Source organism: Scyliorhinus canicula, chromosome 6, assembly GCF_902713615.1.
Source record: "Scyliorhinus canicula chromosome 6, sScyCan1.1, whole genome shotgun sequence".
Taxonomy (NCBI): Eukaryota; Metazoa; Chordata; class Chondrichthyes; order Carcharhiniformes; family Scyliorhinidae; genus Scyliorhinus; species Scyliorhinus canicula.
The window spans coordinates 134,402,009-134,474,097 of record NC_052151.1 but is presented as its reverse complement, the minus strand read 5'-3'; positions in this window follow the sequence as shown (position 1 = coordinate 134,474,097).

Genomic DNA, 72,089 nt, shown 5'->3' with positions numbered 1-72,089 from the left:
GCAGGTCGGTTTAGCACGCCCGATCCTCTGCTTGAAATGCTATTAATTATGCATAGATGAGCTTCTCGCTGAACTATATGGCGGGGTGGGCACTGATGTGTCTGCCCGCTGTCACCTCATAGGGTAGAAATTTCTATAGTGCTGCCATATTTAAATGCCACCCTTATGCAGGCATTACTCTCTGCAGCCCAGTTGCGTGGTCACAAGTTCTGCAGATTTCCCCAAGCAACAAGAAGAGTATACCAAGGTTTAGGCACGTCTCCCTGGTCGCCTTAACTAGAGGCTGGTAGGGGCTGGTTTAGCACACTGGGCTAAATAGCTGACTTGTAATGCAGAACAAGGCAGCAGCGTGGGTTCAATTCCCGTACCGGCCTCCCCAAATAGGTGCCGGAATGTGGCGACTAAGGGCTTTCCACAGTAACTTTGTTGAAGCCTTTCTGTGACAATAAGCGATTATCATTATTAGAGATGTCCGCCAACACAGGGATAGTTCCAGGAGCTCCTCCGCCTCACCTTGCCAGGCTGGAAGGCGGTCCAAAAGGAGGTCAGCTCCATGGGAAACCACCAGAGAAATACCATCCAGTGCAGAAAGAGGGTGAATGATCTCTGTGCACCAGGGTAAGTCAACCGCCAGCTCGTTCCAAACTCACTCTCATCATGGCGCCATGCACTCAAAGCATCACACAGATCAGGGATCTCATGCAGTGGGTAGAATCTTTTGATATTTTTTCAGAGTGTTAGTTTCAGTGAGAAAAACAACATGTTGATCTCCAGCTGCACAGTTGGGTTTTCTCTCCTGATTCTGTGACACTCTATGCACAGAGAATCTGGTGGCATTGTTTCTTCTGTCACTCGGGCAGGGCTATGTTGGCACCACAGAGTGCAGGGAACCATCTTCAAAGTGCGCCCAGATCTATGTCTGAAATAAACTCCCCGTCCCCACACTGGGAGGGGTGGACACCCCACAAGCAACATAATGTTTGTGCAAAGTGTTGTTTAATGTGCTGTATTACCCTGTTTCAGATAGAGCCGCCCCCGGCCCACAACCCCATCCCCTCCCCACCCCCTACCTAACCCATCCCCCTTATCCCAGTGCCCTCAGTGATGACCAACGTGCCAGGCACTCCTAGCTCCACCACTATATCTTGGTGTCTCCCCAGGATGCACATTTGAGGTGGAGGCAACCAGCTGCTTACCTCGGCCCATCTATGCCCCTGGCGGGTGTGCTCTGGGGCCGCAGATCCACGGCTCACCTGTTGATGGCACATGCACAGCCATCTCAACCTGTCCCGTGTGCTGACCCCGCGACGTGGCCTGATCAGGGGGGTGGTACCCGGGAGTGCTGGTGGCCACCGTCGCTGCCCCATGGGACGGGCCCGGATTGGTACTCAGCGCCCCCTCCTCTGGTTGGTGCCCATAGGGCCCTGGGGTTCACCATGGGGCATGGGGGCAGCTGGTTCAAGCCCCAACTGCCCCTGCACCATCTGGCTCTGCCAGCCCTGGTGGTTCCCCATTGTCCGCACCATTGTGTCGACGCCCTCGGCAATGCTCCTCAGTGACTGGGACACATCCCCCAGTGACCGGGCCATGCTCGGCAGTGCCTCAGCCATGCCCACCTGCGACTGGGACAGGCTCTGCAGCGCCTCGGCCATTCCCATTTGAGAGCAGGACATGTCCCACAGAACCTCATCAAGGTCGGCCTGGTACTGGGTGACAACACCCAGTGAGGCAGACGTACTGCCTAGACCCTCAGCCATGGCCGTCACCGACTGCGCAACACCTTGGACACCTTCACTCATGGTGCCGACATCGTGCACCAGGCTTTCCACTGCTGCTGCCACCTCACCCCAGGCAGCACTGGCTGCCTTGTGGCTCACCCTCCGGGACCCTCGGGGAATCCCTCCTGGCCTCCACCGCATCCAGGAGCCTCCCCAGATCATCATTCCCCAATCCGAGGGCCAGTCTCCTCTGCGCCATTGTTGCAAGCTGGCTGGGATTGGCTGAGAAAGTGCAGCTTAAGTGCTACTCGATGTTGTTAGTGGGGGGCTGGTGAGCACGGACCCGGCTTATTAGCTGGTGAGCGGCATTTAGGGCGGGAAGCCCATGAGGCCTCGTTAAGTGGACTAATTAACGTTAAATAGCGTTGGCAGCCTTGACATGCCGAGCACCGGGAATCTTGCGGCAATTCCCACTCGCTACAACACTTGGAAATGTTTCTGGAAAATCGCGCCCAATGTCAACAGCATAGAACAATGCCAGCAAACCCTTTTGTGTACTCAGAAGCATAATAGCTAGTTGAATGTTAAGGAATACAGGAGTAAAGTGGGCACTGAGAGTTAGGCATGAATTGAGGAAAGATCCAAATTGCTTGACCTCTCGCATGAATAGCAAGCAAAGGAAAGTCCCATTGGGAGCCCAATTAATGTTAAAAGAGGTAGGGATCATTGAAATAGTTTCATCTAGCTAATTTCCCATGATCTCTCTTCCTTTGCACCGAGAAACATGAATTGCAGCATGTTACAAGCATCCAGATTCATAGAATGGTGAAAGTGGAACCCACGGGAATCGGGGGAAACATTATTAATGATCCTCTGAAATGGGGATTTTCTGTTCCCACCTGCTCCACAAACTCAGTGAACCTTTGACTGTCTCCCCCACATCTGATGCTCTGGGAATGGAATCCCAGCCAAGGATATTTAAAAGTTATCAGTGGCCTTTGAAGCTGTGAACATAAGAAGATAAGAGCATTGCCCATAAACCCAGTGGATTCTAGCGAATATGGCTTTGAAGAGGCATTTCCAGCTCACTCCCCTGTGACAAGTGCCTAAGCTACACTCATACAAGCATGGATAGAATACCCATCGGACTGATTAAAATGAGGTGATCTTGCTCTGACCCCATAACCACCGGCAAGGTCAGAATCAAGGGTCATGAAGAATGAATCTGAGGATTTTCAGCTCTGGCTACATAAATTGGAGAGGACAATTTGACTTGCATGGGTACTGAATCACCATAGATAATGTGTACATTGTGAAGGGATTCATTACTACAGCATACTCAAGGATTAAGAAAGACTTTCTAACGTTCCTTGAATTCAATTAGAAGCTTATGTTGCAAAAAGCAAGGGAAAAAAATCAAAGTCTTCTCTTTGTTTATTGTGTTGCATGCAGTGATCCTAAGATTGATTATTTGCTTCCTCTAGTCTGATTTAGGATCATTCAACTCATAGGGACATTGGTGGTTTGTAAATGTTGCCAAGTTCCTTACCTGAACAAAGATACTGCTAAATTTGGAAGTAACATTAATGATTTCTTGAGGGAAAAAATACATTTTTAAACCACATTTTGGCTTCTAAACTTACAGAAATGTAACAAAGTATTCTTCTTAACATAGAATCATATATAATTTACCATGACACCTTTGCTGCTACACTTTGCTGATTAAGTCAAAGCAAAACAGCGACAGATTAGGAATTAGGGAATGTAAGAATGTAAAGTATAAACAAGATGATTAGAAAGGTGCCAGTGATAAATGGTACAAAAATAACCATTTCTGCTACCCCTGACCACAAACCCTCTTTTGCTCTTATCACCAACCTCCAGCTCTGCCACTCCAACACTGAAAATGTCCAGGTGTTCCCGCATTGCTACCAAAGCCCAAGAATGTGAACACCCCTCCCCAGTGCTGCTATGGCTAGGTATTTCTTTGGAATTTCTACAGGCTCAAGGGGCCATATGGTCAATCCTGCTCCTAGTTCTTATGTTCTTATGTAATCAGCCATCGTAACTTCATCAGAAAAATATTGGAAACCCATGCATCTGGGTTCCTGTTGAAGTTACAGTAGGCCATTGAATGAAATTCTGTGGCAATTCCCAGTACTTGCCATCAACTGGCATAGCAGGCTACCAGCTTTATATGCATTCCAGATTGAAAACAATAAGAGATATTAATAATTGCTCATGGAGTTTATACAAAATAAAGGGCATTCATTTATAACTTCCCCAGAGTATTGAAAAAATCATGGAGTTGTTTCTTCCAAGTACCTGTAAAGATTCCCCGAATACAGTATAATGTAATAACAATAAATAAGCATATTGGCTCAACGTAAATGGGTGGCCCGGACATTATGGTCTGTGCGATACAAGCATTTTTTAAAAAGTAACGTATACTTTGACTCACCACAAGAATTGGAAGAAGAGAGCTGTTAGTGGATATAAAATGATTCCATCAAGCAGATTACAGATGCAAAAATATCTCAGGAATACATACACACTGACTGCAAGACTTCAAGGAGGCAGCTCTCCACCTTCTCAGGAATGACATATCACATTGCCTGAGAATGAATAAACGAGAGCAGATATTTAGCACGCAGCTAAATAGCTGGCTTTGAAAACAGACCAGGGCAGGCCAACAGCATGGTTCAATTCCCGTACCAGCCTCCCCGAACAGGTGCTGGAATGTGGTGTCTAGGGGCTTTTCACAGTAACTTCATCTCACGGGGCCTCACGGTAGCATGGTGGTTAGCATCAATGCTTCACAGCTCCAGGGTCCCAGGTTCGATTCCCGGCTGGGTCACTGTCTGTGTGGAGTCTGCACGTCCTCCCCGTGTGTGCGTGGGTTTCCTCCGGGTGCTCCGGTTTCCTCCCACAGTCCAAAGATGTGCGGGTTAGGTGGATTGGCCATGCTAAAAAATTGCCCGTAGTGTAAGGTTAATGGGGGGATTGTTGGGATACGGGTTACGTGGGTTTAAGCGGGGTGATCATTGCTCGGCACAACATCGAGGGCCGAAGGGCCTGTTCTGTGCTGTACTGTTCTATGTTCTATGTTCATTGAAGCCTACTTATGACAATAAGCAATTTTCATTTTTCATTTCATTTCAAGATAAAAGAGCGCAAGAAAGAGAGAAACTGAGAGCAGAGATGGGAGATAAAAGAGCACAAGAGAGAGTGGAAAAGATAGTAGAGCCGCAGGATAAAAGAACGAGAAAGAGAGAAACAGAGAGCAGAGCCGGAAGGTAAAAGAGCGCAAGAAAGAAAGAAACGGAGAGCAGCTCAGGGAGATAAAAGAACAAGAAGAGTGAAAAAGAGAGCAGAGCTGGGAGATAAAAGAATGAGAAAGAGAGGAACCGAGAGCAGATCCGGAAGGTAAAAGAGCACAAGAGAGATAAAGAGGGAAGAACCGGGAGATAAAAGAGTGCAAGAAAGAGAGACACCGAGAGCAGATCCGGGAGATAAACGAGGGGAAGAGAGAGCAAAAAAGAGAGCAGATAAGGGAGATAAAAGAGTAAGAAAGAGAGAAACAAAGAATAGAGCAGTAATGAATGAGCACAGGAAAGAAAGAAACTGAGGGCAGAGCTGGGAGAAAAAAAGAGCGAGAAATCGAGAAACTCAGAGCAGACCTAAAAGATAGAAGAATGAGAAATGGAGAAACCAAGACCAGAGCCGGGAGGTAAAAGAGCAAGAAAGAAAGAAGCTGGTTGCAGAGCCAGGAGATAAAACAGCCAGCTGCTGGTAATGCTGATGCTGATGGTGGTGCTGCTGGTGCTGCTGGTAATGCTGATGCTGCTGGTGGTGCTGCTGGTGGTGCTGCTGGTGCTGCTGGTGGTGGTGCTGCTGGTGGTGGTGCTGCTGGTGGTGCTGATGCTGCTGGTGGTGCCAATGGTGGTGCTGATGCTGCTGGTCATACTGGTGGTGCTGCTGGTGGTGCTATTGTTGGTGGTGCAGCTGTTGGTTCTGCTAGTGGTGCTGTTGGTGGTGGTGCTGCAGGTGCTGCTGTTGCTGCTTGTGGTATGGCTGGTGGTGCTTCTGCTGCTAGTGGTGGTGCTGGTCCTGCTGGTAGTGCTGCTGGTGGCACTGCTGGTGGTCCTGCCATTGATGTTTGTGGTGCTGCTGGTAGTTTTGCTGTTGGAGCACAGCGGCACAGTGGATGGCACTGCTGCCTCACAGCTCCAGGGACCCAGCTTCAATTCCAACCTCAGGCGACTGTCTATGTGGAGTCTGCACATTCTTCACGTCTGCTTGCGTTTCCTCCGGGCGCTCCGGTTTCCTCCCACAGTCCAAACATGTGCAGGTTAGGTGGATTGGATATGCTAAATTATCCTTAGGGGGTTAGAGGAATAGGGTGGGGGATTGGGCCTAGGTTAGTGTGCTCGTTCAGAGGGTCGGTGCAGACTCGATGGGCCGAATGGCATCCTTCTGCTCTGTACAAATTCTATTATTCTTATGGAGCCTCTGGTGCTGCTGGTGATGCTACTGGTGGTTCTGGTAATGCTGTTGCTGATGCTGGTGCTGTTGGTGCTTCTGGTGCTGCTGGGGATGTTCTGGTGCTGGTGGTGCTGGTTAATCTGGTGGTGCTGGTGGTGCAGCTGGTGGTGCTGCTTGTGGTGCTGGTGGTGCTGGTGGTGCTGGTTAATCTGGTGGTGCTGGTGGTGCAGCTGGGGTTGCTTCTGGTGCTGGTGCTGGTGGTGCTGCTGGTAGTGCTGCTGGTGCTGCTGGTGGTGCAGCTGGTGCTGCAGGTGCTGCTTGTGGTGCTGCTGCTGGTGGTGGTGGTGGTGCTGCTGGTGCTGCTGGTGGTGCAGCTGGTGCTTCTGGTGGTGGTGCTGGTGGTGCTGGTGGTGGTGCTGGTGGTGCTGCTAGTAGTGCTGCTGGTGCTGCTGGTGGTGCAGCTGGTGGTGGTGGTGCTGCTGGTGGTGCTGCTGGTGGTGCTGCTGGTGGTGCTGCTGCTAGTGCTGCTGGTGGTGCAGATGGTGCTTCTGGTGGTGCTGCTGGTGGTGCTGGTGGTGCTGCTAGTAGTGCTGCTGGTGCTGCTGGTGGTGCAGCTGGTGGTGCTGGCGGTGCTGCTGGTGGTGCTGCTGTTGGTGGTGGTGGTGGTGCTGCTGGTGCTGTTGGTAGTGCTCCTGGTGCCGCTGGTGGTGCAGCTGGTGCTTCTGGTGGTGCTGGTGGTGCTTCTGGTGGTGCTGCTGGTGCTTCTGGTGGTGGTGCTGGTGGTGCTGGTGCTGCTTGTGGTGCTGGTGGTGCAGCTGGGGGTGCTTCTGGTACTGGTGCTGGTGGTTCTGGTGGTGGTGCTGCTGGTGCTGCTGGTGGTGGTGCTGCTGGTGCTGCTGGTGCTGCTGGCGGTGGTGCTGCTGGTGCTGCTGGTGGTCGTGCTGCTGGTGGTGCTGCTGGTGCTGCTGGTGGTGGTGCTGCTGGTGGTGGTGCTGCTGGTGCTGCTGATGGTGGTGCTGCTGGTGCTGCTGGTGCTGCTGGTGCTGCTGGTGGTGGTGCTGCTGGTGCTACTGGTGGTGGTGCTGCTGGTGGTGGTGCTGCTGGTGGTGGTGCTGCTGGTGGTGCTGCTGGTGCTGCTGGTGGTGGTGCTGCTGGTGCTGTTGGTGGTGGTGCTGCTGGTGCTGCTGGTGCTGCTGGTGGTGGTGCTGCTGGTGGTGGTGCTGGTGGTGCTGCTGGTGGTGTTGCGGGGTCTCAGTTGATGACCATATTTAAAGAAAATCAAGCATGATATAAGGAACAATGTAAGTGATTGGGTGGTGAGTATCTTACTTATTTTTCTCATTTATCTTTAAATGCTGGTACAATTTATTGGTAATTGTAAGATGCGCTTCATAATAAGTATACTGGCAGCAGTAGGGTTTATTAATTAAAATAAATAACGAAAAATGAATAAAATAAATACCTAAAACACATACCTATGTTATAGTTATAGGTGGTACTAGCTTTAATGGACATCTCTATTAAATCAGTGGATCAGCGAATTGACAGTAATTTGTCATAAACGTAGGAATTATTCTAAGTTGATTAAGAAAGTAATTAAACTAAGTTAATTAAGTAGCATAAGTAATAATGGCTGGACAGATGTTATGTTTTAACAGTGGAATGTGGGTACATCTTTTTTCATAGAATTTACAGTGCAGACTGGACACGAAGGCGATCCAGGACAAAGGTGGCTGCAGAAAGCAGAAAGTGTAAGTGGCTAGAGGAATTACGAATTAGGTTTATTGACCTGGGGGCCCAGCTACATACATGGCACAACATAAATGAGGGGAAAACATCCCTGGACATTGTGTTCCAGAAGACAGTCACACTTCTGAGAAGGGTGGGCTGTTTTGGACAGAAGTATGTGACTGAGTGAGGCAGGTAAAGGGGCGAAGCAGATAGTAGTGGAGAAGTCTCAGGCCTTGCAATTGTCAAAAAGGTTTGAGGTGCGCACAGCTGTGTGGACTAGAAATGAGGTCTGCAAGGTTGTTAAGCAGACTGGCCTTGGCACCATGGTACAGGAAGCCATCTAAGTGGTGAGAGAAAATGGAATGGAGTGGTAGCAGGAGACAGAATAGTAAACGGGATTGACACTGTTCTCTGCAGCAAAATGAGAAAGTCTAGATGGCTGTATTGCTTGTCCAGTGCTGGAGTTTGGGACATTTACTCAGGGCTGTAGAGGAGCTTACAGTGGGATGGGGAAGACCCAATTGCCATGATATATGTAAGTACCAAGGATATGGGCAAGACAAGGAAAAATACTTTGCGTAGTCAGTATCAGGAACTAGGCACCAAATTAAGAAGCAGAATCTGGTAATAATATTTGGATTATTAGCTGTACTGCGTGCAAATTGGCATAGGGCAAGTAAATTTACAGAAATGAATGCGTGGCTCAAAGACTGGTGTGGGGGAAGTGGGTTTCAGTTTGTGGGTCACTCACCTTAGTACTGGGAAAAGTGGGGGCTATACCATTGGCATAGTCTACACCTGAACTGTACTGGGACCAGTGTTCTAGCAAGTCGCATAACTAGGGAAGTAGAGAGGGCTTTAAACTAAGCATGCAGGGTGAGGGATCAAGCTTGAGTAGATGTAACAAATCATGGCGTAGAGTCAAGGCTGAAGAGCAAAATAGTAACATGGGAAATGAGAGTCAGAAAGGGATAGGGAGAAAAAAACTAATAATACACCAACAATCAAGATTATATTTGTTACAAAGATAACAAAAGTACTAAACTTAAGGCTCCATATCTGAATGCATGTCGCATTCATATCAAAGTAAATAAATTGAAACACATAAATTTGATCTGATAGCTATTATGGAGAGATGGCTGCAGGATAACAAGGATTGTGTCCTGAATATTGAGGGTTATATGACATTCAAGAACACTAGGAAGTTAGGTAAAGGTGGAGAGGGCTAACAACTTTAATTAAGGATGGTACTGATGCAATTGTTTGAGATGAACTTGGTTCAGGAGATCAGGATAGAGATTCAGTTGGGATGGAGATGAGGAATAGTCGGGAAAGGAGTCACAAATGGGAGTGGTCCACAGGCGTCCTAAGAGTAACCACAATTCAGAAAAGAGTACAAAAGTGAAATGTTAGGGCTTGTGATAAAGTGGCAGCAATAATCATGGGTGATATTAATCTAAATATTAGCTGAAAAAAATCAGATTGGCTGTAGTAGCCAAGCGTTTAGCGCTGTGAAGCACAGTGCTATCCACTTGTGCTACCGTGCGACCCAAGAAATGAAATGAAATGAAAATCACTTATTGTCACGAGTAGGCTTCAATGAAGTTACTGTGAAAAGCCCCTGTTCGGGAGGCTGATACGGGAATTGAACCGTGCTGCTGGCCTGCCTTGGTCTGCTTTAAAAGCCAGTGATTTAGCCCAGTGTGCTAAACCAGCCCCAGAGTGGGAAACATGGTAGCACAACTGGATAGCACTGTGGCTTCACAGCACCAGGGTCCCAGGTTCGATTCCCCGCTGGGTCACTGTCTGTGTAGAGTCTGCACGTTCTCCCCGTGTCTGCGTCGGTTTCCTCCGGGTGCTGCGGTTTCCTCCCACAGTCCAAAGACGTGCAGGTTAGGTGGATTGGCCATGCTAAATTGCCCTTAGTGTCCAAAAAGGTTGGGAGGGATTATTGGGTTATGGGGATAGGGTGGAAGTGAGGGATTAAGTAGGTCGGTGCAGACTCAATGGGCCGAATGGCCTCCTTCTGTACTGTATGTTCTATGAATGCTTTTGAGATAGTTTCTTGGAGAAGCACATTCTGGAACCAACCAGAGAGCAGGTTAGATTAGATTTGATATTGTGTAATGTGACAGAATTAATGATCTCAGAATAAACACCCCTAGGTGTCCACAATATGATTGAATTTTACGTCCAGTTTGAAAGAGAGAAGTGTGGGTCTAGGACTAATATTCTAAACTTAAATAAGGGCAACTAAATAGGCATAAAAGCTGAGTTAGCTGAAGTGAACTGGGTTACTAGGCTAGAGGATAGATCAATAGAGGAGTGGCAGACATTTAAGTGGATATTTCATAATCCTCAGAATAAGTATATTAAAGAAATTGTTTGAGAGGACCCACCATCGGTGGTTAATTAAAGAAGTCAAAGGAAGTATCAAACAAATTCTTCACAAAGCTGAGGATATTATCCCAAGTTATTCTCTTTCAGGATCTTTACACACCTAGTCTGAATTTAATGTCAGAAACAGTGTGCAGTTATCAGTTGGGAAAATGCTGAATTGTTAAAAAAGGCAGAATTGTTAAAAATGCACAATCGTTCCTCAGTGACAAGATGTCCTGGTGCCATGAGAGGGCACTATGCTTCCCTGTTCACAATCACTCAGGAGTCTCTGTGAAACCCTCCAAGATGCTATTATGCCTGGTTCCACGTTTGTGTTGACCAGTATTGGCAAGATCTCACAGGTGCGGCCATTGACTCCTGAGTGCCAGATGAATCCGGCATCGTGGAAATGTGCTGATCTGGATCTTGCCCACACTGAGGTCACGCTGGGTGGAGCATGTCAGGTGACTTTGTGACTTGCGATCAGCCCGGCTGGAAGTCCAATTTGGGACACTTACGCAATTCACCCATTGCGACTAGATCTGCGCCATGCACAACGCGTTCTCTGAAATGTGCCAAAAATCTTGAATAGTCTCAACAAGGTGGATATGGAAAGGATTTTTCCTTCTTGTGGGTGAGTCCAGAACTGAGGGTTTTGAAATTAGACACTGCCCTTTTAGGACAGAGATGAGAAGAAATGTTTTCTCCCAGCGGGTCCATCAACTTTGGAACTCTCTGCCTTGGAAGGCAGTAGAGGTGGGGTCATTGAATATTTATACGGTGAAGGTATATAGATTCTTAGACAAGGGAATCAAAGGTTATCAGGGTAGATGGGAATGTGGAATTCGAAACGCAAATAGACTATCCATAATTGTACTGAATGCGGGCAGGCTTGAGGGGCTGAATGTCCAATTTTTGCATGTTCGTAAATAAAAATTAAAGAACAGAATGTCTTTTTTTGCCATTCTGTTATTCCCAATCTACAGAAAGATAATCACACTTTAATTGACCTTAGAATGTACTGAAGAGGAATTTGCTTCGAATTGATGTCATGATATACTTTTTTTTAGAACAGTACAGCACAGAACAGGCCCTTCGGCCCTCGATGTTGTGACGAGCAATGATCACCCTACTCAAGCCCACGTATACCTATCCCAGTAACCCAACAACCCCCATTAACCTTTTTTTTTTTTTCGGACACTAAGGGCAATTTAGCCTGGCCAATCCACCTAACCCGCACATCTTTGGACTGTGGGAGGAAACCGGAGCACCCGGAGGAAACCCACGCACACACGGGGAGGATGTGCAGACTCCGCACAGACAGTGACCCAGCCGGGAATCGAACCTGGGACCCTGGAGCTGTGAAGCATTTATGCTAACCACCATGCTACCGTGCTGCCCCAATTAGATTACAGCGATTAGATCATGAAGTGCCACTGCATGAACAACCTGTACCACGTAATATTATTATCATGCGTATTTATAGGACTAGCAGAAAGAATTGTCTTCTTGTAGTCCATCACTAAATGCCTGTCATGTGGACAGCTGGGCGGTGCAAGACACATATTAAAAATGTCTAACTCTTGTTATTGACAAGATGTGAAATAGGTTCTTGCCAGCGGCAGTTCATATTTTAGTACTGGGTTTGAACATGCAGGTGAGACGAACCTGGCAGAACAAAGCTTTAACCTAATAAAGCATATTTACATATTTTCATGCTGTGAAAATTGTGGATCGTTTCTAGTTGTTTTGTTCGTTACTTTAGCTGTTTTGGCATTAAGTGGTGAAAAGATAAAGATGTAGTGCTTGGAACATGTTCACTTAATGTAAATATTAAACCATCTGCAAAAATGACATAACCTAATGAGAAATAAATATACATTTTTCAGATCCTCCATCTTTGTGTCTAAACATAAGCATTGGCCTAATAGTAAACCATACAGTAGATCATATCTCAAAATTCCTTAATTGGAATGCTTCTAGCTTATTGTTTGATGTCACTATCATTTCCTTTTTATATTTAATCAACTATTTCTTGATTTGCTAATGAGCTCTGCTCCAAAGTAATTGTATTCTGTGAAGAATCAAATATTTAAAAAAATTAATTCTTGCGATGTTGGCATTGCTAAGTCGGACGGCATTTATTGCCCATGGTTAGTTGCCATTGAGAAGGTGATGGTATCTTGAAATTAAGAATCAAATAGCATTATCCCTAATTGATATTAGATAGATAGTTACCGAAAATAATTTTTACCACATCACATTTTTACCCCCCCCCCCCCCCCCCCCCCCCCCCCCCCAGTACAAATCTCAATTTAAGATGGTGTGGTGAAAACAAAAAAAAGACTGACCAATGGCTCCCATGTGACACACTGGACACAGCTAAATGTGAATAAATAAACACCCACTCCAAATAACCAAGGAATGGTGCAATGCTAGGAAGCAAAAATAACACAAAATTAAGACTATACTCATCAAGGCATCAGTCAACGTCCTTTGAAAAATATTTCCAGTTGCTGTGCACCTGTACTGAGCTCCAAGTTTTTAAGATGCATAGAGTTGGCCATGGGGGCAATGCTCCAGAATTTCTGATGCAGCAAGGACATATCCTTCATTCCATAAAGGAATGTTGGATGGGGCTAGTGTCTCCATTGCCTCTCCACCATTCCCGAATTACAATCCCAGACCAGACCCAACAGTGGCTGGGGTACTGGACTGAAATCCTGATATTTTAGATTATTTGAACAACCGTGGAGAAAGAATGACTCATTCCAGGAGTGATTGCATAGGAATAGGACTTTGTTATTTTTAAAACTAAACTTTATCAATATTAAACTTAGTTAACTTCACACCTGAAAAGAACAGCTTACAATTTACACCCTAAACAGTAGTACTCAATTTTCCATTAAACAACAAGAAAAGAAACATACAGAGCTCTCTATCTATCCTTCTGTAGGAGAATTGTGGACTCAGCATCAGGCAGATTAGAATTATCTCCTCTTGCCAAGGCTGTCTCCAAAAAACTGCCTCTATTTGTGGTCGATAAGTACAAGGGTTGTCAGCTCAGACTTCAGTTCCAAAAGCGTCTCTCCAAAGCTTCCTCCAAAACTGTCTCTCTCCACAGCTTCTCACAATGTCTTTCAGCCTTCTTTGGCTCTACCCAGCAATGACCTCATCTCCCCAAGCTAAAAAACAAATTGGGCAGGGCCGGGCAGGAGAATCCCGTAACCGGCGCGAATCGCGCCACACCGCCCTGACGCCGACACGCCATTCTCTGCAGAGCAGAGAATCGGCGGCATTGGCGCCGGCGTAGTTGGCGCGGTGACGGTTGGGGGCTTCTCTATGCAGCCAGCCCGCTGATTCTCGGCCCGGGATGGGCTGAGCGGCCGTCGTGAAAATGCCGAGTCCCACCGGAGCCGTCCACACCTGCTCTCAGCCGGCGGAAACTCGGCATGGAGGGGTGGGGGGGGCCTGTGGGGGGGGGAGAGAAGGTCCGACCCCGTGGGGGGAGCCTATGATGTGGCCTAGCCCGCGATCGTGGCCCACAGATCGTCTGGCCGGCCTCTCTGGCTGGGGACCTCCTTTCCTCCGTGCCGGCCCCCGTCGCGCCATGTTGCGTCGGGGCCGAAGCATTGAAGGAGGCCACTGCGCATTCGCGGAACCCGCAGCACCCAGTTGACGCCTGGATCAGCAGCTGGAGTGGCGTGAACCGCTCCAGTGCCATGCAGGCCCCCTGCAGGGGCCAGAATTGCTGATCCTGAGGCCGTGTTGACGCCGTTGAGAAACGTGATGGCGTTTCCGACGGCGTCAACACTTAGCCTCAGGATCATAGAATCCCGACCATTATGGCTCCAGGCTGCAAAGCATACTATCACCCGAGGAGCTTCCCCAGCCAAACCCAGTCCATTAGCCTCGACTAAAAAACACATTTCTTCGTCAATTTCACCTTCTGGCTACTAAAAGTACCCAGGCCCTGCAAAACAGAATTTGTTTATTAAAACATGACCATTGCAGTCAAACACACTCTAAGCGCAGACGTTTAGCACTTAAGTTGCCCAATACTTCAAACACAACATTCCTAAAGTCTTCCAGTCATCACACCTGTCCACATGAAGATATCTGGGAACTATCTTGGAGCCTGTGGGTCTGGGATCTCAGAGTAAGTGCCAAATGTGCCTACTGAGGAGAACTGCCACTGAACTTTCTGACGTCTGGGGTACTTTTCCAAATGAACAGAATACTGATAGATGCTGGGGTCAGAATCTGAACTTGCATCAACTTTCTGGTAATTGAAGCAGGGCATTCATGATTTAGATGAGGGCCCAGATATAACCAGCACTATTTAACCCAAGTAAGGTTGCGCGTCAAGGAAAGAGGTGGTATTCCAGGAGCCAGAGCCAACTGATGTAAACCCCACCTGGAAGTCAACCCATACCCCAGCCTTTATCTAGAAATGTTGCTGCATACCTGCAGATCTGATTTGCATGCATTTTAGTGGGAACCTTCGATGAACCCAAATTAACCCGAGTAGCTGTCATATGTTCAATAGGAAGCAGAGTAAATGATATTAAATGCGAAAGGAAGTTAAAAGGGATATTGAAAAAAATGTGGCAGATGGAAGACAATGGGTGGGATTCTCCGTCTCATCGCACCAGTTTTCTGGGATTCTCCGTCCCGCCAACCGGCCAATGGGATTTCCCATTGTGGGAAGCCCCACTCCATCGGGAAGTCCCCGGGTGGGTGTGCTGTGGCGTAACGAAGAATTCCAACAGCGGAGAATCCAGCCCAATGTTAGTGAATCTAAGGAAGTGCTTTTAAATAAAGTATTTTTCAGGCATTAAACATTCCCTAAAAATGGACAAATAACATATTCATATCTGAACAGAAAATGACACCACCGCCAAGCTAAAATATCAGCATCCAGGTCCCATGTGAGGGACATGTTCAAACCTATGCATATTCAAATCAGGGCTTAAATGCAGTTTGAGATCCCTTGTACTATATTAGGTTCCCCTAAACTCAACCAGCACTGGACTGGCTTTGTGCAAGAACCAAGTCTACCTACAGCCAAAAGTACAGGTGTGCTCCTCCCTCTCAGGTAGCCAAATAATTCAGCTTTACTGCTTTCCCTCCAACTGCCTTCTCAACCTCTCTCCCTGGGCTAAATTCTCCACTCCCCGATGCCAAAATTAATTCTTCGCCCCCTGAAAATCGGCGTACTTGAGGAGTATGCCGTGCCGGTGCTGCCCCGCGATGCCCCATTGCCGACCTGCTGAATTCCCACCGGTATGGCTCACGTGTGCTCACACCATCTGGGATCCTCATGTGGTGGCTGTGGACTCAGTTCGGGGCCGCCACAGTCGAGGGAGGGTGAATCGGAGAGCACAGGGGGCTTCATTCGGGGCTGGGGGCGATGTGGGCGGGTGCTCAGGGGCGTGCGAGCGGCCGATGTGGGGTGCTACTTTGGAGATTCAAGTCTGCAGGCTGAGCCCGCTATGGAGCACGGCGCGGCCGCTGCAGGCCATCGCCATACGCATACGCATGCAGTGCGGCCTCTGAACCCGAAGTGCTGGGGGCCGTATCGGCAGCTAGAACGGCGAGCTCTATGTGGTAGTCACCACTGTTGTATTATATTGTATATATTGGTATTACGGGAAAGCCCCTGTACTACAGGTATGGGGGTAGATCTCTGCCTGTTGGCTCCGCCCAATAGGCGGAATATAAATGTGCGTGCTCTCCGTACAGCAGCCATTTCGCCAGCTGCTGTAGGAGGCCACACATCTCTGTGTAATAAAGCCTCAATTACATTCTACTCTCGTCTCGTCGTAATTGATAGATCATCAATTTATTGCACAGAGATTTTTCAGAGATGGACCTCCTCATCAAGCCGGATTGCCTGCAGCTGCATCCTCAAGCAGACAACGCCAAAAAGGACTGCGCACATTGGCCAGCCTGTTTTGAAGCATACATCGGGTCTGCGCCAGACACAATCTCAGAAGCACAGAAGCTCCAGATTCTGTACGCACGGCTGAGCTGCAACGTTTTTCCCCTCGTCCAGGATGCGCCGACCTACGCAGAGGCCAGGGCACTACTGAAGGAGAATTACACTCAGCAGACCAACAAATCTAAGCCAGGCCCATCCTGTCCATGCGGCACCAACTTCGCGGTGAGTCTGTGGAAGATTTATGGCATGCCCTGCTCACCCTGGTGAGAGATTGTGATTGCCAGGCCATTTCGGCCACTGAACATTCGAAACTGCTAATGAGAGACATGTTCATTACAGGCATAGGGTCTGACTACATCTGCCAGCGCCTCTTAGAAGGGGCCACGCTTGACCTCGCAGCGACCAAGAAGCTAGCGCTCTCGCTCACGGTTGTCTCACGCAACGTACAGGCTTATGCCCCCTACCGCACGGCCCATCCCCCTGTGCATTGTGGACCCCGCCAGCGGCCACCCGATTGTGGACCCCATCAGCGACCGCCCCCAGCCAACCCCACACCTGTGCCGCGCGGCAGCCAACTAACCCTGGGGGACCTAAGTGCTCCTTTTGCGGACAGACAAAACACCCCCGGCAGTGCTGCCCGGCGCGGAGCGCACTCTGCAAGGCCTGTGGCAAGAAGGGACATTTCACTGCACTGTGCTAGGCCCGCTCAATTGCCGCTATTGTCCCTGCCCCCTCCACGTGCGGTCAGTGGGTGCCGCCATCTTCTTCTCCTCAGACCACGTGCGGCCCATGGGTGCCGCCATCTTGCTTGCCTCAGAACCAATGGGCGCCGCCGTCTTGTCTGTCTCAGGGCACGTGCGGCCCATGGGCGCCACCATCTTACCCGCCTCAGGACCCCTGCCCTTCGGGCACCTCATTGGGCAGCTCATCACCTGCAACCGCCGATGACCAGCCACTTCTCGCCTCGGTCACGATCGAGCAGTCTCGACCCCACAACCTCGCAACCGTGTCGACAAAGGTGAAGGTTGGCAGGCACGAGATATCCTACCTTCTGGACTCCGGGAGCACTGAGAGCTTCATCCACCCTGATATGGTAAGGCGCTGCTCCCTCACGGCCCACCCCACCAACCAGAGAATCTCCTAGGCCTCCGGATCCCACTCTGTGGCGATCCGGGGGTACAGCATCGCCACCCTCACCATCCAGGGCGTAGAGTTCAGCGGCTTCTGGCTCTACGTCCTCCCCAACCTCTGCACTGCCTTCCTACTCGGCCTGGACCTCCAGTGCAACCTCCAGAGCCTAAACCTGAAATTCGGCGGCCCCTACCACCCCTTACTGTTTGCGGCCTCACAACCCTTAAGGTCAACCCGCCTTCTCTGTTTGTAAACCTCACCCCGGATTGCAAACCCGTCGCCACCAGGAGCAGATGGTACAGCGCCCAGGACAGGACCTTCATCAGGTCTTATATCCAGCGGCTGCTGCGGGAAGGTATCATCGAGGCCAGCAACAGCCCCTGGAGAGCCCAAGTGGTGGTGGTGAAAACCGGGGAGAAAAACAGGATGGTCGTTGACTGCAGTCAGACCATCAATCAGTACACGCAGCTCGACGCGTACCCCCTCCCACACATATCTGATATGGTCAATCAGATTGCACAGTACCGGGACTTCTCAACACTGGACCTGAAATCTGCCTACCACCAGCTCCCCATACACTGCATTTGAAGCAGACAGCCACCTTTACCATTTCCTTAGGGTTCCCTTCGGCTTCACCAACGGGGTCTCGGTCTTCAAACGGGAGGTGGACCGAATGGTTGACTGGTACGGGCTGTGGGCCACTTTCCCGTACCTGGACAATGTCACCACCTGCGGCCACGACCAGCAGGACCACGACATTAAGCTTTCCAAATTTTTCCACACTGCCACACTCCTCAACCTAACTTACAACAAGGAGAAATGTGTGTTCAGCACGAACTGATTAGCCATCCTCGGCTATGTGGTTCAGAATGGAGTTCTAGGGCCCGACCCCGATCGCATGCGCCCCCTCATGGAACTCCCCCTCCCGCACTGCCCCAAGGCCCTCAAACGATGCCTAGGGTTCTTTTTGTACTACGCCCAGTGGGCCCCTAACTTTGCGGACAAGGCCCGCCCACTCATCCACTCCACCGCTTTCCCACTGACGGCCGAGGGTCACCAGGCCTTCAACCATATCAAGGCCGACATCGCCAAGGCCGCGACGCACATGGTTGACGAGATGCTCCCCTTCCAAGTCGAGAGCGATGCATCAGACGTCGCTCTGGCCGCCACCCTCAACCAGGCAGGCAGGCCACTGGCATTCATTTTCCGCACCATCCATGCCTCCGAAATTCGGCACTCCTCCGTCAAAAAGGAGGCCCAAGCGATCGTTGAAGCTGTGCGACATTGGAGGCATTACCTGGCCGGCAGGAGATTCACTCTCCTCACTGACCAACAGTCGGTTGCCTTCATGTTTAACACACAGCGGGGTAAGATCAAAAATGATAAAATCTTGAGGTGGAAGATCGAGCTCTCCACCTACAATTACGAGATTTTGTATCGCCCTGGTGAGCTCAACGAGCCCCCTGATGCCCTTTCCCGAGGTACATGCGCCAGTGCACAAGTGGACTGACTCCAGACCCTGCACAACGATCTCTGTCACCCAGGAGTCACCCGCTTTTACCACTTCATTATGGCCCACAACCTGCCCTACTCCACCGAGGAGGTCAGGGCTATCACCAGAGACTGCCAGGTCTGCGGGGAGAGTAAACCGCACTTCTACCGGCCAGACCGTGCGCGCCTGGTGAAGGCCTCCCGCCCCTTTCAACGCCTCAGCGTGGACTTCAAAGGGCCCCTCCCCTCCACCGACCGCAACACGTATTTTCTTAATGTGGTCGACGAGTACTCCCGATTCCCCTTCGCCATCCCATGCCCCGATATGACGTCTGCCACCATCATCAAAGCTCTCAACACAATCTTTGCTCTGTTCGGTTTCCCCGCCTACGTCCACAGCGACCGGGGATCCTCATTTATGAGCGATGAGCTGCGCCAGTACCTGCTCAACAGGGGCATTGCCTCAAGCAGGACGAACAGCTACAACCCCAGGGGAAACAGGAGCGGGAGAATGGGACGGCCAGGAAGGTCGCCAGCTGGCCCTATGATCCAGACATCTCCTGGCCTTGCGCTGGCAGGAAGTCCTCCCCGACGCACTTCACTCCATTCGGTCGCTCCTGTGCACCACGATTAACGAAACCCCCATGAACGTCTCTTTGCCTTCCCCAGGAAGTCCACCTCCAGGGTTTCACTCTCAACGTGGCTATCAGATCCAGGACCCGTTCTCCTCCACAAGTACGTGCGGCTCCACAAGGCGGACCCATTGGTTGATTGGGTACAGCTACTCCACGCAAACCTGCAGTACTCCTACGTAGTGTACCCCAATGGCCGCCAAGACCGTCTCCCTCAGGGATCTGACATCAGCTGGGTCCCCACATACCCCCCCCCCACGCCCCGGCGCCACCCTCCCTCCCCCCAGCGCACCCCACCGCAGCCCCCACTCCAGGACAATCCATCCTCCCCTTGCTCCTACCCAGGGATGAAGAGGATTTCGACATGCTGGCGGAGTCACCGAAGACCAAGCCGACGCCTGAGTCGCCACCAGCACTGCGGCGCTCTCAATGACAGGCGCCCAATCGTCTAAATTTGTAACCTTCTCTGTAATTTTAAAGCCAATCTGTATGTACATAGTTTTCCACCACCCCCGCTGGACTCATTTTTAACAGGGGGTGAATGTGGTAGTCACCACTGATGTATTATACTGTATATATTAGTATTACGGTAAGGCCCCTGTACTACAGGTACGGGGGTAGATCCCTGCCTGCTGGCTCCGCCCAGTAGGCATAGTATAAATGTGTGTGTGCTCTCCAAACAGCAGCCATTTCGTTAGCTGCTGTAGGAGGCCACACATCTCGGTGTAATAAAGCCTCGATTACATTCTACTCTCGTCTCATCATAATTGATAGTGCATCACTCTACGACGGCTCCCTTCTAGCCCCCAACAAAACGGGGAATCGGTGGCCTTTTGGCACCAGTTTTCCCAACGTAAAAGATCACACTATTCACAACGTGTCAGCACTTAGCCTCAGAATCGGAGAATCCAATCCCCTATCTCTGCCCCTACTCATTTCCCCTAATCCCAGCCTCTGACTTCCCTGGTTTATCTGAGCTTTTACCCGCGAGCCACTTGCCCCAAAAAATGCTACACACTGTGTCCTGGCCAGCATTACATTCAAAGGCACCACTCCACCCCCCCTCCCCAAAACTCTTGAATCATTCATACATCCTCACAACCCAATTACACTTCCCTTCCCAATACCCTCATCCTCCGTCCTAACCTGGTTTTAACCCCGTTCATGCGGATCTCACCCCTACAAAATTGACTGGCATCTCAGCAGTACAGCATGATCCTCGATCTTTCTCCACCAGTGTGGTGCATGGCAACACCTATTGGCTGCCTGCAGGTTACCGGCTTGATGATAATGAAGCCTGAGGCCCAAAGCCCAATGAGCCTTGGACCTAACTATTCATGCTCAGGGTGCATCCCTAAGTGTGGAAAAAGGAATACTTGAATTCCTATGCCACAATCATTGCAATAATACCAGTGCATGTTGTGAGAAAATATTGACAAAAAAAAAGAGGAAATTGGGAACTTAACTACACATGTTGGATTTCTGTCTAATTGACCAGTTGCAACACAGAGAGTATAACGGTATTTTAAATCAAGCTCATTATTGTTTAACTGATCCTGATGAGATTTATCTTCGAATTTCCAGATTTCAGTCAGGTATTTTCATTTCAGTGCCATTTGATGTGCTGTTCGAAAAAGCAGCATTCCTGGGTTCAGATTGCAATAAGTAATGTGAATTATTTCAGTAGTTAATATTTTGCAAGCTGAGGTGAGTAACCTACTTTTAATTGCAAAATAACCACCTCAGAAACATTTCTACACTATGATTTTCTATTTGCCTTTGACTGAAAACCATAAAAATTTAACTCAATGTCTTCCACCTATAGATTATTTAAATCATATGTTTCTAAAATTTATTGTCTAATTTTTTGTCTTTTGTTGGTGGCGGGTGGTGGGGGGGAAGGGAGGGAGGAAGGAAGTGGTGTTCTTATAGGGCACAAATTCCCTCAGCTCTAATATTTCAATACATTATGTGCACAACGAGAACTATAGGGTTTCAGAAGTTCATTTTAGAGGCTCTTGATTCTGCGTAGCCTTTGACAGCCTTTTCGCAACCTAAACGAGGTTTTGTGATTTATTATGCAACTGTTTATAACTGTAAAAAAACACTCCTCTTAAAATGGACATTCTATACCTTTTTGGGCCATTATTCAAGGGATCCCGCTGTTAACACAGTAGCTGATAGCAGTTAGGATTTCACAAGCAGCTTGTGTTTTGGCCCCTTATAACTTTGAGTGTTGTAGCAGGTGTTTATATAACCATCCTCCCTATCAGCACTGGAATGTGAAAACTGGAGGAATCTGGCCTCCAAGGAGAAACTGTTCTGAATGGGCCTTACTAAATCTCTTCTATTGCCCAAGGAAACAAGTGGATCTTTTGAATTCAGTATATAAATTGAACAGGGTCAAAAAGAGGGTGTTAAATTATGAGGCAACAGCGTCGTAAAGACCTTCCAATCCCGGTATAAAATATAAAATATACTAATACTGGAAGGAAAGGATACTTATCTATGCCTCAGTGATTGAAGAGAAATCTATGTCAGTACTGGCACTTCATTTGACATTTAAAATGTGCTTTCTGTTATCCTAAGGATATAAATAATGTCTGGCTGTCCAGGAACCAACTTCATTCAATATGCTTCAAATATTTCCCAATAAATTATTTTACCTGAGCAAGTTACAAAAAGCAATTACAAGGAAAACCCAGCAGCACTTGTGATAGTTTACAGATCGAGCTCAGTTGGCAACAATGCTAATCTTCATTAAAGATATCTGGCTAATTCCTTCACAGTACGAAAATGCAATAAGTACACCCGAACATGACCTGTGTTTCACGACACATAAATTCAGAATTCATGTGCACATCTTGGGGGGAGAGGAGAACAATTAAATGGCTTGTGGAAAGTCTTTCTATCGTCTAACTGATTGCAATATTCGATTTAGGGTCATAAAGGCGCATGTTCCAAACAGGTGAGGTCCCCCTTAAATATGTAAACTGACTTTTGATGACACTGTATTGGCCTAACCTGTGTTTTTTACCTTAGGCCTTAGCAGTGGCGGCCGAGATCCATGTCAAACTCGGCCAGAAAGGATTCAGAAAGGAAAGTTATTATTCACTTTTTTTTTCCTGTTTTCTTGCATACATTAAGAGCAGGAGTATTGCACAAGGAAACTTTGAGTCACTTTTGCCTCATGTTTTCTCCTTAATGCAAGAAAGCTTTCATTTCCCAAGGCTTATCTGGCTGCCTGGAACCATTCCAAAATTCCCACTCCCACCCAGTGGCCATACATAAATCTGGGTCTGAAGAATGAAATGAGGTACGGGAGCTAAAATTTCATGTCCCTCAGAGGACTGGTGAAGCTGGACCTCCTGCAGCAGGGAGTCCCCAAACCCAAACATTCCCCTTTCGACAGCCACCAGCTTGCTTTAGACAAACAGAAGCTCCAGTAATGCCCCCAAAAAAAACATCAAAACTCTTAGGTGTACAGCCGAATTGAGTATATCAGTGCCCTCTAATTGTTGGCCTGATGAAGGAACTAGTTTTACAGTAGTTTAGCTTAGCTAGTTCGTTATTTCATTCAAAATAATAATTTGTAATTGGTGTGTCACAATATTTACATAATGCTCTTATGTGAGATCCTTAGACTTACATAAAAATGTGAATCATTTTCACAATCACTCCAGACCCACAGCAATGTGGTTGACTCTTAAATACCATCCAAAATGACCTAGTAGCACTCAATCAAAGCGCTAAAAAGTCATGAAAGGAATTAAACCAGATGGACCATCTGGCATCGAAAACAGCAATGGCAAACTCAGCTCTGTTGACCCTGCAAAGTCCTCCTTACTAACATCTGAGGGCTAGTGAAAAAATTGAGAGAACTGCCCATGGACGAGTCAAGCAACAACCTAAAATAGTCATTCTCAGGGAGTCGTATCTTACAGGTAATGTCCCAGACATCACTATCACCATTCCCGGCATGTCTTGTCCCGCAGGCAGGCAAACCCAGCAGAGATTGAGGCACAGTGGTATACAGTCGGAGGAGTTGCCCTGGGAGTTCTCATCATTGGCAAAGTGAGACAGCTAAAGTAAAAAATGGTTTTGGGTTTTAATGTTTTTCAGCAAGGGTCGTCACAGTGGAACAGTGGTTAGCGCTGCTGCCTCATGGCCCGAAGACCCAGGTTCGATCCCACCCTTGGTCACTGTCCGTGTGGAGCTTGCAGATTCTCTCCGTGTCTGCATGTGTTTCACCCCAACAAACACAAAGATGTGCAGGGCACGTGGATTGGCCACACTAAATTGATCCTTAATTGGAAAAAAGAATTGGGTATTCTAAAAAATTTTTTTTTAAATGTGTTTCAGCAAGTCATTGTCAGTGTCTTAATCAGGCTTTGAATGTGTCTAAAATTCTGTATACAAGCAGGGGCATCAGATGCGCGAATCCAGTTTTTGGATGACGTTGGATTCTCCATCACATCGGGGGCTCTGCTGCATTCTGGTTTAGGAACTTGCTCTGTATGAATCTCTTTAGGCTTTTGGAAGATGATGAAGTGGAGGCAGGCAGGTTTGTCTGCAGCCTAGCTAAAAGAAGTGATGGTAGGAATGTGAATGTGCCGTCTTTTGTGTACCTTCGAGATGTAGGCTTGTTCGGTAGGCAAAGTTGTGATGCGTGCAGCAGATATGGATAATTAAACACTCCACTGGCTGAGTCATACTTTGCACAAAGGAAAATGGTGCAGCTGGTAGAGGCCGATCGTCTGAGCACCAGGACATTGCTGCAAGAATTTCTTGGAGCATTAATGATGGACAAGACATGTCAGCCTTGCCGATAATGCACACGTTCCAGGAATTAATTTGTTTTTAAAGTGAGAGCAGGTAAATCTGTCTGCCACCAGTTCTTCCATTCTTTTCCAAAACATAACCAGAATTGAAGATAGTAGCAACCAAAAATATGCAGTAATCACTTTCTGTCGGCCTAGACAATCAGTAATGTTTCGTCAGGAACTTTTAATTGGCAAGTTGAACACAGATTAGCAAAATCAGGAAATTACACCACAACCAATTTGCATTAACAATAAATTTGGTCTTTAAACTAGCCAGACATTTATAATTTTCTCTTTTGTTTTCAGATTTCTTCCATTTTCACACTTGCCTCCTTAGTTGGGCCATTAAGCAGCTTTTCTGTTTGCTGATTCTTTTTTCAATATGCCGGCTCGATTCTCTGATCAGCGATGCCGAAATCACATTTGGTGATCCCCGCAGAATCCACGTTTACCCGGAATCGGGGTGTGTGCCATTTTTGCGATGCTCCGCCCCCTCAAAACGGAGCAGTATGTCGCACGCCATATAGACGGCTTCAGGAGGTCACCTGAGGCCCTTCCCCGATGCTCCGCACCCGATTGGCTGAGTCCCCACTCTCACCGTTCGGGGACCTCAGGTGACGGTTGCGGACTGACTCCAGTGCCGTCACAGTCGGGGGTGGGGGGGGGGGAGCAGTTCCACTGGCAGGGGGACTTCAGCGGGGGTTGGGGCGACTGGTGGGGGTTGGTCCGGTGGTGGCTAGGCTGGTTACAGGGAAGCAGTTTTTGGCAGCTCGGGTCCACCCCTGACTGGTGCCATGTTGCGCGGCTGCAGGCCACTACCAAGCGCATGCATGGTCACAGACCTGGCCATTCTATAGCCGTATCCACAGGTAAAGCTGGGGGCTTTACGCTGCACAGCTGCTAGCCCCCCACCGGACAGAGGATCGGTGTGCGGGCGACGCCAACTTTCTGGTCATAAGATCAGATGGATCCTGCAGATATAGCTGCAAGATCGGAGAATCCAGTTCCATATTCTTGTGCCACATTGATATTGGGCTGAATTCTCCATTTGGGGGATGATGTTCTCCCTTTGGAGATGAATTGCCTCTGATTTACTCTCAGGTGGGAGCGAGAATCCAGAGTTGATTCACTATCCCTTTCCATATAAATTTATGCATGGCAGGGATTGCGAGGAATTCCCTCGAGAATCCTGCTACTGAGTTGCTATATTGATGGGTGGTGCATTAGTGAGGAATGGTGACTGTGCTCCCCACCTCACAAAGCAATATATTTCTAACGCCCCCCCCCACCACAGGATGTTCTGGGTCACCCTTCCCCCACAGTACGAGGGTGATCCTATCCATCGTCCGCTCCTTCCACCCAAGACCCCAATAAGAGAGACCTCCAACAGAAATCCCTCCATAAGAGGCACTCCCACCTGGAACCCCACCATTACAGAGACCCCTGCCTGGAGAAGCACCATTTCAGAGGCCCCTGCTTGGAAGCCCTGCATCACAGAGCTCTCTGCTTGGAAGCCCCTCATTTCAGGGACCCCTGCATGGAAGCTAGGGAACAGTTCAGACAGACAGTGAGAAAAATCACTGCTTTAAAACTCATCTGTGCAATGCACCTGCTGACCCAGGCAGAGAAAGCAACATCTGAAAATTCGGAGAAAAGAAAAACTACATCATCTGGGTTTAAACCCCCTCAGAGCTTTGATCTGCAATGCTTTCATTCATGTCTAGTGATGTCACTAGGCTGTGATTGACAGCTTACACACAGCTAGCTGTCTGGACTCTTTAATTTAAGTTCCCTTCATGCTTGAATGGATTCAAGTAGCCTGTTGTGAATGTAACCCCAATGTTTGGAAGCACTTGGAAACACAAAGCTATGATTGATGGCTCTTGGACCACATTAAAGCCAGTTAAGTCTCATTTCCACTTTTTCTCTGCAGAAAGTATTTAACTGCCTTTGAATGTGGGTCTCTCTTGTGCGGGGTCTCTGGTGTTGGTGGGGGGGGGGTCTGGTAGATGTGGGGTGGTTAGGATTTGCATTGTGGGGGGAGGGGAGCCTTCCAATGTATTTTGGGGTAACTTCCTATAGGCCGGCTGCGAGGTCGACCGCACCAGGGCCATGCTGGGAACTACCGACACCAAATCTCACCTACATGAACCCTGCCGCAGCAGAGATTCATGCAGGCCTCGAGAATCTGGAGCACAGCCCGTTAAAAGGATGCAAATTTGTTCAATTTGACCTAATTTAATCCTCCTTCTGGCCACAAGCGGGGCCATCAGATGCACAAATCCCGTTTTTGGATGACGCTGGATTCTCCATCACATCGGGGACTCTGCTATCGGCGGCGGGTGGGGGAGAATCCAGCCCTTCATCTTTTTATTATTTTACGGTTTCTTCAATTATTAACTTCATCCCAATGACTGGTGTACCTGTTTCCACACATTTAAAAAAGTATTCCATTATATTGATAGCTGGCCTTTCAGTTTTGAATTTTGAAAGTTTTTTTAAAATATCTTTTTATTCTCCTCATTGTCAACATTTTCATCAATAAACAACCAAAGAAACAACAAACCAAAATAAATACAATAACAATCCCCCACACACAAACCACCCCCCGCTCAATATTCAGACCAAAACTTCCACCTGGGTAAAAATAAAGACACATTAACAATCAATCCGTAAACAGTGTAACCAAAAACAACAATACCGCCGACCCTCCCCTTAATGTTCAATGGCAACCAATTCTCGGAAGTGCATAATAAGCAGCCCCAATAAATTTGAAACTCTTCCATCCCCTTCAGCTGAAACTTCACCTTCCCGAGTCAAAGAAATTCAAATAGGCCCCCCTCCCCCACCAAACCGTGTCACAGGATGGAGAAGCTAACCTCCACCCCAACAGGACCCGCAATCTGGGCAATCAGCGAGGCAACGGCTAACATCTGCCCCTGCACCCGCCTGCCGCCCGAGCCGGTCTGACCCAGCCCTCCCTAAAACGCTTCTAGCGGCCCTGGTTCCACGTTCATGAGCACTACCCCGAGATGACCCCGAAATACCTCCCTCCAACAAACCCCTCGCATTCCACGTAACTATCCTAACTGGGGGTCTCTCATCTCCCCCTCCCCTCCACTCCTATTCACCATCATCATAACTCCAGGCCCTGCCCACTGGGCTTTGCCCGCCCCGTCTCACTGTTACCATTGAGCCCCTCCCCCTTCCCAAATCCTCCCATCCACTTCCTCTCAAAAACAGTATCGGTCCACTCACCCAAATTTTCACACCTCCTAGGCCCATCGAAACCTATTCTACCAGGCTCTAATGGCCGCAGCCCCTCCCCCCATCACACTCCCATTAAGCAAGCCAGTGTGGAGGCCTCTCCCAGGCCTCACTCCCCTCCAATCCTCTCCCCCCCGCCGGGTCCAAGGAAAACAAAGGAATCCCTTCAACACACAACCCCAGTGTAAACACACAAACCCCAAAGAACCATCATTGCAAAAGAAAACCTCAATTCTTACCTTATCCAAATAGGCAACTTCAACTCATTCAGCACATATAGCAACATGCAGTGAAAAATAGAGCTACATACACTCCTCCAACCCCCCTCCCCCTACCCTCAGTCCAAGACCAATCCTCCGTCCCATTCATCACTTCTGCCCCAATCATTCTGCCTTCACAAATGCCTCCGCTGCTTCCACTGTATCAAAATAAAAGTCTTTGGAGTTGTCCGTCACCCTCAACTTAGCTGTGTATACTATGCTGAACCGCACCCTACTGTTATACAGCGCCGTCTTCATTTGGCTGAAGGCTGCCCGCCTCCTCGCCAACTCCACAGTAAAGTCCTGGTATATGCGTATACCAGCTCCAACCCACTGCATCTCCCACTTCTGCTTTGCCAACACAAGACCTTCTCCTTTACGCGGTACCTATGGAAACAAATAATCACTGCTCCTGGCGACTCATTTGCCTTTGGTTTCAGCCTCCACGCCCTATGAGCCCAATCCATTTGTACCGAGAGGGATCTTCCCCCTCCCCCAACAGCTCCGCCAAAATCTTGGCAAAATACTTCGTCAGCCTTGGCCCCCTCTTCGGGCAGGCCCACGATCCTCAGATTTTGCTGCCTAGATCTGTTTTCCAGGTCCTCCACTTTGGCTCGCAGCTCCTCCACCACCCTCTGCAACTCCTCACCCATCGAGGTGAGTTGATCATTGTGTTGCGACAAGGCCTCTTCCACTCACTTCAGTTTCTCACCTTGCTCCCGCACCTCAGCCGATGTCCGCGACACCGCCGCCTTTACCGGGGCAATCGCCTCCTCCACCAGTATCTTCAATGCTGCCGTCATCTTCTTCCTCATCACCTCCATGTGCTTTGAGAACTGTTTTTCAAGTTCCACAACCATCATCTCGGTCATCTTTTCTGCCTTGAACAGTACGGCCTACTCAGCGACTCAGCCTCCGTCATCCTTCTAGTTTCCGAGCCGACCCCTCTTCATGGCAGCTTTCCTTTGAGTTTTGGACATCTTTCTTCCTTATTTCTTCCTGCACTTATTTAACTAAAAATTGCCCCTGGGACCAGGCATTAAATTCTAAAAAACCAAGCCTCGAGCAGGAGCCATCCACTGTGCGACCCCCTCCTCCATGCCGCCACCCGAAGTCCTGAATTATTGAAAGTTATAACCAAAATATTAACTGGACCTTTCTCTCCACAAATGCTGATCATCCATGTAGTTCAAATATTTCCTTTTATGTATCAGATTTCAGGACTTGTTGTTTTCTTTTATTTGTTACCATGCTAAGAATCAGTGGCACCTGTCACTGTAAGATCAGCATCCTGAGAAAGCAAATTTTGATTGAGAACTAGGGGGGGGGGGTCTCTGTTTAAAAATAAAGCGTTTCCCATTTTAAATACAGATGAGGTGATTTTTTTCCACTCAGGATTGTGAGTCTTTGGGACACTCTTCCTCAAGAGATGGTGGAATCATAGAATGCCTATGATACTGAAGGAGGCTATTCGGACCATCGAGTCTACACTGAACTTCTGAGAAAGCACCCTACCTAGGCTCACTCCCCCACTCTAACCCCGTAACCCTACCTAACCTACGGGTCAATTTTATCAGCCAATCCACCAAAACTGCGTATCTTTGCACTGTGAGAGGAAAGTGGAGCACCCATAGGAAATTCACGGCGGCCTGTGGAGAAAATGCAAACTCTACACAGCTAGTCGCCCAAGGCCAGAATTGAACCCGGGTCCCTGGCGCTGTGAGGCAGCAGTGCTAGCCGGAGCAGAGTCTTTGAACATTTTTAAAGCAGAAGTGGACAGATTCTTGGTAATGTGGTGAATTTAGGAATTTCAGCTATATTGTGTTAGTTATTTGGTGCAGTAAGGGTTAAAAGCTTGGGTTAGAGTGTGCGTGACTGCTGCAGTCATGTTTTAAAAGAAATCCTAGTTTGATAGACAACTAAACCAGGAGAGCCAGCGGAGCAATTAAACCATCGTAAAAAGATAGGGCTAATTTGGATTAATGGGGGTTCCCTGTGGAATTAATCAGATTTCAGTTTGATAAGATGATGCCATTACTTGGTGGAGCTAAGGGGCTGGATTCTCCGCCAGTGGGATGCTCCATTTTGCCGGCAGCCCGGGGGTTTCCCGATGGCGTGGGGCTGCCCCACAGTGGGAAATCCCATTGACCAGCCGGTGTAACGGAACATCCCGCTCGCGGGGTGAAACAGAATTGTGGCACGGTGGGGCAGAAATCCAGCCAAGGTATCAAGCATTTTGCAGGAAAAGCAGGTCAGTTGTGAGTTAGGTGAAGATGTGAACAGAAGTCAAGCAGTTTGCTCTCTGCAATTCAGTTAAAAGGTATGTCTGCAGACAGAAGAGCAGTGTGGTTGGAAAGGTGAACAAACCAGCTGAAACAGCTTCTGAAGAAATACAACCAAATTTCTGTCGGGAGTCAGAGCTTTTATTTAAAGCAGTGTCAAAAGATCTCTCTTTCTCAAAGAACATCTTGTAAAGCAGCTATTTGTGGTTGCTAATGGTAGTTAAAGTGGATTGAGAGCTGAGAATTTATTTTGTTGTTTGAGTGGAAATAAAGGTAGAAGTTAATAGAGGTTAATCCCTGTATTGAGTAGCATTTTTCAAGGGGTGATTGTGTGTTATTTTCTGGTGCGATGTTAACGATATTTTAATACTCTGTTAGTAATAAAATTTGTTTTAATATACCATATGCAAAATTCTTCATTTTTTTCATTCCTGGAGCCAGGTATCCTTTCCTCACAGTCTTACAAAATTAAAATAAAATATTGGGGTTTCTGTCCAGTATCCTAGCCACTGTTAGAGTCTGGTCTGAGATCGGATAGTAAGCAAAGGGATGATAGGTTATCAGGCGGGATGCAGATTTGTTGTGTAGCCACCTGAGGTGGCCACGTCCCGATTCAAAATGGACACTCGCAAAGAGTGCAGGGAAAAACGGACAACACCAGAGAAAACAAGCAGGTGCAAGGTTTCCTGTGTATTAAGATTTGCAGAACCCAGACAGAACTGAAACCAATAGCCATTAACATATTAATGAGCTATCTCCAGGGACAAAAAGAAACATTGAAACAATCGAGACCAAGACAGACTCTCCGGCGCCAGTGGGAGCTAAAACAAAGGCAGGCCAACGGCCACATAGGGCCCGCCCAACGATCAGGGAACACCTCCAGTATTGGAGAAAATCGATAGGAACAATTGGGACATGGTCCAATTAATTGGGACCAAGTCCGGGGTCCGCCCAGAAGGGCGCGAAACCCCTGGGGACTATAAGATAGCGTTCCCAAGTTCAGTTCGCTCTCTTGGCCTTGGCTCTCAGCGAGGAGAGACCTGCCTAACAGCTGCATCAACCAAGTAAGTCTAAGGTCAACGCACGCTACGAGATAGACGCTCCTAGCTACTATTCCGTACCAGTTTGAAGCCAGCAGTATCAGAACCGGACAATGGCCATTGTTCCTCTGACCTGGTGGGCCACTCGAAGCTAAGTATAGGCTTTTATTAGCAGTTGTAGTTTAGCAAATAGAGTTTATGCATGAGCAGTAATTGACTGTGTGTATAATAAATGTGTATTGATTTCAAACTTACTAACTGGTGTATTGAGTTATTGATCAGTACTTGGCTTTGAACCCTGTGGTGGTATCAGAAAGATAACTGGTGACTCTTGAGCAAAGGTAATGAAAACAGAGCAAATTAAGGGAAAGCATAACGAGCAACAGTTGTTACCATCTGGTGAGCCATGATCTTATTAAATGGAGGAGAAGGCTCGAAGGGCTGAATGGCCTACCCCTGCCCCTTGTCCATAAGGTTATATTATCTAAAAGGATTCTGGTGAGTGAAAAGCTGAAGCTGTAAGGGTGCAGAGAATACTGTTTTTCTGATGGTCTTGTATGAGGCTCTGTACTGACCAGTTCAAATATTTTTAGCTCCAAACTATTTGGAATGTACTGCAATATGATCCTGAGGAAAGTATGACTCAGGTAGAAATATGAATGACAGTTCTGCTCTTTGAGCTCACTTCATCATTGGGTGCTTGTAGTACACAAGGCCTGCCCAAATCATTTTCATTTATCTTCATGTTGAAGGAGCTGCAAATGGTATGGTTGACATTGTGATTATTGCTAGTGTTCTGTCAAGATTCACAATATAGTCATTTATTTTACTCAGTTTTGCAAACATTTGCTACTTTCTTCACTGATACTTTAAATTTTGCCAGGTTAAGCATGTAACACCTTTATGAGGTTTGGCTCCCAAGTCAAGTCACATGTAGTATGTAGCACACGGATACATTCAGGATCTGGTTTGCACAATATTTTCAATGTTGTTCTTCTGTTTCATTGTTTTCTTTAATCCTGTTTTCATTGAAAGAAAACAAAGACATATTTTTAATATTTTAATACTTTAAAAACATTATTCCTGATTTTAAATCATCCACGACTCTCTTGATAGAGACACTGAATGACTTAATTGTTATTTTAAGACAAGGTTACTGAATGATGCACAATGTTCCTCATGCTAGAAGCACATGTGCAGCACATTTTAATTTTTCTGTCTAACCGTTAGCTTACATTAATCATTTCAAGCATTCAGAAAAGAAAAGCACAAAAGAAAAGGTCAACAGTGATTCCAGATAAAATACTTCAACAATGTTTTTGAAGGTGTTAATAATTTATGAAATAAATCATCCAATAGAGAAAGCTCTTAATCGGAAATGAGCTGGAGAGAATGAAATAAAACAGAAAAGTTGAAGGTTGGATCTCGAGTTGGATGATGGGAATCAGGAGAACTTTACAGGTGAACAAAGAAGCAGAGTAAAACATAACTCAGAGGCAAACTTTGTGCTGCCTGCTAATTTAAATGATAGTGGTGTGCAGCCCAGTGTTAACCATGCTGTTGAGTGACTGATGTCTCAACAAGGGGTTCTAGATTGCGTGAGGTGAGCACCACAGACTGTTAGCCTACACTACTTAAAGCCAAACTGCAACTCTTAAAGCTAAGGGGTATCCTGACCGCAGCAGGTACTGGAGCTGGTTTAAAAAGAGTTTTTGAGCAGGAGGAGTAGAAATTATACAAAAAAGCCAGTGAGCAAATTCACTGGTGCAGTTCTAGATGCCTTAATGCAGGTTAGCCAAAGAATAGTGGTCCTCCCCCTTCAGGGGGTCACGAGGCTGTCCCCTAGATAGAAATTGCAATGGTAGTGGGACCAGATAGCTGTCACAGGCAATACCCGGCACCTTGAGGCAGTGTTGTAAAAAATTCAATGACACATCGAAGGGTCAAGGTCTGTAAACATATCTTCATGAGCCGAGTCCATCCAAATAACCTAATAGTCTTAAACCTGCTGAATTCACCATACTCCCCCCTTCTCTCATACCTCACATTCATAGCCTCACCACTGCTGCATGTTTCAGACCAGCTAATCAACTAAGACAGGTACAGCGCCCAAGCAGATTGTGCCATGTTCACTGACAACCTCCCTCCCTCTTGCAAGACAAGGTAGTGCATAATCAGAGTGCATAGTGCATAATCACCCCAATCTGCGGGTGGCAGAAACAATTGCGGTCCTCATCCACTTGGAGGCATTGATGCTGCCCATCAATGGTGTGGCCACGACTGAGGCTGTGAAGGGTGACAGGGCTGAAATCATAGAGAATGGTTAGTACGGTTCTATCCAATCCACCATCTCACATCTCACTTATATTTACCCCAGAATCTCTTCTAATTTACAAGCCTTTATTCTTTAAACTTTACTCTTTCAGAAACCCAGTGCTTGTTGATCCCCTTCCCCCTGTGTGATGAGGTTCTGTCATTGCATTCTGTCTACATTTTGGTATATTTTGAACAGGGAAAAAAGATGGCCACTGATTCATGTGACCCTGTATTAATGCTGTGTCTTGGTCTAAATTATAATAATCTCATTAGTCAGTTAGATTCTTTTTCCCACCTGTGATTTCAGTGCACTTAAGCCTAATGTTTCTTTAAGGCAAATTTGCGATTTTTACAATGAAGGTGTCAGTGGCATTTTGTTTATCCGTGGTCTGAGAAACATTGAATCAATGGTGGGGATTTTCCACCTCTGCCATGGCAGGACGTGCAGTGGGGGATGAGGCAAAAGTCCATTGACTTTAACTGAAACCAGAAGATCCCAGCAGCAGACGGGGCTGAAAGATCCTGGCCAATATCAGAAAGAGTGTCCTTGTCTTCTTGAAAGGTCTAACTGGATTCAATTATTAGTTACTGTTTGTATTATAGTTCGTGAGTTGTCTTTCCACATGTTCATCTTGTTAATACATTATCTTACCTGTCAAAGAACTAGATGTTCTGTGCTGATCTATAACACGGAACATAACAATGAGATCTATGCTTCTCAGCCTTTTGGCTCAGGTCAAGTGTCGGATCAAGTGTGAGATCAGGTATGATGCCTCTTCTTGTCCACTTGGATCTTATATGTCTCTTTTTTGGGGAACAATGAATTGGATTAATTTGTATTGGTTTTTGGTGTAAGGAAGGAGATGGATGAAGGGTTTTACATATGCACTCTGCACATTGGCTTTGTAATTCTGAGAAAGGAATAATTTTTTATAAATCATGAGATCCATGCTTGATGCCATGCAAGGCCGCCATCCAGACTGGAGATCTCAGTGCAAAAAAGTGCATGTTGACCCTGATAGCATTAAAGACCAGTGACTCTGTGAAGCATAATCCTGCTCTCTTCTCTCAGGATGATAGTTGGGCCGCACAGTAGCACAGTGGTTAGCACTGTTGCTTCACAGCGCCAGGGTCCCAGATTCGATTCCCAGCTTCGATTACTGTCTGCACATTCGCCCTGGGTCTGCATGGGTTTCCGCAGGGTGCTCCGGTTTCCTCCCACAAGTCCCGAAAGACATAATATTAGGTAATTTGGACATTCTGAATTCTCCCTCAGTGTACCCGAACAGGCACCGGAATGTGGCGACAAGGGGCTTTTCACAGTAACCTCATTGCAGTGTTAATGTAAGTCGACTTGTGACAATAAAGATTATTATTACCTCCTATACAAATTTCCATGCACCCCCAACACATGTATTGCCCTCTTTGGCCAGGAGCATTGTACACACATGGCACTAACTACAAAATTCCCCATAAAACCCATGTCCCAGTATCTTAATAACTCCTTTCTGTGTCCCCAAGGACAAAGCAGGCGGTACTCACTTTGAGAACCAGAAGACGGCAGGGAGCATCCTAAATATTCAGGTCAACACAAGAGACTTGCAACCCGTGGGAGAGGCCAAGGAGAGAGCAGTGACCCCGATGGAGTTTGGCATGCACCAAACAAGTGAGAGTTCAATGCAACACAGATGTCCTATAGCAGGTGACTCACCCCTATCCCATAGACCTGTGCTTCCCAACATCTCAGTCCATGTCTTTTGTCTGCAGGATCCCCATCACATGAGGCTGGGCAGAACACCCTAGAGCACCACTCTGGGGGAGACAATGATGTCTCCACACTGCTGTCACCTGCGCCATCCACCTTTGCAGTGACTATCACATCGGTGGATAATGTTAGTGATCAGGCTCCTGGATCACCCTCTGTTTAACATCACACACATCAGATAGAGGCAGGGACTCCCGAGGAAGTGGAAGATTGGAGGGCTGCCCGATCCCAGGGAACAACTGTCACCCAACAGGTGTTGCATTTCTGGAAAGTATAATCTCATAAATGGTGCAGATGCGAAAGCAGAGCCAGGATTTACAGGAGGGGGTATCAGTCACCAACTTCCCAGCACCTGCAAGTACAGCTGGAGGAGTCTAGCCACCTTCAGGCGCTGGCAATGGTGCCGACAATGCGTGGTACTTAGGCCAACACTGAAATGGTGGTGGCCACGGTGGAAGGACATCAGAGCAATATCTCAGGATATGTAAGGTTTGTGGCACACTATGCTGTCCATGGCTGAGGCAGAGGTCAGGAGAGCCCAGTCATAGGCGGGCATGCCGCGGGGGCAGATGGGCATTGCTGCAGAGCTCCAGAGTTTGGCCCATTGACAAGAGGTCATGACTTAGGACATCAAGAGCATTGGCCGGTTACTGACAGGCCTTAGCCAGTCATAGAGGAACATTACCGAGGCTATGAGGGACATGGCGTACTTGCTGAGGGACATGACCTAGTCTCAGTGCGCCATGGATGAGGGCAACAACATCATGGTTCAGTTGAGATACGGCCTCCAGAACTGGCAGCACCAGGTAACAGTGGTGACTCCGGGCCCCATGGAGTAACTCGTGGGCCTCCAAGCACCCTGAGGTAGGAGAAAGTGATGGGGCCCATCCTGGAGGGGAGGTGCTGGAACACCTCAGCCCTTCCAAATCTCCGCCACGTGACATTGGTGCATCTGCTGGGAAGCGGACAGAACAGGGTGACACCGCATCACCTGTGACACCCAAAAGTCAGTCGGGCCCATCCAAGCCAAGTGCATAACAGGGCAGAGGGATAGACAAGCAACAGGCCGCCTCCGCTCCAGATATGCTCTTTGGGGAAACATGAAGACAAAGCAGTATGCCATGAAAGATAGATAACCCTTATGTTGGCACAGGTGCAGTAGATAGTAAGGGGGAAGGGCACACATATAGTAAGTAGTCACCAGTAAACACTTTTGCAACATCAGTCCAATCTGCGTCTAACCTCTGTTTGACTGGTGTGAAGAATGTGTTGGGGATGGATACTGTGCAGCGGCCGGGTGGGCTGGGAGGGTGCGGTGTGTGTATGCAAGGCACCCATGACACATGAATATCCCACATGGTTACACCCCCACCGAGAAGTGACAGGGCATGGGGGCAGCACTGTGAGCTTGCCTTGCATGACAAAGTACCCAGTGAGTGAGCCCTAACTCTTTAGCATCTCGTGAAACTCCCCCCAACAGCTCCCCCCCCCCCCCCCCCCCCCAGCAACATATCTATCGGCAGCACATATGCAGGTCTCATCTGTGCGGGTAATGGTGTGTTATCTTAAAGACAGGAGTCAGACTTTGTCAAACAATGAGAAGCAGCAGAACCCGTCTCACAACAAGTCATTATCATTGTCCATCCCACAGACAAGGTACCCTGATGCTGCCAACACAGGCCTATCACCTTGTGGTGATGCTGGTGTGATTCTCGGAGGGGGGAGGGTGAGGGGGAGATGTGGAAATGGGAAGAAATAGAAGACTCGGGGGAGGGAAGGGGTGGAAGGGCTAAGTGAGAGGGAAGGGCTGTAAGGCTCAGGGCTAGGTTGATTTTGGATGGGGATGGGTGTTGATGTGGGACAGGACAGCGGAACTGCCTGTGGCCTGGCATCCTAGTTGGTAAATCGGGAGGTGATGAGGTTGTCCCATGTGTGACGGCTCTGGATCACACATTGGGCGATCTGCTGTGCCAGCCCCAGAGCCTTGCCCAAATCCTCCTGGATACCATCCTCATTCTCCCCATCAGGTGAGGCCTTCCATTCTTCCTCCTCATCCAGCAGGTCGCCCTGCTGTTGTGCTATGTTATGGAGCACAGAGCAGGCCACCACAATGCTCAAAACCCTCTGGGGCTATATTGGAGCATCCAACCAGAGCAGTACAGGCATCAGAATCTCATGTACCATTTGATGAAGCTCCTGGTTACTGAGTTATCATCATTATAACGTTTCCACGCCTCTGTCTGGGGCCTCCGCACAGGTATCATGCGCCATGACCTCAGCGGGTAACCTTTGTCGCCCGGCCTGTGATGTGGAGAGTCTCTATTTTCACCACCCGTCTCTGCCAACTGGAGGCTGTTGAAATCAGTGTTTGCGAGAGGCTCTGTCCTGTTTCTCCCTGTGGTGTCTTGTGCGGGCCTCCTCACTGGGCAAGCCTTGAGCTTTCTCACCAGAAGGGTGGCAACTGGCTGTGTGGTGGAGACGTTCAGATTGTGCTTCAGGCTAAAAGACTGGTGTTTTGAGTCCATATGCCTCTTCTTCAGAACTGAAGAGAGGCAGAAATGTGATGGGTATTATGCTGCTAACAAGGGACAGGTGAAGCAGGTGGAGCTAAATAAAAGGTCAGGAGAGATAAAATAATACAAATGTCATACACACAAGATAAAAGGAAGTGGGAATGATAGTGTTAAAGTCTAATGCAGGTGTTAAAAGTAGCAAAGAGGTATGACAGAAGAATGTGTAAATAGCAGAAAAAGGGTCAGTGTTTTCTAAAAGGAAAACATGAGATCAAGATACAGACTGACACTTGTCAGGCGCAGGGATAGAAAGAAAAATCAAAATGGGGGGGCAGAGTTCATGGATTAAGATTGTTGAACTCAATGTTAACTCCAGAAAGCTGTAAAGTGCCTAATTGGAAGATGAGGCACTGTTCCAACAGCTTGCATTGGGCTTCACTGGAACATTGTAGCAGGCCAAGAACAGAAATGTGAGCAAGATAGTGAATTGAAATGGCAATTGACCAGAAGATCTGAGTAATGCTTCCAGACTGAGCGAAGGAGAGTGAAGGTCAGACTTATGGCTGCTCTCCAAATTCTCCCATCCAGCCCATGACGATGTCCGTTGCTGGTAGGGAGGATTCACACCTACTTGACACTCTATTTTCTGTCTCCATAGATGCTCTCAGGCCTGCTGAGCTTTTCCAGCATTTTCTGTTTTCCGTTTCAGATTGTAGCATCCTCTTCTCGCATTTTTGCATTTATTGTAGTCATGTAATCTGATCACTTTAAACACTGGACCTGGAATGAGAATTCAACAACTTGCTGTGATTATATGAGGAAACTGGCCATTTTGTGAATGGAGGTCATGTGATAAGCAAGTTGTGTTTTTGAAGAAACTGTGTGTTTGAAGAAACTGCTTTTTCAGGGCCTGGGAGATAAACTAGAAAGACCCACGGGCAGAATTTTACACTTCCCCAAGCCTGATTCTGAAGTGGAGGTTGGAGTGGATAACATAAGATTTCATGGGAAGGAACCCCCTGGGATACCACCCTCGCTGACCTGGACACAATTTCACAGTAGGACAGGAATGTTAAGAATTGAGGAAAATTAAGACAAAAAAATATAATTAGGATAAAATAAAATTAAAAAGGGGTTTGATAAGGGCAGTTGCCTGAAGGTATGTTTTGATATGTGAATTAGCATACCAGTGAGAAAAGCAAGTGTTTACATTTCTGACCAGTGGAAAACATTGGGGCAAAGAAGAGGTAACTTCAAAGTGGAGAGTTGAGGGAATTGGCACTTATGTGCGAAATGCCGGGTACACAAGGTAATATCAAAAGGAAAGATTGATATATCCATAGCACAATAACTGGGGAAAGAGACACAGTAGAGGCAGCTACCATCACAGCTTTCTGCCCAGTCTCTGGTGGGACTTGGTGTGTGTAGAGTGGGAAACAGAGAAAAAAATTTTTTCTCCATTTTGAATGGAAAGAGAGGGTGCCTCAAACTGAAGGCCCCTTCAGATTTGGACATGCTCCCTGATGGAACCATCAATTCACCAGACACGTGCTTTCAAATATGAACAGTGGTTTTAATCTACTTACTACAGAGCCAGCCTGTTACCCGTTGATGAACTCTCAGTAAACTGCAGGACAAGGGTATTTAGACAGCAGCACAGGGGGGAGGAGTCATGGGTGGAGCCCTGTACAAACTCCTGAGCATTCCCAGAGCTACTCCCCCTAGTGGTCGGATAGCGCTACTGCGCTTACAAAGGTATTGGTAAATGCAGTGTGAATTACCAAGTTACATTCACCACATTCACCCCCAGCAAAAAAATCAAGTCCGGCGGGGGTGGTGGTCTACAAAGTCAGTCTGTCCAGTGGTCGAACTGTCCGCTGTGATCTGCGGAGCACCGGGGTTGCAGCCTCTTGTGGTGGCTGGATGAGTGTTGTGTGCTGGGGTACGATGGCGAACTCCAGGGAGGGCTGTATCCGAGCTTCATACTCACCTGGTTCAACCGGGGACTGGGGGTGCTGGGGGCTAGCCAGCGCGGGAGCGCGGAACTGGTGGAGCGAGCTCGTGGGCTCGGGAGCGCGAGCGGGCGGCAGCATGGGGTGTAGGGTGAGGGGTCCTTCTGTGGGGCTGGGGGGGGCGCTGGATCCGGCGGGTGCCAGATCCCGGAGGGATACAGTGTCCTGACGGCTGTCAGGGAACTCGACGAATGCGTACTGGGGGTTGGAGTGGAGCAGGCGCACCGTCTCAACAAGGGGGTCGGTTTTGTGTGCCCTGACGTGTTTCCTCAGGAGTACGGGTCCCGGTGTCCTCAGCCATGCCGGAAGTGAGACCCCTGTGGTAGTGCCCCTGGAAAAAATGAAGAGCCTCTCGTGAGGGGTCTGATTGGTCGCTGTGCACAAGAGGGACCTAATAGCGTGGCGCGCATCTGGGAGGACTTCCTGCCATTGGGAGACTTGGAGCTTTCTAGACCGGAGGGTCAGCAGGATGGTCTTCCAGACCGTCGCATTCTCCCTCTCCACCTGCCCGTTCCCCCTGGGATTGTAGCTGGTAGTCCTGCTCGAGGCAATGCCCTTGTCGAGCAGGTACTGACGCAGCTCGTCGCTCATGAAGGACGAACCCCGGTCGTGTGTACGTAGCTGGGGAAACCAAACATGGTGAAGATACTATGCAGGGCCCTAATGACTGTGTGGGAGGTCATGTCGGGGCAGGGAATGGCAAATGGGAAACGGGAGAACTCATCTACGACGTTTAGAAAGCAAATGTTCTTGTTAGTTGAGGGGAGTGGCCCTTTGAAATAAATCACTAGGCATTCAAAGGGCCTAGAAGCCTTGACCAGGTGGGCCCTATCTGGTCTATAGAAGTGCAGTTTGCACTCCGCACAAATCGGGCAGTCCCTGGTGACCGCTTTTACCTCCTCGTTGGAGAAAGGCAGGTTTCGGGCTCTGATGTAGTGGGCGAGTCGTGTGACCCCCAGGTGGCAGAGGTCATTGTGGATGACTTTCAGTTGGTCAATCTGCGCGCTGGCGCATGAACCGCAGGATAGGGCATCCGGAGGTTCGTTGAGTTTCCCGGGTCGATACTTAATCTCGTAATTGTAGGTAGAGAGTTCGATCCTCCACTTCAGAATTTTGCGAGGTAGTGCCTCCTGTAACAAATAGCCTCCACAATGGCTTGAGCTTCTTTCTCGACTGAGGAGTGTCGGAGTTCTGAAGCGGAGAGGGTACGGGAGAAAAATGCGACTGGTCTCCCTGCCTGATTTAGTGTGGCTGCTAGAGCTACCTCTGAGGTGTCGCTCTCAACCTGGAATGGAGTGGATTTATCCACTACCCGCATGGCTGCTTTGGCGATGTCCTCCTTGATGCAGTTGAAGGCCTGGCGTGCCTCAGTTGACAGGGGAAATCGTGTGGCCTTAAAGAGTGGGCGGGCTTTGTCCGCATATTGAGGGACCCACTGGGCGTAGTAGGAGAAGAAGGCCAAGCACCGTTTGAGGGCCTTGGGGCAATGGGGGAGGGGGAGTTCTAAGATGCGGTCCGGGTCTGGGCCCAGGACTCCGTTTTCCACGACATAGCCGAGGATGGCTAGTCTGGTTGTGCGGAAAATGCATTTCTCCTTGTTATACGTGAGATTTAGTTTCTGTGCCGTCTGGAGAAAACGGTGGAGGTTGGCGTCGTGGTTCTGCTCGTCATAGCCGCAGATCGTGACATTGTCCAAGTACGGAAACGTGGTCCGCAGCCCGTACTGGTCCACCATTTGGTCCATTGCTCGTTGGAACGGAGCGCCCCTGGATCTGGACCGAATGGGAGCCTGAAGCGAGCGAGATAGTTTGCCGCACAGGGAAAACGGGGAGCGAACAGCGTCTTACCAGGTCTGGATGTATGAAGCTCTCAGTGCTCCCAGAGTCGAAGAGGCATGGTGTTTTGTACCCATTGATTTGGACCTCTGCCATCGAATTCCGCAGATGCTTTGGGCGTGATTGGTCCAGAGTGACTGCACTGAGTTGCGGGTAGTTGGCGGCTTAATCAGCTGTGCTGGAGTGGCCCCGTGATAACTGCCCTCTGAGTTCGTAGTCGTACTCTTCCGATGAGTTATCCGAGCGTGGAGATGCCGATTGGGCACGTGGCGGGTGGCGGGGAAGGTGGCGTCCAAGATGGCGGCCCCCATGAGTCGCACGTGGCCGGCTGCGTGGTGGATGTTTGCCAAGATGGCGGCCCCCCTGGATCGCACGTGGCAAGAGGGGGGCGGGGTCGGGGCATAGGCCGCAGCGTTTCGGGCCCCGCGGACCTGCGGGGGTGGGGAGCGATTACTTCGTGCCGCTGGGAAGTTGGAAGCTGGGGCCCTTTTTGCGAGGCACACTCTTGCGTAGTGGCCTTTCCGCCGCAAGCTGCTGCAGGTCGCGTTGCGGGCCGGGCAGTGCTGCCGCGGGTGCTGATTCTGGCCGCAGAAATGGCAGGCTGGAGCAGCATAGTGGCTGGCTGGAGCAGCATAGTGGCTGGCTGGGGCAGCATAGTGGCTGGCTGGAGCAGCATGGTGGCTGGGCGGCCGCGTTGCACAGACCTGGGGGAGTCGCTGGTCGGGGGCCCATGATTGGGTCGCGGGGTCCGAATGGAAGGAGATGAGGCTGCGGAAGGAGACCTCCATCGTGGTAGCAGCTTCCACAGTTGTTTCTAAGTCTTGGGCCCCTTTTCCAGCAGTCGTTGGTGCACATAATTAGAACTGAGGCCCGCTACAAAAACTATCAAGCGGTAACCGCTTGATAGTTACAGTCATTTGATAAATTATTGAGTTCTCTTAAAAATTCGGCGAGTGATTCTGTAGGCCGCTGGTGGCGAGTCGTGAACACATGGCGTGCGTAAACTTCGTTAATGGGCCTTACATATATCTTATCGAGTATCGCTAGCGCTGCAGTATATGAACCGGCCGAGTTTAGTTGTGTAGAGATTCTGTGGCTCACCCTCGCCTGCAGTAGACTTAACGTCTGTTCCTCTGTCATTTCGGCTGTGCTCGCTTCTGCCAGGTAGGCCTTAAAGCACAGCAGCCAGTGGGAGAAGATTTATTTTGCCTCTGCATCCTGTGGTTCGAGTTCTAGGCGTCCAGGATTGAGGACTGATTCCATGATCGATCTTGACTGTTCTTAAGTAGATTAAATTTATGGAACCATCAATTCACCAGACACGTGCTTTCAGATATGAACAGTGGTTTTAATCTACTTACTACAGAGCCAGCCTGTTACCCATTGATGAACTCTTGGTGAACCGCAGGCTGACTCTGGACAAGGGTATTTATACAGCAGCACAGAGGGGAGGAGTCATGGGCGGAGCCAAGGGTGGAGCCCTGAACAAACTCATGAGCTTTCCCAGAGCTACTCCCCCTAGTGGTCGGATAGCGCTACTGCGCTTACAAAGGTATTGGTAAATACAGTGTGAATTACCAAGTTACATTTACCACACTCCCCCAGAGGACCTTGGAGCTCTGGCCCTCCCTTTCCCCCTGGCACACACCTGGATGCCACAATCACCTCCCTCTCAACCATCCAGGACTTACCTTGAGAATGGTCCGGAACTTAGTTCCAGGCAGAGCAGTGCAGTACCTCTTCTGGCCAATGCAGTACTGTGCATGAACAGATTTGAGAGCTGTTAGCCAACCTCATTGGCCAACTGCTCTCACGGCTTGCACTTCTTTCCAAGGGTAGAGAGAAGCACCGCCCACTGCTAATCAATGCTCAAGTGAGAGCTAAATGAAAGTGGGCTTCAGAGGACTGAGTGCAGAGAACAAGCAGTCCTTTCCTCCCTCTCTCTGTCTCTCTCTCTCTCGCTCTGTCTCTGTCTCTTTCTCTCTCACGCTCTCTCTCCAGCCATTCTGTAAACTTGTGCCCTGCTTGTACCTGGCCAGCTAAACACCCCGAGCAGCATCGTCAACATAAACTAAGTAGCTGCTGACTTCAGAAAAAAAGACTCAGATCACTCGTTAAGTCTTTCAATTGTCTCCATGTAGGTTAGGTGGATTGGCCATGATAAATTTCCCTTAGTGTCCAAAATTGCCCTTAGTGTTGGGTGGGGTTACTGGGTTATGGGGATACGGTGGAGGTGTTGACCTTGGGTAGGGTGCTCTTTCCAAGAGCTGGTGTAGACTCGATGGGCCAAATGGCCTCCTTCTGCATTGTAAATTCTATGATAATCCACGATTAATCTCGGACAAAGATTCGGCACAGTTGAGTGGTGGCAACAAGCAAACAGCGATGGACATTCACGAAACAATCTCAGTGGTGTTCCCGAGAGCTACAGGGAGGAAGTGATTCAATAAGAACAGTTAGATAATATGGGCAGCACGGTAGCACAAGTGGTTAGCACTGTGGCTTCACAGCGTCAGGGTCGCAGGTTCGATTCCCCGCTGGGTCACTGTCTGTGTGGTCTTCACGTTCTCCCTGTGCCTGCGTGGGTTTCCTCCAGGTACTTCAGTTTCCTCCCACAGTCCAAAGACATGCAGGTTAGGTGGATTGGCCATGCTAAATTGCCCTTAGTGCCCCAAAAAAAGGTTAGGAGGGTTTATGGGGTTACAGGGATAGGGTGGAACTGAGGGTTTAAGTGGCTCGGTGCAGACTTGATGGGCCGAATGGCCTCCTTCTGCGCTGTATGTTCTATGTTCTAATAACCATTTTCTCACTCAGGACTGTCTTAAATTCAAGTGGCTATTCTGCATGTGTAAGTCTAACTGGTAAGTCCCTGAAGACAGTTTGGTTTTTGAGAAGATGGGTGGCAATGGGGTGAATCAGAACCAAGTCTGATCCTGCCATCAATAATGCATAAATGTGCAGTTTCAACAAAGATCGGGAGCAGGATTCTCCGTTGGCTGATGGCGAAAGCGGGGAATGTGATGGTGCGGAGAATCGGTTCCGACGCCAAAATCACGGCGGCACCGATTTGAAGCCAAATCGCAATTCTCCATCGCCTTGCCAACAGCGCCAATTCGTTGCAGGCAATAAACACCATTTGCACATCATTAGCAGGCCTGACCAGGACTTCTCCAGGGCATCTGCAATTCTCCGCCTCCGATGGGCCGAGTTCCCCATCGTGTGGTTTACTTGTGCTTTTAAAATCATGAAACCGACATTGTGGCTGATGAGGGAAAGAGAGGAGGTAGGACATGGAGAAGCGAGACGGCGGGCTGCGGGGCCGGACAAAGGCCAGGCTGGCTGGGGTAGTGGGAACCCTGCCAGGACCGGGGGGGGGGGGGGTGGGGGTGACAGGGTAACGGGCTGAGAGGCCAGGGTGAACCCCCAATGGGGTGGTGTCCAGGCATGGACCACCATTACCGCGGCTTGCAAGGCAGCTATCTTGCTGCGCACCCCACTGGCCACTGAACATATGGGTGCCCCCAACACCCCCTATTCCCGCACTCCACCCACAGCCAACCTACTCACCCGCTTGGCTAGCACACTGGCGGGGCATCATTTGGCAACTCAAGGGCAATTGGCATGTAGCCCAGAGGGGGGGGGGGGGGAGCACTGGGTGGGGCCATGGTGCATACCGTTGGCAATGACAATGCCACCCTGACAGCAGGGACAGGCACCAGGGCCAGAGGCCCCCTTGGTGCCAGACAAAGATGGGGCCATGGATGCAGAGATGGGGGGGGGGGGGGGGGAGGGGGAACACATGCAGGGGCAGAATCCGCAGTGCCAAACAGGGTCACCAAGTAGCCCAGTGGACCTGGTTGGGCACGGGGGTACGCACCATGCTAACATGTTGGCCTTTCACCCCTTGCAGACAATGAATATTGGAAATCAACTAGCAATGGTGGTCTTCCTGATGTTTGCCGCAGCCCTGGGGGATGCCCTGAGGCTATATGAGCTGGAGCTGCTCGAGGAAGAGGAGGAAGCTGCAGCAGCGGAACCTGCTCCAGACGAACAGGAAGTAGCCTCCCAGGATGGAGAGTCGCCTGCCCAACAGGCCGAGGAGGAGGAGGAGGTGCAAAGGAGGCGCCTTGTGTGTATTGGCTCCGCCTGTCATTTGAGGACCTACCGACCGGGCATGTCGTTAAATACTGCGGCTGAGCTTGGAGGCAGTGGAACGTATCTGCCAGATCATGGCACACCTGGCACCACAGGGGAATGGGGGAGGACACCCGCTCTTGGTGGCCATCAAGATGACGGTCGCCCTAAATATTTATGCAACAAGGTCTTTCTAGGTGCCGAGTGGGGACCTGTGCAGGATCCCCCCAACTTCGGTGCACAGGTACATCCGTGCCATCAGGGAGACCCTGTACACCAGCTCGGCTCAATACATCCATTTCAATGGAGACCGAGCCCACTAGGATGGCAGGGCAGCGGGGTTCACCACCATCGATGGGATGCCCCGGGCCCATGGGGTGATCGACGGGATATATGTCCTCCTACGAGCACCTGCAGATGACTGGCCGCTCTACACCAACTAAAAGGGATTCCATTCAATGAACGTGCAGCACGGTAGCATAGTTTTTAGCACTGTGGCTTCACAGCGCCAGGGTCCCAGGTTCGATTCCCCGCTGGGTCACTGTATGTGTGGAGTCTGCACGTTCTCCCCGTGGCTGCGTGTGTTTCCTTCGGATGCTCTGATTTCCTCCCACAGTCCAAAGACGTGCAGGTTAGGTAGATTGGACATGCTAAATTGCCCTTAGTGTCCAAAAAGGTTAGGAGGGATTATTGGGTTACGGGGATAGGATGGAAGTGAGGGCTTAAGTGGGTTGGTGCAGACTTGATGGGCAGAATGGTCTCCTTCTGCACTATATGTTCAATATGCGATCATCACCTGTGCATCATACATGTCTGCACCCAAAACCCGGGCAGTGTGCATGGCACCCTTGCCCTGGCACACTCGACAATACCTGGCATGTTCGAGATGCCCCCCTATCGCCGGATGGGGGTTTGGCTTTTGGGTGACAGGGGTGATCCACTGTGGTCATGGCTGATGACACCTATCTGGAGGCCACATGCCAACGTACAGGCCCGTTACAATGAAACCCATACAGCGACGAGAAATGTGAAGATGCGATTCAGTTGCCTGGACCGCTCTGGAGGTGCCCTCCTGTCTGATGCTGAGACAGTTGGCTGCATCGTGGCAGCCTGCTGAGTCCTCCACAACATCATGCAGCAGAGGGGCAATGTGCTGGAGGAGGAGGATGAACTCGAGGCCGCGTCCGACGAGGAAGATGTGCCCCTGGGCCAACGTGCACGGGATGCTCTGATCGTCCACGAGAGCTGGCCATTCCATCACACAGTTCCATCGCATTCCTGGGGTGACAGTGGTGGGTCGGTCGAGGTGGGGGGGAGGGTAGTGTGGAGCCCAGGCCACCCACAACAACCGCCCATTCGTCCCCTCCGCACCCCCTCTGCGGCCAGCCCAGACCAGCCCACCCCTCAAACCCATCTGCCAGAGCACTCAGGCAGGTTGTAACAGTGTGAACAACGTATATATTGTGGCAATGTATATCCCTTGCCCCTATCACAAAAATGTGCCCTGCACCCTTGCCAACTTAACTGGCAATTAACTTTCTGGCCTTACAAGCCCTAATGCTACGTCTTGGTGGATCCACGGATGATACATTAGGAGTGGAGGCGGCCTGCTGTGAATCCCGCCATGCAAATTGGTTCCACGTTGGCGGCCGTCTTCTGGGGCAACCGGGCCTGCATGAGCTCAGCTGACGCTCGGGTGTCCCAGGTGGCGCGGTGCAACCCTGTTCTGCATGCTGCCCACCAGATGCGCCAGGGACGGGGTGGTGGAGTTTAAGGTATTGCTGTGTTCCGGCACCTCCTCTGCAGGAGTCATCGGCACGGGCCTCATCACCTCCTCCTCCCTTGGGGTGCCCAGTGGCCCTTGGGCTACTCCATGTAATCAGTGATGCAAGTGGAGCTACCCCCGAGTCTCCCCCGCCACCTTGCGCTGCCTGTCCTGGAGGCCGGCTCTGGCCTTGACCAGGTCTCCATGCTCGTGTCCATGGAGCACAGGGAATGGACCATCACCGCCTGGGACTGCGCCACATCACTCACTGACTGTACCGCCACCTCCTGGGTCTGTGTCACATAAGAACATAAGAACTAGGAGCAGGAGTAGGCCATCTGGCCCCTCGTGCCTGCTCCGCCATTCAATGAGATCATAGCTGATCTTTTGTGGACTCAGCTCCACTTTCCGGCCTGAACACCATAACCCTTAATCCCTTTATTCTTCAAAACACTATCTATCTTTATCTTAAAAACATTTAATGAAGGAGCCTCTACTGCTTCACTGGGCAAGGAATTCCATAGATCCACAACCCTTTGGGTGAAGAACATCCTCCTAAACCCAGTCCTAAATTTACTTCCCCTTATTTTGAGACTATGACCACTAGTTCTGCTTTCACCCACCAGTGGAAACAACCTGCCCGCATCTATCCTATCTATTCCCTTCATAATTTTATATGTTTCTATCAGATCCCCCCTCATCCTTCTAAATTCCAACGAGTACAGTCCCAGTCTATTCAACCTCTCCTCGTAATCCAACCCCTTCAGATCTGGGATTAACCTAGTGAATCTCCTCTGCACATCCTCCAGCGCCAGTACGTCCTTTCTCAAGTAAGGAGACCAAAACTGAACACAATACTCCAGGTGTGGCCTCACTAACACCTTCTACAATTGCAGCATAACCTCCCCAGTCTTAAACTCCATCCCTCTAGCAATGAAGGACAAAATTCCATTTGCCTTCTCAATCACCAGTTGCACCTGTAAACCAACTTTTTGTGACTCATGCACTAGCACACCCAGGTCTCTCTGCACAGCAGCATGTTTTAATATTTTATCATTTAAATAATAATCCCATTTGCTGTTATTCCTACCAAAATGGATAACCTCACATTTGTCAACATTGTATTCCATCTGCCAGACCCTAGCCCATTCACTTAACCTATCCAAATCCCTTTGCAGACTTCCAGTATCCTCTGCACTTTTCGCTTTACCACTCATCTTAGTGTATCTGCAAACTTGGACACATTGCCCTTGGTCCCCAACTCCAAATCATCTATGTAAATTGTGAACAATTGTGGGCCCAAAACTGATCCCTGAGGGACACCATTAGCTACTGATTGCCAACCAGAGAAACACCCATTAATCCCCACTCTTTCTTTCTGTTAATTAACCAATCCTCTATCCATGTTACTACTTTACCCTTAATGCCATGCATCTTTATCTCATGCAGCAACCTGTTGTGGGGCACCTTGTCAAAGGCTTTCTGGAAATCCAGATATACCACATCCATTGGCTCCCCGTTATCTACTGCACTGGTAATGTCCTCAAAATATTCTACTAAATTAGTTAGGCATGACCTGCCCTTTATGAACCCATACTGCGTCTACCCAATGTGACAATTTCTATCCAGATGCCTCGCTATTTCTTCCCTGATGATAGATTCCAGCATCTTCCCTACTACCGAAGTTAAGCTCACTAGCCTATAATTACCCGCTCTCTGCCTACCTCCTTTTTTAAACAGTGGTGTCACGTTTGCTAATTTCTAATCCACCGGGACCATCCCAGAGTCTAGTGAATTTCGGTAAATTATCATTAGTGCATTTGCAATTTCCCTAGCCATCTCTTTTAGCACTCTGGGATGCATTCCATCAGGGCCAGGAGACTTGTCTACCTTTAGCCCCATTAGCTTGCCCATCACTAACTCCTTAGTGATAGCAATCATCTCAAGGTGCTCACCTGTCATAGCTGCATTTCTTTCAGTCACTGGCATGTTATTGTGTCTTCCACTGTGAAGACCGACCCAAAAAACCTGTTCAGTTCCTCAGCCATTTCCTCATTTCCCATTATTAAAACTCCCTTCTCATCCTCTAAAGGACCAATATTTATGAACCCATGCTGCGTTAATCCAGTGATTGCGCCGTGTCCCTCTGGGATTGGGCCATCTCCCTTTGCATCTGCGCCATGTTGTCCAGCGCCTGGGCAATGCCATTGGCGTTCTCAGCCATGGCCTGCTGTGACTGGACCATGCTCAGAATCGCCACTGCAATTTCCAGGTGGTTCTGGCACATGGCTGCCTGTGAGGCGGCAACCCTGTCTTGGGCCTCAGCCCCCGCCTGCACAGAATGCCCCACACCTTGGACATGCTGATCCATAGCCAAAACTGTCGCCCCCAATGCCTCTGCCACAGACCCCGCCTGCGCGGTGTTGGCCTGGGTGCATCCATGTCAGCATTACCTCCTTCTCCTGCACATGGTTGGGCTCCTCTAACTGCACCTGCAGGTACTGGATGCTCACCGACAACCTCCACAAGATGTACTGGATTAGCTGCGTGGTGAGCACCAGATAGTGTCCTAGGAGCCTCTTCTTGAAGTGCCCAACCACGATGAGTATCTCTGGGATGTTGGAGGGCGTTGGAGACAGCTATGAAATCAATGTCAACCCCGGACTTGAGCTCCTGGGTGTCCGAGTCTTGGGTCGAGGGCTGCTGTCCACATCATTGCACGGCCCATGTGGGGCTCAGGCTGGCAGCTGGTGGCGGAGAACACAGGACGGACTCACCCCGTCACCAACAGGTCCTGCAAGACAAGCTGCACGATTAGAATCGTGGGCGGGGGTGGGAGGGGAGGGTGTGGAAGAGTGGTGGTGGGATTGAGGGTGGTGTGGGAGTGAGGACGAGAGTGGTGTTGGGGCGAGGGTGAGGGTGGTGTGGCAGTAGTTGACACACGTGGCACAGGAAACCACAACTCAGCAGGGTTTTACTTCCTTGTCTGCAGCCAATCTCCACCCCGGTAACCTCCCTTTCCTCTGGGCTGCCGACCACATCCATGATCTTCTGCTCTGCCATGGTGAGGGGCCGCAATCCGGTCGTCCTCCTCCAGTTTACTCCCACTCCCAGTCTTTATGAGCGGCCTTCTCCTGGGGGTGAGGTGTGGGGGCTCAGCAATCGAACTGTTTTGTAAAAGTATGAGCATTTTAATACCTCATCTTTATAAAAGTTCAGATCCCAAAGTGACTCTTTGTAATATAGTCTCCAGTCCCAGGATCAATCTTTTTTGCTCTTCTTTAAAAAACACTATTGGGGATGAAATTCAACTTCAGCATGTGCACAAAACAAATAGTAGCTGGTTGGTTGCCAGTTATACATCCTGAAGAAGAGGCTGCGTTTAGAACAGAAAGCTGATCCACTCCAACTGTATCTCAGCTGAATGTCAATTTCACTCCCTTTGACTCATCAATTACGTTTCGAAGGAACGGGACCCAATACAACGTACTTGTCTCAATGTGATCTCACCAGTGATCTAGCAAGGGGTAAAATCATTTGACTTGACTTCTATGCAAAGATTCCAGTAATGTATCATTGTACCAAATTATATCCTGTTGATAACAACAGCAAACTTTCATTAGTAACTTTAAAGGTAGCAAATATAGAAAAGTGCTTCATAGAGAAGAAAAACGGAAGAGGACAATTGCAGGTATACATTTTGAGAGGGTGCATAAAGGTGAACAAAGAGAAGACAAGTTACAAGGTTTTAGGGTAAGGGTTCCAAAGAGTAGGTTCTGAGAAAACTGATGTCACCAGTGATAGAACAGGGAAGTAAGGAGTAATGAAGTTCTCTGGTTGCACATAAAAGTGGAACAGGGTGCATTTAAAGGAAGATGAGGATTTTGGAAATGATGTGTAAAGGCATAGGGAGCGAATGTAGACCAAGGACAAATAGGGTGCTGGGTTTGATACAATCTGATCGAGTGCAAGTAACTAGTTGAGCAAGGGATAAGATAAGTGGCAAGTCTCAGATAGGGTGAGGTCTTTTACCTCCCCCACGGGTGCTTTGTGGCAGTGGAAGCAGCCCACCATTGGCTAGGGGTGAGGTCTTCCGGTCCCGCCGCTGTCAATGGGGTTTTCCGTTGTTCATACCCTCTGCCGCCAGGGAATCTGTGGCGATGGGTCACCGTCGGCAGGACCTGAATCCCGCCAATAGACTTTGTATTTAGTTTATTTCATTAAAAAACTCTTTGACAATTGTGAGCAAAGGTGGGTTATAGTTTGTGGGTTATAGTTTATTTTTGTATCTTGGTTATAGGATAATCCCCAGGATGATTGATAGTTTTACAAGTGAAAAAACACTTACAGTAGAATGTAGGCTGTTAACCAAATTTGCAATGCAATGCTTGTCACGCAAATACTTAACTCTCTGGTATAATGACATGATACTGCAAAAAATACATTATCTGGTCTGAAGAGGCCATTAAAAGGTGAACTTTGGATTTCTTTAATTATAGTATGAAAAATGCCAGTGGGCTACTTACTGGTCTCGTTATGTGCCTCCACTAAACCCATAGGTGGGTGCATTGGAGCCAAGTTGTGGTGGCTATGTCAAATTCAGTAACCTCAATTAACTGGTCACCTCCAAACCACAAACTCCTGGGCGTTCAAATTTCCCCAAACTTCTGTCTGATTTTAGTAATTGATTCAAGCCTTACTCTGCTGCTGCATGCAGAATGGAGCGTGCTGTACTGGTAGTTGACCATATGTTGACTTTGTATATTTCTGTGATCAAAAGAAAAAAAAATTACAAAGAGTAAATTGATTTTTTTTTGCCACTTTCTCAGATTCTAGTTATTTACGGAAGTAGCCTGAAGTGAAATAATTTCTGCAAAGGAGGGCAGGTTTCATTGTAAACAGCTGTGCTGTTCTCAAACCAACTTTCAGTAAATATTTGTAAGGTCCTTTCCATCTGCCTTGGACTAAATACATTCTTCTGTCAATAAGACCCACTGTGGACTTGTAAAAGCATTCCAAGCATCGTGCAATTATCCATTGACTGACAAACAGAATTTTCAAACTGCTGCCATTAAGTTGCCAGAGAACAATTTTCTTTTTGCCACTCAATGTCTTTAAATCATACAGCTTTCATTAGACAAAAGGCATGACTGACAGTGAACGTGGTAGAGATAAAAGACCCACTGTTGCTGACATCACATGGCAGGAGCTTTGACTTTCCATTGTCTCGTTAACAAAACATTTGAGTACGATCCATCAAAGTACAGGAAAACAGTGCTCACAAAGTCAGCGCCACATAAATATTTCAAGAGGATTTTTTTCCAATAAAAATCATCAGTGAAAAAATCTTATTCTTACAGAAAATTTTTGTAATTTAAGGTGTCTATTCTTCCATAATCACTATGTTTTAAGGAAAATAATGATAACCGTTTTTCTTCTCATTTGTGGTGCTATAGCATGAATTTTTTTTGGTCAAAATGGCTTTAACTTTGCAGAATCAAATTGTCTTTCTTCACATCAGTATGGTACAGGGCGGCACGGTAGCGCAGTGGTTAGCACAGTTGCTACACAGCACCAGGGTCCCAGATTTGGTTCCCCGCTTGGGTCACTGTCTGTGTGGAGTCTGCATGTTCTCCATGTGTATGCGTGGGTTTCTTCCGGGTGCTCCGGTTTCCTCCCACAAGTCCCGAAAGATGTGCTGTTAGACGAATTGGGCATTCTGAATTCTCCCTCAGTTCACCCAAACATTGTACCACTGGAAAATGAGGCTGGAGTAATGGGAAACAAAGAAATGGCAGTGGACCTGAATAGTTATTTTGCATAAGTCTTCACAGTGGAAGACACCAGTGATATACCAGAATTTCAAGAGATTCATTTGGATTTGAATTTGTTTATTGTCATGTGTACCGAGGTATAGTGAGAAGTATTTTTCTGCGAGCAGCTCAACAGATCATTAAGTACATGAAAATAAAAGAAAAGAAAAGAAAATACATAATCGGGCAACACAAGGTACACAATGTAAATACATAGACACCAGCATTGGGTGAAGCATACAGGGGTGTAGTGTTAATCAAGTCAATCCATAAGAGGGTCGTTTAGGAGTCTGGTAACAACGAGGAAGAAGCTGTTTTTTGAGTCAGTTCATGCGTGTTCTTAGACTTTTGTATCTCCTGCCCGATGGAAGAAGTTGGAAGAGTGAGTAAGCCGGGTGGCAGGAGTCTTTGATTATGCTGCCCGCTTTCCCCAGGCAGCGGGAGGTATAGATGGAGTCAATAGATGGGAGGCAGATTTGTGTGATGGACTGGGCTGTGTTTATGACTCTCTGAAGTTTCTTGAGGTCTTGGGCCGAGCAGTTGCCATACCAGGCTGTGATGCAGCCAGATAGGTGGCTTTCTATGGTGGACATGCCGAATTTCCTTAGTTTCCTGAGAAAGTATAGACTCTGTTGTGCTTTCTTGGTGGTAGCGTCAATGTGGGTGGACCAGAACAGATATTTGCTGATGTGCACCCCTAGGAATTTGAAACTGCTAACCATCTCCACCTCGGCTCCGTTGATGCAGACAGGAATGTGTATAGTACTTTGCTTCCTGTAGTCAATGACCAGCTCTTTAGTTTTGCTGGCATTGAGGGATAGATTGTTGTTGTTGCACCACTCCACTAGGTTCTCTATTTCCCTCCTGTATTCTGACTCGTCATTATTCGACGTTCGGCCCACTATGGTCATGTTGTCAGCAAACTTGTAGATGGAGTTGGAACCAAATTTTGCCACGCAGTCGTGTGTGTACATGGAGTATAGTAGGGGACTAAGTACGCAAGCTTACAGGGCCTTGGTATTGAGGACTATTGTGGAGAGAGGTGTTGTTGTTTATTCTTACTGATTGTGGTCTGTGGGTCAGAAAGTCAAGGATCCAGTTGCAGAGTGAGGAGCCAAGTCCTAGATTTTGGAGATTTGATTTAGGTTTGGCTGGATAATGGTGTTTAAGGCGGAGCTGTAGTCAATAAATAGGAGATTGATGTAGAAGTCCTTGTTGTCAAGATGCTCTTGGAATGAATGTAGAGCCAGGGAGATGGCGTCTGCTGTTGGCGGTTGCGGCTATATGCAAATTTCAGTGGATCATGGCGTTCTGGGATCATGGAGTTCATGCGCTTCATGACCAACCTCTCAAAGCGCTTCATTACCACTGAAGTCAGGGCCACTGGACGGTATTCATTGAGGCACATTGCCTGGTTCTTTAGGGAGCAGAAGTGAGTTTAGTGGCCATCACTAAGGAGAAGGATGTGGGAAAACTGAAAGGCCTGAAGGCGGATAAATCATCCGGAACGGATGGACTACACCACATGAAAATGAAACCTTTGAGCGCTATATATTTTGTATGAGCACCTAGAATGCAGGCGAGCTTCCTCACCAACTTGCGGGTGAAGGCGCAGTCGTTCAATGTTTGTACCCTCCAGGAGTCAATAATACACGATCAGATTGTTTTTGGGATCTCCAACGATAAGGTGCATGAGTGGCTTCTAAGAGAAACAGAGCTTCAACTCGAAAATGCTATCCAAATATGTCATGCTAGAGAGCTTGCAGCAAAACATTGAATCTCCGGCATTTTGGCGTGAAGGTAGAAGAGGCGGCCGACACCATTAGTGTGGTGACGAAGTTGAATAAAAAACGTGCTCCCATTGTGGGCTGCTATTTTGATCGGCCAACCCGAACCTCCATTTTGGCAAATATCAATTTCCAGCGTTTGGAAAGGCTTGTTCCAACTATAATGGCAGAAATCATTTTGCGACACAATGTTTTTTCCAGGAGAAGGCCTGAACAAACAGAAAGTATCAATACAGTTGACAAAGTTTGTCTCGAGGACACACTTTTTGTAAACATGATTACCAGTGAAGACAAGGAGATTCAAGTCATGCAAAATGACAATGCGTTTGTAACAGTTTGTAGTAATAGCTAATTAAAGACAAATAATCATGAAGATAAATAGACCGTGCCATTAAAGCTAAATGACACAGTGATAACAGTCAAACTCAACACAGGTGCAAGGACCAACCTCATCAGTCTGTCCGAAGTAAAAATGTTGCAAATTGAACCGAAAGTAGTCAACAAAACAGTATTGTTAAGAGATTAGAATGGTAATGAAATCAAGACGTTAGGAGCATGCGAGCTCGATGTTGATGTAAAAAAACAGGATTCACAAGTTGAAGTTTTCCGTTGTGGCTGCGGAACGCAAATCTTTGATTGCAGTGGAAGCGTGTGAGGAACTGCAGCTAGTCAAATAGTCTACAGTGCAGGCATCTCTGCAGCAAGACCTCATGCCTTAGGAGACTCCATACTAAATAATTTCCCAGAGATTTTCCAAGGTTTTGGTACTTTACCATACACATACAAGAACCAATTAAAGGAGAACACAAAGCCAGTGATTCACACGCCAAGTCGTGTGCCAGCTCCATTAAGAGATAAATTAAAGGCTGAGCAAGAGAGAATGACAGCTTTAGGTGAAATTAAGTGAAAAGAAGAACCTATAGACTGGATAACCTGTATCGGTTGTGTCAAACTAAAAGAAGAAGCCCACAAGGACAAAATATTGCAAATGGTGAGACGTTATCTCCTTGAAGGGCACTCTAAATTTAAAAAAAGATCGGTGATTCTGAGCAAACTCCATGAAGGGCACACGGGAAGAAAAAAATGTAAGAAGAGAGCCGAAGACACAGTCTATTGGCCGGGCATCGTCCGAGATATTGAGGCAATGGTATGAAACTGCACACGGTGCAGGAGAATGAATGTCTGCACACAGTGCAGGAAGCAAACAAACTGCACTGTGTGCAATTTGCTTCAGTTCCAAACGTCAAAAGAGTCTGTTACTCCAGAAGTAGAAAGGCAACCATTTTTTCCCAAAAGGAGAGAATTCAAACCAAATCCACAAAGAGCTTTGGCAATGAGTCTACAAAATGTCTCAAACCATTGTAATGCAACTACCAGATGAAGCATGCAACAGTCAGAAAACAGTTGAACAAAACGAGGATGCAGGTATCCTACAGCAAGATCTGGACAGGTTGGGTGAATGGGCAAATCAATGGCAGATGAAGTATAATTTAGATAAGTGTGAGGTTATTAATTTTAGAAGCAAAAACAGGAAGGCAAATTACTACCTGAATGGTTGTAAATTTGGAGAGGTGAGTGTGCAGCGTAACCTGGGTGTCCTTGTGCACCAGTCGCTGAAGGTAAGCATGCAGGTGTAGCAGGCGGTAAAGAAGTCTAACGGTATGTTGGCCTTCATTGCGAGAGGTTTCGAGTACAGGAGCAGGGATCTGTTGTTGCAATTGTACAGTGCCTTGGTGAGGCCAAACTTGGAGTATTGTGTGCAGTTTTGGTCTCCTTCTCTGAGGAAGGATGTTCTTGCTCTCAAAGGAGTTCAGTAAAGATTTACCAGACTGGTTCCAGGATGGTGGGACTGTCATATGAGGAGAGATTGACTAGGCTGGGATTGTTCTCACTGGAGTTCAGAAGAATGAGGGGGGATCCCATAGAGACTTCTGAAATTCTAACAGGACGAGACAGGGTAGATGCAGGGAAGATGTTCCCGGTGGTGGGTGGGTCCAAAACCAGGGATCACAGTCTGAGGATTCAGGGTAAACCATTCCGGACAGAGATGAGGAGACATTTCTTCACCAAAGAGTGGTGAATTCATTACCACAGGAAGTAATTGATGCTAAACATTGAATATATTCAAAAGGCGGCTGGATATAGCACTTGGGGTGAATGAGATCAAAGGTAATGGGGAGAAAGCAGGATTAGGCTATAGAGTTGGATGATCAGCCATGATCGTGATGAATGGCGGAGCAGGCTCGAAGGGCCAAAAGACCTCCTCCTGCTCCCATCATCCATGTATCTATGGAACTTTGTCAGTTTAGCAGCCAGTTAGAAGATCAACAAGGCGCAAACCCAAAAGACTGAACTTGTGACAGACTGTAAATACTCTAAAGATGTAAATAGTTAAGCACATCACATTGAATTGTTAAAATAATCTAATGAATGTAAATAATTACATATCCTAAAGGAAAGGGGAAGTGATGATTTTCATAAAGTAATTCTGTAGATAATATTATAGACGACCTCTGACTACCAGGTGGCAGTGTAAATTCACCATGTGTCCCTGTGACTGGGGAGTTGGGAGTAAGTCATGTTGGTGGATAGAGGTATTTTGTAGTAGCTCTATAATAGTTACTTAGTGTTAGTAGTTTGTTATTTTATTTATTCTAGTTATCTTTACCACGCAGTTGTTTCACAGTAAATTATTTAAACTAGATGTTCTGTAGTGCACCATTCATATCGCCCAGTTTACAGAACATAAAATTACCCTCCACGTTCTGGGAGGTGCTGAAGGCTGTGATCAGGGGAGAAATTATCACTTATAAAGCACAGAGAGATAGGGAACAAAGGGTGGCTAGGCAACAGCTATACAACTCCATACTGGAGGAAGACCGGCAATACTCCGAAGCCCCGACCGTAGAGCTCCTGGCAAAGTGGAAAATTATGGACTTTCACCTGCTGTCCATGAGGAAAGCAGTGTACCAGCTCCGCCAGGCATGGGAGACCCTGTACAAGCACGGAGTCAAGGCTAGCCGCCTGCTGGCTCACCAGCTCAGAAAGCAGGCAGCCACGACAGAAATAGCACAGATCAGGAATAGCAGAGGCAAATTAATACCGAGGCTGGACAAGGTCAACAAGGCATTTGGGACTTTCTACCTCGAAATCTCCAGCAGGGGTCTTGGGGATGAAGCAGTTTCTTGATGGACTGGACTTGCCAGTCATGGGGAAGGACAAGAAGTGGGGCCTGGAAGCACCACTAGAACTGGGAGAGGGCATGGAGAGTATCAGCTCCATACGGACGGGGAAGGTGCAGGGACCAGATGGTTTCCCAGCAGATTTTGACAAATGCTTCGCGACAGCACTGGGCCCGCACCTGCGGGAGATTTTCACAGACTCACTGGCGAGGGGCACACTGCCGCCTACGCTAGCACAAGCCTCAATCCCACTGATACCTAAAAAAGACAAAGACCCAACAGAATGCAGTTCCTATAGACCCATCTCGCTGCCAAATGCAGATGCAAAAATACTGGCTAAGATCCTAGCCAAAAGACTGGAGGACTGCGTACCAGAGGTGGTAGCAGGAAGTAGTTTAATGACCTCACCCAAAGTCAGTGAATGTATCATCATGCCATTTCCTACCACTGGCCATCGCATTTAGGTCATCAGCGGGTGGAGGGATTTAGAGAGGGGGGGCATGGAACATTGGGTGTCCTTTATGTGGACAACTTGCTATACGTTTCAGACACTCTCTCTTAGTGTGGGAGGATTATGGAGCTGTTGAGGTGGTTTGGTTCCTTCTCAGGATACAAATTGAATGTGAGTAAGAGTGAGATCTTTCCGATGAACGGTCTGGGAAAGTGAGTAGATTTGGGGAGGCTGCCATTGAGGCTAAACAGAACAAAGTTCAGGTATTTTGGGATACAGATGGCTCATTACTGAGCCTTGCTACATAAATTAAACCTGGCCAGTCTGGTGGAGGGGGTGAAGGGGAACTTGAAGACATGGGATTTCCTCCCATTGTCTTTCGTGGGGAGAGTGTAGACAGTCAAAATGAAATTCTGCAAGGTTCTTATTTGTTTTTCTTTATAAATTTAGAGTACTCAATTCATTTTTTTCCAATTAAGGGGCAATTTAGCATGGCCAGTCCACCTAACCTGCACATCTTTGGGTTGGGGGCGAAACCCACGCAAACACGGGAAGAATGTGCAAACTCCTCATGGACAGTGACTCAGAGCTGGGATTGAACCTGGGACCTTGGCGCCATGAGGTAGCTGTGCTAACCACTTTGCCACCGTGCTGCCCAAGGTTCTCCTTTGTGTTCCAGTGTCTTCCTCCCTAAATCTTTTTTCATTAGGGTTGATAAGTTAATCTCATCATTTATCTGGGTGGCTAAGACCCCCCAGGATTCAAAAGGCCTTCCTGCAGAAGGCGAGGCAATCGGAGGACTGAAACTACCAAATCTGATATTCTATTATTGGGTGGCGAACATCTGGAAAGTGCGGCGGTGGATGAAGGAGCCAGGGTAGGGATGGGGGCGGATAGAGGAGGCTTTCTATGTAGGTTCATGTCTCAGGGTGTTGGTTACGGCCCCTCTTTCGTTCTCTCTGACCAGGTTCTCTACAAGCCTGTTGGTAATGTCGTCCCAAAGAACTTGGGGCCAATTCAGGCAGCATTTTAAATTGGGAGCGATGTCTCTTCTGTCACCAATTTGTGGGAACTATACGTTTATGTCATCTGGGATGTTGTGTTCTTTGTTATTCAGGATGATGATGGTTGTCGTGTGAACAAAGGACAGCAAGCAGTGTTTAACAAACAAAGCTAATTTATTACACTACACTGAATTAGATTTGAACATATTACTGAGGAATTAGATAAGTAACCATTACGCTACACATCTACAATACAGAGTTATTCTATCAGCTAAGCTATCTTACACCTACTCTGTCTGGCTCCCTTCCACTCTCTCTCACTCTCTTTCACTCTCTCCCATACGTCAAGGAGCGATGTGATATTTATATGATTGCTCTATAGCACCATCTAGTGACTATAGTAGTAACATTACATCGTTAACCCTTTATTCGAGCTGGAAGCCACTCATCACCTTCTTTAAGGACTTGGTCAAGGCCAGCAACTGGGGCGGAGGGGGTTGGTTAGGAGGGAGTTGGTATTGGAGGGGTTGGGTCTTGGGTGAGAGGACAGGATTATGGCTATTTTTTAAAAATAATAACAACTTGTATATGTCCTGTTGGCTCTATTAAAAAAAAAAGCAAATTGCTCTCTGAATACCCATTGCCTTAAATTTTACCAGTGCTCCTCAGTACCACGCTGAATCAAATAACTCCTCAATGCCAAGGACAGTGGCTTTAACCTCACCCATGGAATTCAGCTCCTTTGTCCATCTTTGGATCAAGGCTGTAATAAGGGCTGGAATTTTAAGTGGAAGAAGTCCCGCCTCTCAGAGCTGCTGGCCAAACAAATGAGCAGTGGTTCTCCAGCCTGAGCAATGCCACCAGGAGCAGTGCAGGCCTCTACTGGGACTGCAGCCAGTCCACACTGAAGATCTTCACTGGAGCTGGATACCAATGTAAGGGGGAATTTCACTGAATTACGGAGAAATGGGGGTTGGTGGGGGGGGGGGGACTGCAATTAGGAGGGTGGGGGAGCAACAGATGTGAGAGAATGCACCACTGACCTCCATTAGGCATAGTGTATTTGAACAGTAGAGTCCCATCACCCAGCCTGCAACAACAATTGGTCCAAGGGCAGACTGGCCACTCAACATCTATCCCACTGCTGATCAAATTCCAAAGGAGGCTGGTAGGTAACAGACACAGCATTTGCTGCCCCTTCCATCTGTCAGCCTCCTCCCACTGGGACACATACAATTCTGGCTGAGGTCTGAAACTGAGGACCTGGCTGGAGGCAAACTTGAGCATCATTACATAAATATTATTGGGGAGTAATGTGACTTGATAATTGTCAACTCCATCTGATCATCATCAGTAAAGTAATGGATGAAGTTAATAATTGGTTGGATCGGATTTGTCCTGCTTTATGTCCTGCATAGAAGGCCAATTTTAAAAATAATCATGTGATGTGGGTGTCACTGACGGGCCCAGCATTTATTGACTTTCCCCAATTGCCCTTAGGAAAGTGACAGTGAGCTGCGTTTTTCAACCACTGCAGCCCACGTGTTGCAGGCTGTTCAGGAGGGAATTCCAAAATTTGGCCTAATGACATTGACGGAACCCCAGTGTGGATTTTGCAGGCGGCAGTGTGCCCATGTCAGGGCTGCCCGTCAGAGGTTTGGAAGGTGCTGTCGAAGGAACCTTTGTGAGTTGCTGCATCCAATTGCTGCTACTATGCATGCAGTAGTGGAGGGATTCAATGTTTATGGTGCTGGATACTATCACATTCAAGAGCCTGCTTTGTCTTGAATGGTGACAAACCTCTTGAGTGTTGTTGGAGCAGCACTCATGCAGGCAAGTGGAGAGTATTCATCACACTCCTGGCTTCTGCATGATGGATGGTAGAGTCAGGAGGTGAGTTACTCTTTGAAAAATTTTCAACTTTATTGAGTACAATTGTGTTGTAGCTGTACTGAAACAGCTTGACCAAGGCATGACTAGTTCTGGAGTACAAGTCTTCAGCAATATACCCAGAGGTGGTGCTGCTGCCTTTTCTGGTCTAGTGCACTCAGCTATTTCTTGATATCTTGTGGAGTGCTGAAAATGAGGTTCCAATTCCTTGAACGCTCTGGTAGTGCAGTACACCCCCTAGAAGGTGGTTCCCTTCGTGGTGGTCTGCTGTGCCCTACACAACCTGGCAAAGCAGACCACTACAATCCAGGACCACTATGCCCGGGGGACTGGGGCAGGGGATTGGTGGTCGGCCCGCATTGGAGAATAAAGTGCCAAACGCGTCATATTTCTTGGGCGCGACGTTTTTTTAATGCTGTACAGATATTTTCCCAAATGCCCCTAGCCCCCGATGGTGCCACCCCCTTCCCCACTCCTCTCAACCCCTCCACCCACACCTTCCTCCCTCACCCCCCACCCCCTTCCCCCCAAGTGCCCTCTCAGTGATCCTTGACCTGCTTAGCCTTCCGTGCTCTACCGTTGCATCTAGTTTTGTCCCCAGGATGTATATCAGCGTGGAGGCAGCCTGCTGCTTACCGCATCCTGTGGTCTTCATGTCGGACATCCTCTGGGGGCTCTGGGTCTGGAAGGTTGCAGCCCACTTGCCAGCAGCACATGCCTCATCATGCCACCCTGTTCCAGGTGCTGACTGCAAGACACGCCATTGTCAGGGGGCTGAAACACGGGGGAGTTGGTGGCTGCTGTCGCCACTCCTTAGGGTGGCTCCAGATTGGCATCCAGTACCCCCTCCTCCCGGTTGGTGCCCCTGGGGCCCGAGGGGTCACCTCGGGATGAAGGGGCAGCTGAAGTGAGCCCCGGCTGTCCCATGGTCATCTGGCTATGCCAGCCCTGGAGGCTCCCCAATACCTGCAGCATGGTGTTAACGCCCTCACTAAGTGGGACATGCTCTGGAGCACCCGGCAATGCCCATCTACGATTGGGACATGCTCTGGAGTGTCTCGGCGATGCTAACCTGAGACGGGGACAGGCTCTGCAGTACCTCAGAGAGATCCACCTGGGACTGGGACACATCCCTCATCGAGTCAGACATGTTGCTGAGGCCCTCAGCCAGGGCTGTCACTGACTGAGCCATGCCTTAGACACCTCAACTCATGTTGCTGATGTTGTGCATCGGACTCTCCACTGTGGTCGCCACCCGAGCAGTGTCCGTCAGTGACATGCATTGCCGTTGTTATCACCTGGGCCTGATGCCTTTTGGACTCCGCCAATCAGCTAGAGACCTGCTGGAGTGTCGCTGACATCCCTCTCTGAATATCACGGCCGCACCCTATTGACTGCTTCAGCTCCAGGTCCAGAAGCTCAGCATCTGACTGGGACCCATCTGCGTCCTGGGGTCCAGCAGACCTCCGACTGCTGTCTCGCCTGGGTGTTCAGCCTCCACCTGATGTGCATCAGCAACTGTGTGGTGCTCACCAGAATGTGACCCAGAAGCCTGACCATGGCACCACTGCTGTGTGTGTCTCTGCGCTGGTGGAAGTGAGGATAACAGCTGTGCTGCGAATATGGTGATCTCCTTGGAACTCCTCTCCGAGGTGTTCTCATGGGAGGCGGGGGCAGGAGGGCAGGGTCCAGCCAGACGGGCCGGCACTGTCAGATGGAGCTCCTGTGGGATAATGGACATGTGGTCAGTGGTAGGGATGGGTCCATCTGCATGGCATTCTCTGGGTGGCGACTGGTGGATCTTCACCTCTGCGCCATACGCCAATCTCGACATCGGTGACCGATCTGTCCTCAGCCATCCCCGTGACCTCCAAGGCTGGTTCCTCAGAGGGGATGAGGTCTCTGATGTATGGCACACCGCTGCCCGTCTGGGCCTTCTCCTATTTGTTGTGGGTCAACTTCTCCTGCAGGGACACAGAGGGGGCATTGTGAAGTGCTCGCTTCGTTCTTCTTGGATGGAGGGATGGGGGAAGCGAGTGTGGCACTGCTGAACATGGGTTTGCCAGGGCATGGTATGGTGCTAGCCAGGGGTGGTGCCAGGAGCATGGTCATCGGGGGGGGGGGGGAGTGAGGGGTGATGGGGGGTGGGGCGGTGCCAACCCACCCATGCGACCCGGTGGAGGTCATTGTTCTTCTTACGACACTGGGTGCCGTCCCTCCCAGTGACGCTCCATGAGATGACAGCCGCTGCCGCTTCCTCCCAGGCACCATTGGCTTCCCTGTGGCTGACCCTACAAGCTTCTTGGGGGAACAGGGATTGCCATCTGGACTCGACTGCATCCAATAATCTGGCCAGGTTGGAATCCCCCAAATTGTGAGGCTGGTCTCCTCAGTGGTGTGCCTGTGAACTTGTGGGGTTTGCTCTGCAGGATCAGTTTACGGGCAGCCCCCCCATGTTGGCAGGGGGCTGGTGGGCACAGTCCCGGCGAATCAGCCGGCGTGAAATAATTTGCGGAGTGAAACCTGTCGGGCCTTGTTAAGCGAAGTAATTAATGTTTGATACCAGTGATAGCCTCACCAGGTCACGCGTCGGGCAGCTCGCGGCACTTCCCCCTCGCTACCACACTTGGAAACTTTTCCATTAAATCGTGCCCATCATCTTAAAACCTTGCAGTCATAATGCAAATCTAAGTTTTGGAACAGGAACAGCAGTATTCTGGTGTTAACTGTGTATTCTGTGACACTGTTAAAACGCTTAGAGCATCTCTGTTATTACGTCAAAATTGTTACTGCCTAACACTGTTATACTTAGCTCCCAGAGTAAAACAACCTTCTCGAGTCAACTTTGGAGATGTGCCATTATGTAAGCGTATTGCTTACTATGATCATGTGAATTCTGGCAACATACCCTGAATGTTGTAGTTTATTCCACATTATAGAACTTTGTAGCTGCCACTTTTGTGTCTACTCACATATGTGCATGAACTGCACATACTTGGTTTGTCTGGTGATGTCACATATTGGTGATGCTTTAAGATATGTTGACGGCTGATTCCAAAGACATGTGAGACATATCAAACACCTTGACCCAACAAGCCAGCTATTGCCAGTAAGTGAGTAGAATGGGGCATCAGTATCTGTGGTACACTGCTTCGTTGATTCCAATAAATAAAAGGATGTTAACTTGAGTTGTAATTATTTATAATGATCATTTTATTTAAATATTCCCGCTGTCAAAGTATTTTTCTTTTGATGATCTAATGTTTATATACCTACTTCAATGATCTATTCAGCTCTGCCATACACATTCCTTATGATCCTTTTTTTAAATGAATAACACATCACAAGAGAACAAGGTTAGTTGCTGAAGTGAAAGTAAACCCCTCGCGGTGACTTTGGCCATTGGCCAGTTCCTTCTAAGCTGAAGTTCAGCATGGGGTCGACAACAGCTGGCTTTAAACGACTTGCAGGTGGCCCGATGAGTAGTAGATCACAGAGGAATGTCCTGTCTATCCTCCCTTAGCTGAAAGCAAAGAGTTACCTTTTTTTCTGTTGCTGGAGGCTGAAAATCAGCAGGAAATATCTGACAGTTTTAATTAAGAACTCTCAATAGCTATGAGCTCCTTGATGAGAGGCACTTTCAAATTTTCAAATTAACATTGGTATTTTTAGTTTGTGCTTTGCGCTGCTTTGAGCAACAATAGGCAGCACCAAACAAAAATATCCAGCAATAACAATACCCTGCTGAAATTTACTCTATTTATTTTGCCACTGTTTTTATGTCCTTTCTCTCCACTGGGGAACCAAATTGCATATAGAATGTGGGGTGAGGTATATCTAGTGTAGTTACAATTGCATTTAAAAACATTCTATTATTCCAAATATTTCAATCATGAGTTGCTGATCTAATTCTGTGTTTATACATCAACAGGAAAGTAAGAATAAATGCAGACTTCTTTGCAACTGTTAGGAAAACAAAGGTAGTTTTCAGGGATTTATATTAGAAACATTAGAAATAAGATATAGTTTAAGTGTGTTCAATTTCTGTGCCTGGAAGAGTAAAATCTATAGTTAGATTCATGCAGGACAAAGGTGTTTGTATGTGTGGGGGCTGGTTAACTTCCAACTGTGTCGGTATTGTGCTTAGAGAGGGCTATGGTGTGAATAATAAATCCAGGTGTTGCTAAGAAACAGAGGCCTTGTAAGTTTGAGAAGCTTTAAAATTTTAATTTAGCTAATTTGATTGCAGTTGAAGATAGACATTGAGAGAGAAGGTAGCTCTCACAGTTCTGATAGAAGCAGCTGCTTTAGAAGGGTAGAGAGAGAACATATTTCTCAGCTTTCCTGGAGGAAAAGCCATACCCCTGAGTAATGATTCAGAAAACAGGTGCAAATATGTGAAAAGCAACTAGTTAAGGGTACTAGAGAAATGAAGAGAAGTGTCCAAGAAGTCTGAGGTTAAAGGTATGAGAACATAGCATTGTTCAGTCAAGACAGACGGAACTAAGAAGTAGGCTGAGACATCAGAAAAATATCTGAAGTGATTTTCAGGTTTGGCGAAATGTTACTACAGCCTGTGGAATGTGAGTGGAAATAACAATGGAAATTGGTGGCTGGATCCCAGAGTTTGTGCAACAGCAGTTAAGACAAAATAAATCCTAAAGGGATTAGAATCTGGACTTGGTCTGCTGTCAAAAGTGGAGTGGAAGCTTTGTTTAAAAGTGTCATTTGGAAAAGCTGGTCTGGATTTCGGAATGCAAACTACGAAGGCAAAACGTTATTCACAGTCTTCACAGTGGAAGACACAAATAACATGCCAGTGACTGATAGAAATGAGGCTATGACAGGTGAGGACCTTGAGATGATTGTTATCACTAAGGAGGTAGTGATGGGCAAGCTAATGGGGCTAAAGGTAGACAAGTCTCCTGGCCTTGATGGAATGCATCCCAGAGTGCTAAAAGAGATGGCATGGGGAATTGCAAATGCACTAGTGATAATTTACCAAAATTCACTAGACTCTGGGGTGGTCCTGGCAGATTGGAAATTAGCAAACGTGACACCACTGTTTAAAAAATGAGGTAGGCAGAAATCGGGTAATTATAGGCCAGTGAGCTTAACTTCGGTAGTAGGGAAGATGCTGGAATCTATCATCAAAGAAGAAATAGCGAGGCATCTGGATGGAAATTGTCCCATTGGGCAGATGCAACATGGGTTCATAAAGGGCAGGTCGTGCCTAACAAATTTAGTGGAATTTTTTGAGGACATTACCAGAGCGGTAGATAAGGGGGAGCCAATGGATGTGGTATATCTGGATTTCCAGAAAGCCGTTGACAAGGTGCCACATAAAAGGTTGCTGCATAAGATAAAGATACATGGCATTAAGGGTAAAGTAGTAGCATGGATAGAGGATTGGTTAATTAATAGAAAGCAAAGAGTGTGGATTAATGGGTGTTTCTCTGGTTGGCAATCAGTAGCTAGTGGTGTCCCTCAGGGATCAGTGTTGGGCCCACAATTGTTCACGATTTACATAGATGATTTGGAGTTGGGGACCAAGGGCAACGTGTCCAAGTTTGCAGACGACACTAAGATGAGAGGCCAAGCGAAATGTGCAGAGGATACCGGGAAGTCTGCAGAGGGATTTGGATAGGTTAAGTGAATGGGCTAAGGTCTGGCAGATGGAATACAATGTTGACAAATGTGAGGTTATCCATTTTGGTAGGAATAACAGCAAAAGGGATTATTCAGCAGGGGATTGGGAACCTGAATTGTAGCTCCTGTACACAAGAAGTTGAGAGTAGTGAGGTCATGAGTAAGGTTTCAAAGTTGCAGGAAGGAAGGTGGTTTAAAGTGCATCTACTTCAATGCGAGGAGCATCTGGAATAAGGTGGGTGAGCTTGCGGCATGGGTTGGTACCTGGGACTTCGATGTTGTGGCCATTTCGGAGACATGGATAGAGCAGGGCGAGGAATGGTTGTTGCAGGTGCTGGGGTTTAGATATTTCAGTAAGCTCAGGGAAGGTGGTAAGAGAGGGGGAGGGGTGACATTGTTAGTCAAGGACAATATTACGGTGGCTGAGAGGACATTTGATGAGAACTCGAATACTGAGGTAGTATGGATTGAGTTAAGAAACAGGAAAGGAGAGGTCACCCTGTTAGGGGTTTTCTATAGGCCTCTGAAAAGTTCCAGAGATGTAGAGGAAAAGATTGCAAAGATGATTCTGGATAGGAGCGAAAGTAACAGGGTAGTTGTTCTGGGAGACTTTAACTTTCCAAATATTGACTGGAAACACTATAGTTTGAGTACGTTAGATGGGTCTGTTTTTGTCCAATGTGTGCAGGAGGGTTTCCTGACGCAGTATGTAGATAGGCCAACGAGAGGTGAGGCCATATTGGATTTGGTACTGGGTAATGAACCAGGACAGGTGTCAAATTTGGAGGTAGGTGAGCACTTTGGTGATAGTGACCACAATTCGATTACGTTTACTTTAGCGATGGAAAGGGATAGGTATAGGCAAGAGTCATATCTGGGGGAAAGGCAATTATGATGCGATGAGGCAAGACTTAGGATGCATCGGCTGGAGCGGAAAACTGCAGTGGATGGGCACAATGGAAATGTGGAGCATGTTCAAGGAACAGCTACTGCGTGTCCTTGATAAGTATGTACCTGTTAGGCAGGGAGGAAGTGGTCGAGTGAGGGAACCATGGTTCTGGTCGCCACATTACCAGAAGGATGTGGATGCTTTAGAGAGGGTGCAGAGGAGGTTCACCAGGATGTTGCCTGGTATGGAGGGTGCTAGCTATAAAGAAAGGTTGAGTAGATTAGGATTGTTTTCATTGGAAAGACGGTGGTTGAGGGGAGACCTGATTGAGGTCTACAAAATTATAAGAGGTATGGACAGGGTGGATAGCAACAAGCTTTTTCCAAGAGTGGGGGTGTCAATTACAAGGGGTCACGATTTCAGGGTGAGAGGCGAAAAGTTTAAGGGAGATGTGCGTGGAAAGGTTTTTACGCAGAGGGTGGTGGGTGCCTGGAATGCTTTGCCAGCGGAGGTGGTAGAGACGGGCATGATAGCATCATTTAAGATGAATCTGGACAGATATATGAACGGGTGGGGAACAGAGAGAAGTAGACCTTTCAAAATAGGCAACAGGTTTAGATAAAGGATCTGGATCGGCGCAGACTGGGAGGGTCGAAGGGCCTGTTCCTGTGCTGTAATTTTCTTTGTCTTTGTTCTACTAAAGCAGTTGAAACACTTGTCAAGAGGAAGAAAGAGGCTTATGTAATGATGAGACGTGATGGTTCAGTTAGGGCGCTTGAGAGTTACAAGTTAGCTAGGAAGAATCTAAAGAGAGAGCTAAGAAGAGCCAGGAGGGGACATAAGAAGTCTTTGGCAGGTAGGATCAAGGATAACCCTAAAGCTTTCTATAGATATGTCAGGAATAAAAGAATGACTAAGGTAAGAGTAGGGCAAGTCAAGGACAGTAGTGGGAAGTTGTGCGTGGAATCCGAGGAGATCGGGGAAGTGCTAAATGAGTATCTTTCGTCTGTATTCACACAGGAAAAAGACAAAGTTGTCGAGGAGAATACTGAGATACAGGCTACTAGACTAGAAGGGCTTGAGGTTCATGAGGAGGAGGTGTTAGAGATTCTAGAAAGTGTGAAAATAGATAAGTCCCCTGGGCCGGAAGGGATTTATCCTAGGATCCTCTGGGAAGCTATGGAGGAGATTGCTGAGCATTTGGCTTTGATCTTTAAGTCATCTTTGTCTACAGGAATAGTGCGAGCAGACTGGAGGATAGCAAATGTTGTCCTGTTGTTCAAGAGGGGAAGTAGAGATAACCTCAGTAACTATAGACCAGTGAGCCTTACTTCTGTTGTGGGAAAAGTCTTGGAAACGTTTATAAGAGATAGGATGTATAATCATCTGGAAAGGAATAATTTGATTAGAGATAGTCAACATGGTTTTGTGAGGGGTAGGTCACGCCTCACAAACCTCATTGAGTTCTTCGAGAAAGTGGATGAGGGTAAAGCAGTTGATGTGATGTATATGGATTTCAGTAAAGCGTTTGATAAGGTTCCCCATGTTAGGCTATTGGAGAAAATGCAGAGGCATGGGATTCAGGGTGATTCAGCAGTTTGGATCAGAAATTGGCTAGCTGATAGAAGACAAAGGGTGGTGGTTGATGGGAAATGTTCAGACTGGTGTCCAGTTACTAGTGGTATACCACAAGGATCTGTTTTGGGTTCGCTGCTGTTTGTCATTTTTATAAATGACCTGGATGAGGGCGTAGAAGGATGGGTGAGTAAATTTGCAGATGACACTAAAGTCGATGAAGTTGTGGATAGTGCAGAAGGATGTTACAAGTTACAGAGGGACTTAGTTAAGCTGCAGAGCTGGGCTGACAGGTGGCAAATGGAGTTTAATGCAGAAAAGTGTGAGGTGATTCATTTTGGAAGGAATAACAGGAAGACAGAGTATTGGGCTAATGGTCAGATTCTTGGTAGTGTGGATGAGCAGAGGGATGTCGGTGTCCATGTTCATAGATCCCTGAAAGTTGCCACCCAGGTTGAGAGGGTTGTTAAGAAGGCGTACAGTGTGTTAGCTTTTATTGGTAGAGGAATTGTGTTTCGGAGCCATGAGGTCATGTTGCAGTTGTACAAAACTCTGGTGCGGCCGCATTTGGAGTATTGCGTGCAGTTCTGGTCGCTGCATTATAGGAAAAGTGTGGAAGCATTGGAAAGGGCACAGAGGAGATTTACAAGGATGGTGCCTGGTATGGAGGGAAGATCTTACGAGGAAAGGCTGAAGGACTTGAGGCTGTTTTCGTTAGAGAGAAGAAGGTTAAGAGGTGACTTAATCGAGGCATACAAGATGATCAGAGGATTAGATAGGGTGGACAGTGAGAGCCTTTTTCCTCTGCTGGTGATGGCTAGCACGAGGGTACATAGCTTTAAATTGAGGGGAGATAGATATAGGACAGATGTCAGAGGTAGATTCTTTACTCAGAGAGCAGTAAGGGTGTGGAATGCCCTGCCTGCAACAGTAGTGGACTCGCCAACACTAAACGCATTCAAATGGTCATTGGATAGACATATGGACGATAAGGGAATAGTGTAGATGGACTTTAGAGGGGTTTCACAGGTCGGCACGACATCGAGGGCTGAAGAGCCTGTACTGCGCTGTAATGTTCTATGTTCTATGTTCTATAAAATATTAAAACATGCTGCTGTGCAGAGAGACTTGGGTGTGCTTGTGCATGAGTCGCAAAAAATTGGTTTACAGGTGCAATAGGTGATTAAGAAAGCGAATGGAATTTTGTCCTTCATTGCTAGAGGGATGGAGTTTAAGACTAGGGAGGTTATGCTGCAATTGTATAAGGTGTTAGCGCGGTCACACCTGGAGTATTGTGTTCAGTTTTGGTCTCCTTACCTGAGAAAGGACGTACTGGCGCTGGAGGGTGTGCAGAGGAGATTCACTAGGTTAATCCCAGAGCTGAAGGGGTTGGATTACGGTGAGAGGTTGAGTAGACTGGGACTGTACTCGTTGGAATTTAGAAGGATGAGGGGGGATCTTATAGAAACATATAAAATTATGAAGGGAATAGATAGGATAGATGCGGGCAGGTTGTTTCCACTGGCGGGTGAAAGCAGAATAGGGGGCATAGCCTCAAAATAAGGGGAAGTAGATTTAGGACTGTGTTTAGGAGGAACTTCTTCACCCAAAGGGTTGTGAATCTATGGAATTCCTTGCCCAGTGAAGCAGTAGCGGCTCCTTCATTAAATGTTTTTAAGATAAAGATAAATAGTTTTTTGAAGAATAAAGGGATTAAGGGTTATGGTGTTCTGGCCAGAAAGTGGAGCTGAGTCCACAAAAGATCAGCCATGATCTCATTGAATGGCGGAGCAGGCTCGAGGGGCCTTATGGCCTTATGCTCCTAATTCTTATGTTCTTATGTTATGTTATGTTATCATGAGAGAAGATTTTAAATTGTGTTTTGGGAGTGGAATGTGGAAATTCTTATGTGATCATCATCTGGGGGAATTCTGAAGAGAAGTCCAGAGACACTAACTTGGGTTCAGAGTGGAGTGCGCGTATTTGGGCACAGTCATCTTGTGTGCTTAAAAAGGACTTAAAAAGGGCTTTAAAAAGACCATTGTAAATTAAGACATACTTCGTAATCTGTGTTAATCCTAAAACCTGTGTATAATTGTTAAACTAAAGGAAGAGTAAAGGAGTATTCTGTCATTATACAATTTTTTCATGTTTAACAAATGCTTTTTCTCATTGTTAAAACAAATTCCCAGTCCTGTGTCTCTGTACCTCCACATTTTATAAAATAAATACAAAAGTTATCTTTGGAGCCAGGATTCTATTCTAGGATCTTCTCGCCCAGCTATAACATCAACTAGGATCATAACACAACATTGATGAACACACA